Below are 72,089 nucleotides of genomic sequence, written 5' to 3' on the forward strand. Positions count from 1 at the left end.
AAGGGACGCAGCTAAAGCAATTTTTACACAGAATTTGTAGCTGTAGGTGCCTCTATTAGAAAAAATGAAACATTTTACAATCAACTGACTTCAAATTGCTAAGCTAAGAAGTTGAAGAAATCAAGAGTAAAATAAACGTAAACCAAGAAAAAGCAAAGACGTAGTCTAAATCAGAGTAGAAATTGGTGAAGTAGAAAACACAAAGAAAATTACCAAATCTAATAGCTGTATCTCGTAAAGGTCAATAAAATAGATATATTCCTAGCAAGGTTAATTAAGGGGAAAAAAAAGAGAATATGCATAACTTCTAGGTACAAGAAAGAAATTGAGGATTCTACCAACATTACAAGAGTGAAGATGGAATATTATAAATGACTTTATGTCAACAAACTTAATAACTTGTTCAAAAGGCCCAATTCCTTGAAAGGCAAAACTTACCAAAACTGGCTCAAAGCAAAACAAAACAAAAGAATAAGATCTGAATAGCCTGCTCTCTATTAAAGAAATTTAATTAATACTCTAAAACTTCCCACAGATAAAATTTCAAATCCACATGATTTCACTGGTGGGAGAAAACATTCAGGAAGGAGTAATACCAATCTTATAAAGACGTATCTCAATTCATGACCTTGACACTAAGATAAGATTAAGAAAGTAAAAAAAAAAAAAAAAAAAAAAAAAAAAAGACCAGAACAATTATCCTCGTGACCATGAATGTAATACCTCAAAAAGAATATTAGTAAATTTTATTCAGGATTATATAAAAACAATATTACATCCAAGCCAAACAGTTTATTCTAGAATTACAAGGTTGGTTAAATATTGACTATCAACTATATACTCAAACTAACAGATGCAGAAAAGGTATTACACAAACTTTGACACCTGTTTGTATTCAAAATTCTCAGCAAAACTAAGAATCAGAGGAAATATTCTAAAAGCGAGAAAGGGCATCCAAGAAATATCTACTGTAAACAACATACACAGAACATTAAAAGACCAAATGTTTTCCTTTTAAGTTCAGGAGAAAAGCCAATATTTTACTCTCAATCCTCATCAGTGCCATAAAACAAGAAAAGGAAACAGAAAGCATAAAGAATTGAAAAAATAAAAAAAAAAAAACTGTCCTATGTTTTAAAAGGCTTGATTCTTTAAATATATAGTCCTAAGAAATCTATGAAAAAACTTCCAGAATTAATGGGGCAGGCATGAATATAGGAAACAGAACTGATGACAAGAATCAGTTAAATGTATACACACTGGCCACAAAAAATGGACAGTATGATTTTTAAATGCTATTCATAATAACTTCAAAAACATGAAAAAGTTTATAATAAATTTAAACATACACAAAGCTAGGATAGTGAAGACCCTGATTGTGAAAAACAAAACCCTGGTGAAATAAAAACAAGAAAAAAAAAGGATCTAATTAAATAAAGAAATATAACTTGTTCGGGCCACCCGGGTGGCTCAGTCCGTTAAGCGTCCGACTTGACCTCCGGTCATGATCTCACAGGTCGTGGCTTTGAACCCCACGTTGGGCTCTGTGCTGACAGCTCGGAGCCTGGAGCCTGCTTCGAATTCTGTGTCCTCCTCTCTCTCTGCCCTTCCCTCACTCACACTTTGATTCTCTCTCTCTCTCTCTCTCAAAAATAAATAAACATTAAAACAAATTTTAAAAAGACATATAACTTGTCCGTGATTTGAAATACTCAAGATTGTTAAGAGGGCAATTTGTTCCAATTTGATCCTCAGATTTAACACGATGCCAGTTAAAATCTTAGCGGCCTGTTTGACTCATTGATGATAAAATTTATATAGAATTCTGAAGACCTGGTCTAGCCAAAATTATTTTGAGAAAGCGGAATGATGTATACCACCTGATTAGAGAGCTTAATATAAAACTTCAGAAATCAGGATCTTGTTCTGAGTTCCATGACTGCCACCCATGTGGCCATCGAGTACCTGCAATGCCTTAGTCCCAACTGCGATGTGTCACAGCAGTTGGTGTAAATGCCCATAAGAATTTGAAGATCGTGTGAAAAATGGAAGGTAAAATATCTCAGTGATAATGTTTACATTTAAAAAAAATGTAAGCGGGTAAGGGGCAGAGAGAGAGGGAGACACAGAATCCGAAGCAGGCTCCAGGCTCCGAGCTGTCAGCACAGAGCCAGACGCAGGGCTCGAACCCATCAATCGCAAGATCATGACCTGTGCTGAAGCAGGTGCTCAACCGACCGAGCCACCCAGGCGCCCCGAGGATAGCATTTTCAACCAATGGTACTGAGCAACTGGGTATACGTGGTTCAAAAAAAAGGACTCTGACCTCAACCTCACGCCACATTCGAAATTTAATTTGAAATGGATAACAAAGCTAACAGTTTACACATGCTTCTATAATGCTTTTGTGAAGTGCGGTAAAGACTACGGAAAAAGTACTAATGGCCAAAGAAAACATAGTAAATCAAACTTCCGTAAACTTAAAACCTCTGTTTTTCAAAAGACGCTGTTGAGAAACAAAGGAAAAGGCAAGTTAGAGACTGGAAAATATATTGTCAGTGCAAATACCTGGCAAATGGCTTGTATTTAGCAGGTACAAGGAACGAAGAATCAGAGAAAAACAGGGAAACAAAAAGATTGGAATTGACCCTTACAAAATATACAAATGGCCAGGAAGCAAGGAAAAAAGCTGGTCAACACTACCAGTTTTCAGGGAAGAGTAAATTCAACCACAACGAACGGCTGAAATAAGTATGGTTAATTATACCACATATTGTGGGAGCATGGAGCTACTGGAATGTTCTTACACTGTGGTGCAAGGCTGTAAACAGCGCAACCCCTTGTAAACCAGTTTGTCGGTTACTTGTGACTACAGATGCTCTCTTATTTACCCAAGTGAAAAGAAAAGTAGTTCACAGAAAGAATGGTACCTGAAAGTGTATACCAGCTGCCTTCACAACAGGCTGGACACAATATAAATGTTCACTAAAGGGTGAATGGACAAACATTAATTTATCCATGCTGTATTCGTAGAGTAATAATATTCAACGTAGAATAGCAACATATCACAGATATAGGTAGCAAGATGGGTGGACCTCAAGAACATGATACTGATTGAAAGAGTCAAGACACAAAAGACACATTCTGTCGCGTTCCGCTTACGGGATGTTTTCTAATCTGCAAAACCAATCTACGGTTCGAGAGATCAGGTCAGCGGTTGCCTCACAGGGAGGGATTGAATACAAAGACGTTGACACAGGGGAGTCTGGGGACAGCATAACCTTTCATAGCTTGTTGAAATTGTAATTACAAGATTGCATCGATTTCCCAAGCTTATTTTACCAACCCCTCAAAATGGGTGCATTTTATTGAATGTGAATTATTTTTCGGGAAAGTGCCTCGTATATGTGTATAAAGCAGATTATGGACAGATACGTTTTCTTAATTGCACACCTCTGTCACAATGGAAAAGGAGGATTAAAATCCTCCAGAAAGCACTTTCAGACTTTGCCTCATCTCTGCTCATAATCGATCGTGAGTGGTATGATTACAGATATAACGTACGTTAAGTGTCCAATCACTAAAGTGTGCACCTGCAGCCAATATTACACTGTATGTTAACTAACTGGAATTTAAATTACACTGTTTGTTACCTAACTGGAATTTAAGTTAAAACTTGAAAAGGAAACAAAAGAAAGGAGCAAAAAGATAAAAAAGAAAGAGAGAGACCATTCAAGAAACAGAGTCTTAACTATGAAGAACAAACTGATAGTTACCAGAAGGGAGGTGGGTGGGGGATGGGTGAGACAGGGGGTGGGGATTAGGAGGGCACTTGTGATGAGCACAGGGCGATGTGTGGAAGTGTTGAATCGCTGTATTGTACACCTAAAATTAATATTGCAAAGTATGTTAAGTGGAATAGAAATAAAAACTTAAAAAGAAAACAAATATAACCAAAATATAGAATCTTCTTTAGAATCTAGAATCTAGATTCTATAGAATCTTCTAGAATCTTCTTTTTACAATTTGGAGGGAAAAAAACATTACCTTTAAGCATTATCTATCTCCTGAGTCCTGAACTGTTTGTAAATATTTTATTTCCTAAAAGTCTAGAGATCCGAAGGAAACCTCATAGATGTAAATGAAGGGCACTCATATTTGTAGCTATTGCTTGTTCGGGCTCAGCCTGTTAAAAATATGTGACAGAAAGCTTATTTTTGCTTCTTCCACAGCAAGGCAGATGTCCTGACACTTTCCCTCCCACCACAAGCGCAGATCCCTTTACAAAAATAACACCTTCCTCTAGGGAAATATTTGCACATTTAAAATAATCCAGGAGCATTTTTTAGTTTCTTGGGGCGTTTGATCATCCACTGGTTGGTTTGTTTTGCCTCTCTTGGTTTCTGATCCAAGACCATCTGACACGTGCTTTGGTTTGCTCAACTGGAGCTGTGCATACGGAGAAAAGCACGAGGCATGGCCACACAGCTTGGCTTGCCCTTCAGATGTGCCTTCTTGTCAAAAAACAAAATCAGACAGGACATGCTAGAGACTCGGCCCTGGCCGGACAGTAAGTAACAAGAACCAGGAGGCGGAGCGATGCTTCCAGAGCACCCACTTCAGATTCTCCCTGGAAGGGTGTTTAAGGCAGGGGCCCTGCAGCCAAGGCCCTATCTTGTGAGCCTGTGGAACGAAACACGTCAAACCCATGTCGTCCTTTCTTCTGGTCTGTTTCCTTTCATCACCTCCCTGACGGGCAGATTCATTCTGCCCAGTTCTTAGAACAATGTTTTATTAGCATCCAGCCTCAATTCTCTCCTTGGCTCTGGAGCCCTTGTAGCATTGTGTTTTCTTTTTCATCCATAAAACCCTTTTTAAATCTGGCTTTCTTTGACTCTGATGTCAGGGGGGAAGAGATGGCCGACTTGAGAAGAGAGACATTTTATTAGCAAACGTGTACTTACAGCAACCGCGGGCACATTCTGCAAAGCGCTGGGGGAATTTGGAATCGAGGTGAGAATTTCTGCATCTCTAACTCTACACGGAGGGTGATCCATCATGGGTCTTCTTTGAGTGTTTAGACAATGTTTAGACTTTGAGTGCTTAGAATCAATCTCTCTTGGGCAGGGAGCAGAAATATTCTTTAGCCCTAAATTACAATTTTAAATATGGTATCAGTGAACTGCCAAGGCAGCGATCAGCTGGAGCTTGGTACAGATCAGCATCGCCGGGGTGGACTTTTCTGCTGAGAAATCATGCAGGAGGCGAGTCCTACAATTTTATAACCCCTGCTAGTGGTCAGGACTGTCCATATTCCCACTCACGGAATACTACGGGGGCGAGTACTACTGGTTAAATCCTCATTTATCAAGAATGAGGGACGCGGAGGCGAACTAACTTGCCTGAGCTGCCTCGCCAGTAGTTGGGGAAGCAGGGAATTTGACCTAGCTCCAGCATCTGTGTGTGTGACTATCCTGCATCCAAGGCAGGTAGACTCCATCTCAACTGCTATTAGTTTTCGTTGAAAAAAAAATACGAGTCACTACGTTAAGCCAAACTTAAAGCAGCCACAGCCATCTGCAGTAAAACCCAGTCACAAGTGTACAAAATTCTAAAGAGTGGGTATATTTCACACAAAGCATGCATAAGTGTTTGGTGAGCTCATTCAAGAAAAACCGTTAAAATAGCATGGTGTATGGTAAGCACTTGATAAATATGAGGTAAATTTACTGGTAAGAAGAGAAAAAAACAAATCAACACTGGTCATAAAAATTACTTCCTAGGGTAGTGGGGGGAGGGGTATCAAGAAACTGACCCACTTGATGACAGATGAGCAAACAGACAATTTAGGCACCACATCTGGAGGGCACGGTTGTGTCAGGTTTAAATCTAGAATTGGTCAATATCAGGCTGTATGATCAGGACGCTACACAATAACAGCGGGGCATCCGTTCTGGTGGCTGGAATTTTAAGATGCAAAATGGGAAAACTTATATCTATGCTCTTTTTTTTTTTTTATAATCAGAGATAGTCTTTAGAACGAAACAAGAATAAAGCATTGTAGACAGAGAAGCCCAGGCGGGACTACAAGTCTCAATTGTATCGGGACCCAGGATTTAGCTCATTTCTGAGATGTGGCTGGGTTGTCCTTCTATTTTTTGGAAAACCCCAGCTTCTTTTCTATGTCCTTCTCTGAGCACTCAAGTCAATTTTAAAATCACCCAAGTCAATTTACATATATATATAATATATATATAAGTTTACATATATATTATATGCATATAATATATATAATATGCATATAATATATATAAATTTTATATATAATATATATTATATTCATATATATATCAGGTCAGTTTTAAAATCACCCAAGTCAATTTACAAATATAATATATATATGTAAATTTATATATATATAAATTTTTTATATAATATATAGATTTATATATAATATATATTATATGCATATATATATACACGCATATATACACAAACCTTCTCTCTACCTCCTAAAAAATACTATATATTTATTTGTTTATTTTCTGAATCCCCCATAAAAGGTTAGGACCTTGGCCCACTGCTCTATCCCCAGCACAGTGTCAGCACAGTGTCAGGCACATAGTCAATGGTTTCTGAATGAATCAAGAGTATGAATGGATAGATTTTCCTGTGCTTAAGCGAATTTTAGATGAGGTTCTCTTTCTTGCAAATCAGAGTTGTAGTCAACCTGCAAGAGTGCAGTTTGGCTGAAATGCATAGACAGGGAAGAGTACCTAGGCTGGGATGGTGTGTAAGAGGTTGTGGAGTGGGGAGAGAAGATGCTGGAATAAGGAGTTGCACAAATCCTCGCTGTCTGACCAAGAAGCGCCAGATCTTGGATCTGCCCAGCACTGCCCTATGGAAACAACTGCACCAAATAGCGACCTTCATTCCAGGAAATGTGGGATCTAGAAAAAGAGCATGGTTCAAATTCCAGTAGATGTATTGGTTTATCTACCTATTTAAGTAGTAAATGGAAGGTGCCTGTTGGGGAGAAGAGTCTGACATTGCTAACCATTCGGATTCTGCCATTTTTGGAAATAGTCTTTTTTTTTAATTTTTTTATATTTATTTATTTTTGAGAGAGGAAGAGACAGAGCATGAGTAGGGGAGGGGCAGAGAGAGAGGGAGATACAGAATCTGAAGCAGGCTCGAGGCTCCGAACTGTCAGCACAGAGCCCAACGCAGGGCTCGAACCCATGAATGGTAAGATCATGACCTCAGCTGAAGTCGGACGCTTAACCGAATGAACCACCAGGCCCCCCAGAAACAGTCTTAAAATAAGGGCATGGCATCCATGAATTCTGATTCCCAGATCTGGGATACATAGAGAAGTACAGCCATGTTATTGACTATACTATTTCATGCTCATTGACGCTAATGTCATAACCCTGAGTAACTGAGTGTTGGCTGGCAAAGTCTGGAACTTCCCGGATGAAATCTGAAACTGACCCCTGTACACGGAGGGCAAGGAGAGTCTAAAGAGAGAAACAGACTACTCCAGACTGGTAGGTGTCAGTTTTAAGAAGGGAACTGATACATGAGGCTTATCTCCGTGGCCGCAAGGCAAGTAGATTCCAGCATTTGCCCACCTGACTCTTAAAAGCTTTTATGGAGGCCTTAACTGAGTTCAGTCACATATTCAGTCCAGATGGCCTAAACAACACCTTGTTCTCTACATCCTTGAAACAGCTCTGGCTATGGGAATGGTAGGTGGGATGGACATTCCAAGGACAGCGGAAGAGGTGGGGTGCCTCCAGTTGCCTGGGTCCAACTCGTGGGTCAACCTGTGATCACTTCCTCTCCATGACCCCCTCCGACTCTGAGAAAAAATGAAACCGTGTTCGACATCCTCTGTTTAATTAGGAAGTCCATAGTATATTTAGACCACTTTTTCCAGACAAACTGGTAAAGAATTTATAAAAGCGTAAATTTATCAATGTGGATGCTGTTGTGTGTCCTCTAATACATTTCCATTCTTCTAATAAGACCTCCAAGTTTTAGCTGGCCACATGATTGTCCACCAAGAAGGACTACATTTCCCCTGTGCTCTTGTAGCTGAGTGTGGCTGTATTACCAAGTTATGGACTATATGATGTAAACACGAATAATGACTTCTGGAAAATACCTTCGAGAGAGAGAGAGAAAAAAGCCATGTCCTTTATCCCCTTCTTTCATTTCTATTTGCTGGAATACGGAGATAGTGACTGGATCTGTGATAGCCATCTTAGGCCACAAAAGTGATCTGGGGAATGAAAACTCAAGAAGCCCGGGTCTCTAACACTTTGAATCCTCACTTCAAATCTCTGGACTGTCTCCCCCTGGAATTGTACATGGAAGAAAGTAAATTCCCAATTGCTTAACCCAGTAGGCTTTTCTTTTACTTTTGACCAAACCAAGTAGGGGAATTTATTCCTGAATAATGGCAAATAAGTAGGCATTGATACAATGGCTAGGTGTATACGATTACCAAATTACAAAGGGGTCCCAGCGGTAGCAGCTGTATGACCAAATGGTATTTATCCTCTCAATTATTCACTGAGGCCTTTCTACAGAAGTGATACATCACGGAAACTTTCTAAACCAAAAAATGATGTGTCCTAGCTTTGTGATTAGCTTGCTACATTCCTTCTATGAAAGAAATCTTAGAGTTGCCTGAATCTGACTTGACTGGTCACTTGTTCTTGTCAGGATCTTTTGAAAAGCAGACATTTGTGATGCTAAAAGTGAAGGGATTATTTTGTATGGACTAGGGAGATGTTTGAAACTCAACAATGGCAGGGTCATATCAGCAGTACTGAAAAAATGAGTTCCTAGTTGAGCTGGACCACCTGTGTTTCCCAAGCTTGCACCCCAACACTCCAGATGTTCATCTGGAAAACACGGGCCAAGGACTTGGAGACTTATATGTAGATATTTGCTAACTGACCCATTAAGCACTAATTCAGGGGAATTATTACCACTGTGAATTAAGCAAATTCTTGTTGCTAATAATCTAACATACAGCTTTCCACAAGAGAGTCTGCTGGGATAATACATGCATTCGTGTACACGAATCAGACTTGACTGGGGCCCCATCAATAAAACAACTGCTTATTCTCTCTATTTAAAAATCTATGGCATGTTTATATTATGGTTTTATTTTGACTTATCATTTATCACTTACCTCAGCACTTAGTATCACTTAGTACCTCAGCAACTAAAAATAATTTTAAAAAGATGGCTGCTTTTCTCTTTGAGATATCTATAGGATTTAAAATGGTGTATTTTAAATAAAATAATTACAAACATAACCGTCCCATTTGGTGAAAATTGGTTCAGCTATTTTTGGGTGTTGTTAACCAGTAAGAACACATTAAATTTATATAGGTTAATTGTATCTACTCACATTGTATGGCAACGAATACAGGTTATAAAAGCCTTTAACTAAGTTCAAAGCTAAGATTTGCCACATTTTCTGGCTATGCCACATTAGAGCAATTACAAAACCTAGGTGAACCATAATTGTGTTTCCCATAAATTATATAATAGCTAATATTTATTGAGTATTTACTATTTGCCAGACACTGTTCTAAGCTCCTTAAATTTGTTAAATTGTTTAATCCTTAAAAAATAAAATCCTTATGAGATAGGAGCTATTGTTATCTCCAAAATACAAAAGAGGAATTTGGATACAGACACTTGGAGTAACTTATCCAGGATTAATTATTTAACAAGTGCCAGCGCCTGGATTTGAACCCCAGTCATCTAGCTCCAGAACCCACACCATTTGCTACCCACCTCTAGAAAGTTACCTGACCTTTAAGAATTGCTGAGGTTTCAAACAATGTATGTAAAGTATCTTGAATGCAATGGCTATTCCAGTCCAACATGGAAGAAGCTAAGACATTTTCACTCCAGCCTAATGCAAGTAATAAGCTGAGTAAATTGGAAACTCAACAATGCTTATTAGATCTGTAAGATAAGTCACAGGGCAAACCACTGTTCCAAAGAGAGAAGAGGACACGAGTAGATACAGAAAAGCACAACTCACACAAGCATAAATTCAGAGAAGAAAATCCCGCGGGAACAAGTATCGGGGTGGGAAAAACTAAACTGTAATTGCTGACATTCTAGAGGCTCAGTGTGAACAACCTAGAAAAATAAAATCTATGACCCAGCAATAGCACTGCTAGTAATTTGCCCAAGGGATACAGGAGTGCTGATGCATCGGGGCCCTTGAACCCCAATGTTTTATAGCAGCACTCTCAACAATAGCCACATCATGGAAAGAGCCTCAATGTCCATCAACTGATGAATGGATAAAGAAGATGTGGTTTATACACACAATGGAATACTACGTGGCAATGAGAAAGAATGAAATATGGCCTCTTGCAGCAACGTGGATGGAAGTGGAGAGTGTTATGCTAAGTGAAATAAGTAATACAGAGAAAGACAGATACCATGTGTTTTCACTCTTATGTGGATCCTGAGACACTTAACAGAAGTCTATGGAGGAGGGGAAGAAAAAAAAAAAAGAGAGGGAAGGAGCCAAACCATAAGAGACTCTTAAAAACTGAGAATAAACTGAGGGTTGATGAGGGGTGGGATGGAGGGGAAAGTGGGTGATGGGGATTGAGAAGGGCACTGTTGTATGGAAACAAATTTGACAATAAATTTCATACTAAAAAAAAGAATTGCATATAAAACAAAAATAGTCTTTAAGAATAAAGGAAACATAGTGATAAGAAACACAAAATCTGAGGGAATGTATTACCAACGGGCATGATGCTATAAGAAATACTAAATAAAATTGTTGAGGTTGAAGGAAAATGACACCAGATGACCATAAGGAACTTCCAGAAAGAGAGAAGTATACTACAAAGGGTAAATATGAGAGTGACTATGAAATAAATTACTGTTTAACTCAATAATAATCCAAATATCTTCAAAGGTTTATAGCAAATTTATAAGTAAAAATGTATTCCAGCAATAGAAGAAAAGGCAGGAGGGACATAGCTATAACTGAAGTGTTGGAATCGAGAAGTTATAAACATTCTCACGTACTGTAGACTGTATACTGCAAAGGTACATATTTTAAAAACATACTAGTCATTTGCTGAGTAAAGAAAGCAACTGGAACTCTGATACGTTGCTTTGGGGACTAAAAATTATTACTGCCACTTCTGATACTACCATTCTTAAAACCTGACACTACAATTATCCACAATAGTCAAGATATGGAAACAAACTAAGTGTCCATCAATGGATGGATGAAGAAGAGACATATAAAATAGAATATATATATAAGGGGCACCTGGGTGGCTCAGTCGTTAAGTATCCAACTCTTGGTTTTGGCTCAGGTCATGATCTCACAATTTCATGAGTTTGAGCCCCTCATTGGGCTCTGTCCTGGCATTGTGGAGCCTGCTTGGGATTCTCTCTCTCTCTCCCTCTCACTCTGCCCCTCCCCTGCTCATACTATTTCTGTCTGTCTCAAAATCAATACATATATTTTAAATTAAAAAAAAATTTTTACATTTATTTATTTTTGAGAGACAGAGCACAAGTGGGGGGTGGCGGGGGCAGAGAGAGAAGGAGACGCTGAATCCAAAGCAGGCTCCAGGCTCCGAGCTGTCGGCACAGAGCCGGGCGTGGGGCTCGAACCCACAAACCGCGAGATCATGACCCGAGCCGAAGTCGGACGTTCAACCGACTGAGCCACCCAGGCGCCCCTATACTTTAAATTTTTTTAAAGAATATATATACAATGGACTATTACTCAGCCATATAAAAGAATGAGGTATCTTGCCATCTGTGACATGGATGGACCTAGAAGGTATTATGCTAAGTGAAATAAGCCGGAGAAGAAAAAGACGACTACCATGTGATTTCATTTATTTGTGGCACCTGAAAACCAAAACGAATGAACAAACAAAACCAGAAACAGACCCACAAACACAAAGAACAAACTGATGACTGCCAGAGGGGAGACATTGCGGGGGGAGGGATGATGGGTGAAGGGGACTGAGAGGTACGGTCTTTCGGTTATGGAATGAATAAGTCACAGTGATGAAAGGTACAGCCTAAGGAACAGGGTTCTTGGTATTGTAATAGTGTTGCATGGTGACATACGGTGGCTATGCTTGTGAGGAACATGGCACGATGTATAGAGATGTTAAATGTCCACATTGTACACCAGAAACTAATGTAACACGTATGTCAGTTCTACTTCAATAAGGAAAATCAGGGGCACCTGGGTGGCTCAGGTCATGATCTCATGGGTCGAGAGTTCGAGCCCCACGTCGGGCTCTGTGCTGACAGCTCAGAGCCCGGAGCCTGCTTCGGATTCTGTGTCTCCCTCTCTCTCTGCCCCTCCCCAGCTCACACTCTGTCTGTCTCTCTCGAAAATAAATAAACATTAAAAAAATTAAAAAGATAACATTAAAAAGAAAAAGGAAAAAAGAAAGACTGACAAAATCCAGTCATTTCTTTTATGATCTAGCAATTTAACTTCCCAATTTGTATCCAAGAGTAATGAGTGTGTAAGTCCATCAAAAACACGTACAAGATTTTTTATGGCATTTTTATCTCTTTAAATTTTTAAAAAATGTTTATTTATTTTTGACAGAGAGAAAGGGAGCGAGACAGAGGACAAGAGGGGGAGGGGAAGAGAAAGAGAGGGAGACAGAATCTGAAACAGGCTCCAGGCTCTGAGCTGTGAGCACTGAGCCCGATGTGGGGCTCAAACTCAGGAACAGTGAGCTCATGACGTGAGCCAAAATCAGTTGGTCAACCGACTGAGCCACCCAAGCACTCCATTTTTAAAAAATGTTTTCATGTTTATTTATTTTTGAGAGAAAGAGAGAGACAGAGTGCCAGCAGGGAGGGGGAGAGAGAGAGATGGAGACACAGAATCTGAAACAGGGGGGGCATCTTTATCTCTAGTAAGTTTATTCCTAATAACCAAAAGCCGAAACAAACCCAATGTCCTTCAACATGAGAAGGGGTGAATAAAGTATATTTATATTACAGAATGCCACACAGCAACAATATAGCAGACATTAATGTGGATGGATGTAAAAATACAAAGATGATTGAAACAATCCAAATAGAAAATTGTACATCATGTCCGATGCCATTTTAATGAAGTTCAAGGACAGGCAGGATAAACAGAGGGTACTAAAGGTTAAACCAAGTAACCTCTGGAAAAGTGCTACTGAGTGGGAAGGAGAGTTTGGAAACCCGCTTGAGTACAAGAAATTTTGTCTTTCTTCATCAGAGTGGCGGTTACACCTGCTAATTACCTCTAACGAGCCCTCAAGCTGTATATGTTAGTGCATGTCACTGTAGGCATATTATACTGTAATATTTCTTTTGAAACAGAAAAGCGTATTTTCAAAGGCTGCGGAATCCAGCCTGACTAGGTACAGTGGGTATTCAGCTGGGTAGCGTCACTCTATACTGAAGAGATCACAAACTCGCCACCGATGTTGCTAGAGTGGGATACAGAATCAGAATTCAAGGACAAACAAAATAAGTAGCATCTAATTCTAAAATAACGATTCCTTGCATTTTATAGGTGTAGGTCGCAATTAGAATCCTTTTCAGGGCCTGTGAAAGGCAGCATTGTGGGGCGCTTGGGTGGCTCAGGCTGTTAAGCGTTAGACTTGATTTCAGCTCAGGTCACAATCTCACGGTGGTGAGAGCGAACCCTGCCGTGGGCTGCACACTGGACAGAGAGCCTCCTTAAGATTATCTGTCTCTCTTGCTCTCTCTCCCTCTCTCTCTCCCTCTGCCCTTCCCCCACACGTTCTCTCTCTCCCTCTCTCTCTCTCTCTCCCTCTCTCTCTTTCTCAAAAAAGGGCAGGATTGCAATTGGTGTCCAAGGCTATGTTTGCCTTAATGCCTACGTGACTTTAAAATAGCAACTTTCTTATAAAACTTAGAGTGTTCCACACACAACACAGTACTAGTGTGGGGTCAAAACATGTGGACAGAAAGGCCTCTTATGAACTCTCTAGTCCTACTAAAAAAACGAAGATTATTACTATTATTATTTGACCAGAACTGATGTTGCAATGTGTGACGAGGACAAACATCCAAGTTTAAAATAAAGGAAAGGGTTTAGGGAGCAAGGGACCTTTGAGAATTCTGACGTGAGAGTTCCTATTTATTTTTAGCTACCGTAACATCCCAGGCGAAGCACTTATCAATTATTATAGAGCTCTTTTGATACCACAGAATCATATGTATTTGGGGTTAGGTAATACCCATATATATATATTTTACTGGGATACATTATATCCTAACGTGGCATTAGGAAAAGGATAGTTAATAGGTTGGTTTTACCCACATTAAAAAGAAATGTTCCCATTGGAAAAGTGGAAAAAATCAGCAAATGAGATAGTGTTTTTATTTTTGTTTTGTTTTGTTTCCATCTTTGTTGAGATATAGTTGATATATGACATTACATTTCGTGGGTGTAAGGTGTGCAATGTGTTGACTTAATACACTTAATGTATTGCAAAATGAACACCACCTTTGCAGAAGTTAACAGCTCTATCTTTTCCTATAATTACCATTTCTTTCTTTTTTTTTAAGTTTACTTATTTATTTTGAGAGAGAGAGAGAGGGAGAGAGCAGGGGATGGGCAGAGAGAGGGAGAGAGAGAGAGAGAGAGCGAGAATCCCAAGTAGTCTCTGCTCTCCAAGCGTGGAGCCCAATGCAGGGCTCAATCCCACGAATCACGAGATCACATGAGATCACGACCTGAGTCACAACCAAGAATCAGACGCGTAACTGACTAAGACACCCAGGTTCCCCCTACTATTTCTTTTTTGCAGACAGAATATTTAAGATTTACTTCTTTTGCTACTTTTAGGTATATAATTCAGTATTATTAACTGTAATCATCAAACTATGCATTAGATCTCCAGAAATTATTCTTCTTATAACTGGACGCTTATGGTCTTTGATCAACACATCCTATTTCTTTCACCCTCCAACCTTGGCGATCAGCTTTCTAGTCCCCGTCTTTAGGAGTTCAGTTTATGTTAGATTCCACACACCAGTGATATCATCCAGTATTTGTCTGTCTGTCTCTGATTTATTTCACCTCGCATGACGCCCATACATGTTTCTATACACGTTCAGATTTTCTTCTTCCTTATGGCTGAATAATATTACATTGTGCATATAAACCACATCTTCTTTATTCATCCATTTACAGATACTTAGGTATCTTTAAAAAATTTTTTTTAATGTTTATTTATTTTTGAGAGAGAGAGAGAGAGTGTGTGAGCAGGGGAGGAGCAGAGGAAGAGGAAGACACAGCATCCCAAGCAGGCTCCAGGCTCTGAGCTGTCAGCAAAGAGCCCAACGCAGGGCTTGGACTCACAGACCCCGAGATCATGACCTGAGCTGAAGTCAGACGCCCAACCGACTAAGCCACCCAGGCACCCCTGGTTGCTTATATATCTTGGCTGTTAGTAAGGCTGCAACATTGGGAGTGCAGATATCTCTTCAAGATCTTGTTTCCATTTCCTTTGTATATATACCCAAAATTAGGATCTCTGGATCATATGGTACTTCTGTTTTTAACATTGTGAAGCATCTCAGTATTGTTTTCCATAGCGGCCACTCTGGTTTACATTCCCACTAACAGCACACAATGGTTTCCTTTTCTCAACATGCTTGTTATCTCTTATCCCTTTGAGAAGCTCAATAAATGCCAAGCAAGATAAAGGCAAGAACCAAAACCAAAAAACAAAACATACCAAGACATCATAATGAATGTGCTGTAAACCAAAAATGAAGTGCATATCATTAATGCAGGCTGTTTCACACAACGATTCATTTCATGCAAGTAAGGAAAGGTAAGAATGACTGCTGATCTCATGAGAAACCATGCGATGTGCAAGAACTGAATAACATCCTTAACATGAAAATAAAAATAACAGGCGTGTGCTTGGGTGGCTCTGTCAGTTGGGCGTCCAACTTTGGCTCGGGTCTTGATCTCACTGCTCCTGAGTTCAAGACCCACTTCAGGCTCTTTGCTGACAGCTCAGAGTCTGGAACCTGTCTCCCTCTCTCTGGTCCTCCCCTGCCTGTGCTTTCTCTTTCAAATATAAAAATAAATAAAATAAAATAAAATAAAATAAAATAAAATAAAATAAAATAAACATGAAAATAAAAATAACAAAAGAATTGTCAACCAGTAAATTTAAATATAACAAAATTATTAAAAAACAGAAAAATAAAGATATTTCCCAATAAACAATATCTTAATAAAGTTGTCACTGGTGTTTCTTTAAAGATCTATAAGACATCTTTAAAGAATTTCTTCTAGATTAAGGAAAATAATTCCAAGTAAACCACAAAGGCATGCAAAAGAATGAACACAACCAGAAATGGTATATATGTGAGAAAATAAGCAAGGCTTATTTTTTCTGGTTTTTTAAGCCTTTTAAAAGATAATCAACCATTTACAGAAGAAATAAGTATGCTCTGCGTGATCATTACCATTTGTGGGAGTCAAATATAGGCAAAGGAAAAGTCAACCTCCAGATTTTCAGATTCAGTAGACATGAAGTGGGGATTGAGAATTTGTATTTTTAGCAAGTTCTTTTTGAAAAATTTTTAATGTTTATTTATTTTTGAGAGAGACAGAGAGCGAGAGGGGGAGGGCAGAGAGAGAGAGAGAGGGAGACACAGAATCCAAAGCAGGCTCCAGGCTCTGGGCTGTCAGAGCCCAGAGCCCGACATGGGGCTCGAATCCATGAACCCACAAACTGTACGATCATGACCTGAGCTGCGGTCAGACCCTTAACCAACTGAGCCACCAAGGCACCCCTATTTTTAACAAGTTCTCAGGTGATGCTAATGCTGTTTGCCAGAGACCGGTTTTTGATAACCATTGATTTATAGATTTATCATTATCCCTCTACAAATCTCAGAAAGCTTTTTAAAAAATAAATTGACAAACTAATTCTAAAGAGTTTATGAAAATTTAAAGAACATGGAATTGCCAAAATATTCTTGAAAAAATGTAACAGAATTGGAGGACTTACACATTACCTGATTTCAAGATGTGTAATGTAGCTACAAGAATCATGACGTGATGATATTTCTGTGAGGACAAGCATATAGAAACAGAAAATAAGTTCCAGAAATGGCAAATGTGCATAGATAGGGTCAATACATTTTCAACAGACTTTGTCAACATAATTCAATAAGGGGGGAAAAAAAGCCTTTTAGACAAACATTGCTAAAATAACCAGAGATATTTACATATGTGTGTGCGTGTCTGTCTGTATACACACACACACACGTACACACATACACGTACACACATACACACACACACACACATGTCTATATCCATATATGGAATTGAGCCTTAATCCTTAAAATCACACCAGAAATTAAATAAGCTCGAAAGCTCACAAGTCTAGGGTTACCTGGATGGTTCGGTTGGTTAAGCATCCAAGTCTCGATTTCAGCTCAGGTCATGAGCTCAGGGTCTTGACATTAAGCCCTGTGTTGGGTTCCAAGCTGGTCATGGAGCTGCTTCTGAAGATGAGCTTCTCTCCCTCCCTCCTCCTCTCCCCCTCCCCTGCTTCTTACACTTTCACTCTCTCTCTCTCTCTCAAAAAAAAAAAAAGTAAAAAGAAAAGAGAAGAAAAGAAAAGTCACAGGTCTAAATATAAAAGATGAAACTACAAAAGTTCTGGAAAATAAAGGAGAAAATATGGATGATATTAGTGTAGACAAAAAACAAATCATGAAAGAAAAAAACATACAGTAGATTGCAACAAAATGAAAAAATTTCGCTCCTCAGAAGACACAGTTAAGACAACGAAAAGGCAAGTTAATGAAGGGAGAAAATAATCTCAATTCCAATATTTGATAAAGGACCATTATCTAGAAAAAATAACTAACACATCAATAATAAGATGGCAACAAAGCTTGAACAGACCCTTCTTGAAGAAGACAAGCAAGTGGCAATGTACGTGGAAGAAAAAAAGTTCAGAATTACTCGTCATCAGGGAATTGTAAACTAAAATCCCAGTCGTATACCGTTACATGCCACGTAGAATAGTTAACATTCAAAAGACGAGCAATACCAAGTTTTGGTGAGTACGTAGAATGACTAGAACTCACCTCCTGCACGGCTGGTGGGAACGTAAATGACACCATGACTTTGTATTGCTTTTTGGAAGTTTCTTGAAAGTTAAATGAACACATACCATATACGACACGACAATCCTACACATAGGCACCTACCTCGCAGAAATGAAGACACACTCGCACAAAAATGCTTGTCTACGGATGTTCATAAAGACTCTATGAATAGATGCAGTTGGAAACGAGCCAGCTGGAAATAAGTTCAACGCCGATCAACTGGAGAAGAGATGAACAAGGTGCGTTGTAGTCACGCAGGGGAATACTACTCAAGAACTTAACAACATCATGGAGGTCAAAAACATCAGGCTGAGCGAACAGGCCCAAACAGAAACGAGTTACAAATCCTCTACCGTTCTGTTTATCTAAAGCTCTAGGAAAAACATTGAACTTTTAGCGACGGAAGATAGATTAGTCATTGTCTAAGGCCATGGATGAGGGAGAAATTGACTATTAGGAGATGACAGATCTTTTGGTACTCATGGAAAAGTTCTACAGCCTGATTTGCACACTGGTTACACGGGGACACACGTTTGTCAAACGGACTTCATTTTCTGTTGACAGTGGCTGTATTATATTATAGGTAAGGTGTATCTCCCCACAGAGGATTTTAAAAGACATTGGACAAAGGGGAGCTCGGGATTACCTCTATGACATAAGACAAATACTGTAACATTCTTTTTTGACAAACTTTATCTTATTTACAATGTTTTTAGATGATTAAACGTAGTACTATACCTTGAGGAATCTGTTCAATTTCTAATGACCTATATTTTAGCCTCTTAAAATCTATAATGTGCATCATTAGCTGTGCATATTTGAAGATAGATTTTTTTGTGTTAGTAATTTGCACATGAAATAATATGTATATATGTGTAACATTACACACAATCAAGTTTTTACAGTTGTAAGTATGTTAATATTGTCTCATTATGCAGGTATAGAATACCACCTAATCCATATTTTGATAATATTTGAACTCCAGCAAAGTATCCAATAACAATGGCTTCCTGTGACAAAATTTTTATGATTTTGTCTAATCTTTTTGCAGCAAGAATGCAATGATCATTAATAATTCTAATCCAAAGGCAAAAAAAAAAAACAGTCTAAAGAAAGGACCAAATTGTTCTCTGTCACTATGATGTTCTTGGGTTTTGGGGGTTTTTTTGTTTCGATTTTATTTTGCCTTGGTTAAATGAAAATGGTTGATGGATTTTAATTTCATTTTATCCCTTTAATTCTACAGTAAATAATTAATCTTTTATGATGAAATGTAGTCATGTTTAATAATTCTGTCATTGTCTTTCATTGTAGCCCTGACTCTTAAGACCTTTTGATCCTTAGATTAGGCTTTAGCAAATTTTCTTTCGACGTGCAGACAGACATCTTTCATCAGATGTAGGATTAACCAGGATTAGCAATCTTGCAGAGACAGGGACACCCAGGACTCTATTTTCTGCAATGATCCTTTTTCTGTGGGTTGCAAGGAGATGTAATGAACTACGGTGAGCTCTTCAACGTATGATTTCTTTAAAATGGAAGAGAATAGAGAACACGGGGGTGGGGAAGAAAACTGTGAAAACATTTTTTAAGACCTAAAATGTAAAACTAGACTCCTGAACTTTGAAGGAAGTAAAAATATTGCATGAAGTGGGAAGAGAGATGGGGAGAAATAGTATCTTTTATGAAGACATCACTGCCACATTTTGCTTTCATCGGGCCTCTTGTCGCTCATACAATTCTCCAGAATGAATTGTGAGACACAGTACACTTGAGGCCGAACGAGTTCTCTAGGATTTCCCAGGAACTCTCAGGAAAGAGGTGTGCAAGGTAATCGTTCCTTTAAATCATTAGCAAATTAATCTTGTAAATGGAGTAGGATCTTTCACAGCTCTTGTGTCTGGAGGGGCAAAAGCCTATATATTTTATACTACTTTTGGGGGGAGAGTAAAGAAGTCATTCCCAAACTTCCAACATCTTGATGTTATCCAGTTTCCCAAATATTAGCATCGCTACGGTTTAAGCAGCGTGGTGCTGGTGTATGTACATGGTAGGCACACAGGCACGCACACACGGACATGCACACACAGACACAATATGGCTCAACAGCAGAGACTCGGTAATCCAGACAGAAACCCCATAATTAAAGCTTGCAGGGCATCTCCACTCATGGCACTTTTGGGTTCCATGAGCAAATCAAGTTATGACAGGAGTCAAGGTGGGAAAGCAATCAGTCTCTGAAGAGACACCATCTCCTGCTTGGGCTGAAGGTTGTCTCCACATAGGCAATTTGGACAAAGATGTGCTTAGGTTACAAGGAAGACCATCGTTACAAACTCTTCCCCTAATTTACTCCAATCCAATCCAATCCAATCCAATGGCACGGACATCTACATTATCAACAGGATGGGGAGGGGGGATATCTGTGATGAATGAAGGAAACACGTCAGGAATGATAGGAAACTCAGCTTGCAAATATGGTCCTCTCTCTCCTCCATCAGTTCTTGGCTCTCTATCAGCTCATTCCTGTTGGCATGTAATTTAAAGAAATTCTCTTACACCTGTTTTTGGTTCCAGGTTAAGACTCCATTTGGCTCTTCCCCTTTACAGCAAAATGCATTCATACATACTTGTGTAGGTACGTAAATGGAAGGGTAGTGTTTTACATTCTCAAACCAAACTGTCTACATTCTAACCTCCCATGTCTTCTCTCTTTGTCCCTCCTTTATTTGTCTTTTTTTTAAAAAAGTGTATTTACTTTGAGAGAGAGAGAGAGAGAGAGAGAGAGCAAGCAGGTGAGGGGCAGAGAGAGAGGGAGAGATGCAATCCCTAAGCAGGCTCCTTGCTGTCAGCCTGGAGCCCAACGTGGGGTTCAAACTCACGGGCCAGGAGATCCTGACCTGAGCCAAAATCAAGAGTCAGATGCTCAACCAACTGAGCCACCCAGGCGCCCCAATTTTCCTTTTTTTTAACTTTATTTATGTATTTTGAGCACACCCACATGTGAGTGAGGGAAGGACAGAGAGGGAGAGAGAATCCTAAGCAGTCTCCGTGGTATCAGCATAGAGCCGGACGTGGGGCTCTCACGAACTGTGAGATTGTGACCCGAGCTGAGATTGGGAGTCAGACACTGAACCGACTGAGCCACCCAGGTGCCCCTCCTGTATTTGCTTTCAAGCAACAAAAATTTTATTTTAACTGGCTTCAAAGCTAAATATTTATTGCACAAAACTTTACAGATTGCAGTGTTTATAGACCACTCCGGCTTTTGAGAGCAATTAAGTCAGCCCATGCAAAACTACCACACGAAATGAGCCAAGTACAGGCACGTTTGCTTCCCGTTCCCCTGTTGGTATAGAATGGGAGAGAGCCGGTTCTTAGGATAAGCCCCAGGGACATAAGAAAGTAGATTTTGTTTGCATCCTGCTTCAAACACACTGATTTTTTAAAATGACACTTGCATACGGAGTTACATTAGGTAATATTTTTGTTTGACGATAAAACGGTAGGGCGGCTGTGCTAAACAAAATTTAAATACCTTCGCAGGGAATTTATGAGTGAATAAAATGACGCTTTATTTTTTTAAGTTTATTTATTTATTTTGAGAGAGAGAGAGAGAGAGAGAGAGAGCGCACTAGTGGGGGAGGGGCAGAGACAGAGGAAGAGAGAGAGAATCTGAAGCCGGCTCTGCACTGTCAGCACAGAGCCCGACGCGGGGCTCAAACTCAGGAACCATGAGATCATGATCTGAACCGACACCAAGTTAGACGCTTAACCGACTGAACCTCCCAGGTACCCCCAAATGATGCTTTATAATCCTTTAGGGAAAACTGTTTAGCAACACGGATAAAATGAAATTAGGAAAATATTGGCAGTTGATGAATGTTGGTAATAGAAATACGCGAATTCACTCTACTAAATTCTACTTTGTTGTATGTTTGAAAAATCCTAATAAAAATTATTCTTATTAATGTAAGAATAAGTAACATACTATTTTTCCTCCATATATTCAATATCAGTAAAATTTCAAATATGCACTGACTAATGAATAACTGAATTCCTACTCAGCAGTCAGTAGTTCATCCTTCAAGGAACAGAAAATGCCTATTTATGCGAGGATTTCAAGTTGGCCATACATTGTTCAATATGGTGCATATATACTAAAAATAGAGACTAGGAAACTAAATGCCTAATGTGATATGATTGTTTTTGAAGCAACTTTTGGTATCTGACTTAGCCACAGAAGAATTTTAACATGTGAAATAAAATATACTTTAAATGAAATTGAAATTATACATAGCATAACATTTTATGTATGTTTGTATGCAGTCTTAGTTAAATCTGCATATTTTTAAAAAGACTGGATATGAAACAGAATTCTCATTCAGCAATAGAAACTACATAATGCCTATTATTTTTCAAAAGACCCAAGAAAACTCTTCATTAAATTTCTCTAAGACTAAATTATATTTCAGATAGCCATAAATAAGGTATTTATTGATTAAATGATAAAGCAAAGCAAACTTACTACCAGATTATTTCATGATACTCACAGGCATTCGGTAAGATTTGTATATCCTCCCCACCCCAAAAATGGAGGGAATCAATTAAATTCCCAGTAGGAATCATAGGTGTGAACTTTATTTGTGAAATATGCCTATCAAATTATATCAAATTATATTTCACTCAAAGGATTAATATTAAAAGATGAGATTTGTTTTAGATTTATAATTTCTCATCCTCGAAAGAACTCATCCTTATGTCCTAGACATAAGGACAATGTCTAATAAACATATAATGCAAGCTACAAATGTAAGTTTCAATTTTTTTGGTGTCCACATTACAAAGGGAGTGAAAGGAAACTGGCGAAATTAATTTTAAAAACGTATTTTATACAGTTCAACGTATCCAAAAGACAATTTCAGGACAAAATCGATCTAAAACATTTTAATGAACCTAACTTACTTTTTGTTACTCATATTGAGGTTATGAAATCTATTCTTTTTAATACATAAATCTATTTATTTAATAGGTAAATAAATAAGTCTACTTATTTTTTCCATTTATTTTTTCTATTTATTCAATAGATAAAGAAATAAATCTATTTTTTCTATAAATCTATTTTTTTAATTTTTATTTGAATTTTAGTGAGTTAACATGCAGCGCAATATTAGTTTCTCAACACTTCCATACATCACCCAGTGTTCATCACAACAGGTGTCCTCCTTAATCCCCATCATCTAGTTCACCCAGTCCCCCCACCCCCATCCAGGCTGGTAGCCATCAGATTGTTCTCTATAGTTACGGGCCTGTTTCTTAGTTTGCCTCTCTCTCTCTCTGTCTCTGTCTCTGTCTCTTTGTCTCTCTCTTTTCCTCTTTGCTCAATCTAGTGTGCACTTCGTACTTATAGGACATTCCAATTTGAGTGCTAAATTTTCACTGGAAATGTTTGAGCCACCTTTTAAGCCCATAAAATTTATAGTTGAAAAAGTAGATTCATAGACTCACGTTGTTCCAAAGGTACCTAAAGTTTTCTACAACTTCACAGAGTGCCACTTTTTAAATTTCAGTGAAAACTAATCAATTACAATTATAGTTCCTCAGTCTCACTAGCTGCAGTTCAAGCGTTTTGTAGTTACACGTCCCCAGTAGCTGCCAAATTTATCCGCGCAGGCCTGCAGTCTTTCGGCACAAGCAGTTCAGGCAATGAAAGTGAAGAAGACTGAGTGATACCCATTTGGACTGTATATTTTAAAAGGGGGAAAAAATGAGGAAAATAAAAGTATTTCGGACTTTATCCCCCCCTCCCCAGAAAACAGCAAGGCACAAGTTAATTATTTTCGCTTTTATATATTAGCCACAGATAAAGTAAAAACTTCAAAGTCGGTCTAGTATTCACCATTATACTTTTAAAAAGTTTATTATCCCTTTGAGTATAAAATATTTGCTTTTGGATAAACAAACTTTGTAGTTATTTCTTTTAAAGATACAAAAATGTCCTAATAATAAATAGCCTGGATCTTTGCAATTTTATTTCCAAGCCCTGGGCTGTGGGCTTATTGCAGGCTATAAAAACTGATATGGGGTAACTTTGAGCCACAGATGTCCTGCTAACTACAATTCCAGTGACATTTAGATACACACGTTGCCAACGGAAATTTATTAGTTTTCCTCCACAAGCATCATAACATGGATTTGCACTGCACCTAGGTTATTTATATCCCTGAATTAGAGGGATATAATATGGTTTTTAACCCAAATAATTTATTTCAGTATGATCACACAAAGTGAACACTTGCATAGCACATACAATAGCACCCACGCTGATCTAGGAACGTTACTTGTTCAAGGCTGTTTCTTCCTCCTAATCCCCCTTGAATGTTGTATTATTATCTTTCTCGTTTACAGATGTGGGAACCATGACCCAGAGAAGTGAGGGCTGTCGCCCAATGGTACTCCCATTGGTACTCCGGAATCCAGGAGTCTGGTCCCAGTGTCCACATCCATCCACTATATTCCCTATCGCTTCACCATAAAGGTCTTTGGCCCAACCTCTTGACAGTCATGTCCTGAAGTCAGCTTGTTTCTTTGGAATGACATGTCATTTCAGTTGCTGGTCCCGTTATTCCAGGAAACATAAGCACAGCTAATCCATACGGAACCTGTCTTAACTCAATTTAGAGTCTTTTTATTTTTTTAAATATAATTTATTGTCCGATTGGTTTCCATACAACACCCAGTGGTCATCCCAACAAGTGTCCTCCTCCCTGCCCATCACCCGCTTTCCCCATCAACCCTCAGTTTGTTCTCAGTATTTAAGTCTCTTATGGTTTGCCTCCCTCCCTGCCTGTGACTTGTTTTTTTCCCTCCCCCTCCCCCATGGTCTTCTGTTAAGATTTTCAGGATCCACAATGAGTGAAAATATATGGTATCTATCTTTCTCTGCCTGACTTATTTCACTTAGCATAATACCCTCCAGTACCATCCACGTTGCTGCAAATGGCCGGATTTCATTCTTTCTCATTGCCAAGTAGTATTCCATTGTATACACAAACCACATAGAGTCTTGACGCCAAGATTCCTCTTAGCCCCGCCCACATCACAGAGACTACAATGGCCACGAGTTCCAGCAGGGGGGTTTCAACCACCTGAGCGGCACATCTTTGTAATCAGGGAAACAGCAGTGTACAAGACACTTTGAAAATCTTTTCACTAGCTCTGGATTTAGGAGTCTCACTTCCATATTAAGATATACACGAAACTCTCCTGCCTCCTGACCTCAAGGTACTGGAAGTACCTTGAATTTGACTCATACTGAAAGTAATCTCTTGCTCAGTGGCCTTTTTCTATCACCAATAAGCTTCTGTTTGCCCTTCCTGGAACAGATCTCGATTTTGACTACTTTTTAGATATTGGCTATTAATGCATATGTAGATGGCACTACAGCCTATTTGTTAACCTCAAACCAATGGTTTATATTTCTCTAAAATGAGAGAGATGGTGATGAGCTTTTTCCTTAAATTCCGGATAGCAATAAATTATTGACCTTTTTTGTTTTTTGTTTTTAACTTCATGATCCTGTTAATCACTGACAGTTGAATAAATGCCTCTAAAAACCTACCCCTTAATAGATTTGCATTTTTTTAAGACACATCTTTTTCTGCCCTCTATTTTTAATGGGTTTTTCCTTTCCTTTCTTTTTGTTTTTAATGTTTATTTATTTTTGAGACAGAGACAGAGCATGAACGGGGGAAGGGCAGAGAGAGAGAGAGACACAGAATCGGAAGCAGGCTCCAGGCTCTGAGCCATCAGCCCAGAGCCCCACGAGGGGCTCAAACTCACGGACCGTGAGATGGTGACCTGAGCTGAAGTCAGACGCTTAACCGACTGAGCCACCCAGGTGCCCCTTCCTTTCTTTTCTAACTTTAAATTTCTTTAAAAAAAAAATTTAATGTTTATTTTATTTTATTTTATTTTATTTTATTTTATTTTATTTTTGAGAGAGAGACAGAGCGTGAGTGGGGAAGGGACAGAGAGAGAAGGAGACACAGAATCTGAAACAGGCTCCAGGCTCCGAGCTGTCAGCACAGAGCCAGACGCAGTACCGAACTCAGGAACTGTGACATCGTGACCTGAGCCGAAGTCGGAAACTTAACCCACTGAGCCACCCAGGCGCCCCAACTTTACATTTCTTTAAAATCTCGGCATAAGTCAGGACGCCTGAGTGGCTTAGTCGATTAAGTTTCTGACTTAGGCTCAGGTCATGATCTCACGGTTCTTGAGTTCGAGCCCCACTTAGGTGCTCTCTACTGTCAGCACAGAGCCTGCTTCTGGCCCTCTGTCTCCCTTTCTCTGCCCCTCCCTTGCTTGTGAGCCTGCACTCTCTCTCTCTCTTATAAATAAATAAATAAATAAATAAATAAATAAATAAATATTTTAAAAAAATAAAATAAAATATCAACATAAGTCAATATTTCAAAAAATGATATTTAGGGTAAGTGACATTTTAACAGTCATTGTTTTGTCTTTGATCCAAATAATCTGTGTTTTCTTTGTTTTCCCTTTTGCCTATAATCCTTCCACATGGTTCAGTCCTCCAATCATGAAAGTGCATGGGTGCGCGGGTGTCTCTGATGGGTGTAAGTGATGGACAGGAAAGGCCCAGGGGGTCGGTGGGGGAGAGGAGACGGCTGCTTTACCATAATACAATAACACACTATGGGTCTATGCTTTCTTGAAACTATTCCAATTAAGGTTTCGTACTCACCCACCATACTCTGGAATCACCAAATCTCCCCCCAAATCTTCCTGTGGCCCATCCAGTAATTAATAGAAATCCTCACTACTCACCTTCTCAGCAATATTTGACCAAGTTGATCACATTTCCCTTTAAAAATGTGATGACTCAGTTTATAGGACACCTTACTTTCCTGGTGACTTTTTTGCAGTCACCTTTGCTACTCAAGATTCAGACCTATTATTTTGTCCCATCATATTTATTTTGCAGGTGATCTCATGCAATCTTATGCTTTCGATATCAACCATTCACTGATGCATCTCAGATTCTTATGTCTAGCCTTAGCCTTGAGCCTGAGACCCACTCTTAAATATACAACTTTCTACTGAACATCTTCGCTTAGATGTTTTGAATTTAATACATCCAATACTGATTCTTGATTTTCCTCCTTAATCTGCTCCTCCAATTTTTTTGTGTTTTAGTAAATAACAGTTTATGCAGTTGTTTGAACACGTAGCAATCACTTTTTGTTCACTCTTTCATCAATATTTCATCCCCAAAGCACATCTACCTAACTGATAAGAAGATGCTGACAATGTCAAACTGATAATTGTCTTAGCTCAGGCTGTCACAACAAAGTGTCAAAGACTTGGGGTCCGAAACAATAGAAGCTAACTTTCTCATAGTTCTGGAGGCTGGATTCGAGGAGCTGGTAACATAGGTTCATCCTGCAGTCTTTTTTCTTGGGCTGTAGGTAGCTGCCATCTTGCTATATGCCCACGTGACACACATCTTTCTTTCTGCATAGATGAGAAAAAGAGCAAGCTCTCTGGTATTTCTTTGTATAAACACTTAACCTAATGACAACCCCACTCTCATGACCTCTCCTAAACTTAACTACCTCCCAAAGGCCCTACTTCCAAATATCATCACATTGGAGATCGTCATCATATGAATTTGTGGGGACACAAACATTAATACAATATAGTCACATATGAGTCTCACGACCACCATTGAGTTTCAGTGCCTCCTTTGCGACACCCTAGATCAAACATCATCATCTCTCTCCCGAGTGCAGTGACACCCTAATTGGATTCTCATATGTCCCTGTGGCTACTTTACAGACTACTTTCCATAAAGCGTTCAGAGAAATCTTTTAAATTAATTGTACGTTTTAATAGGCGATTCTGGTACAGGGTAGCCTCCAGAACATTTGGTTTTGTCAATAGCCATGTTTTTTCTCTCATCACGAGGACCACAAATTAGAGAGTCTGAGAGCTTAGAGGCACACGTCTGTTTGTCATTCGGAGGTGCAATGAGGCCTTCTTTGAACTGTTCTTAAAAGTCTAGGTCATCCTATTCCAACTCCCTGTGAGGTGCTAAAGCTGTATAATAAAACGTTGATCTGCTCTGCTGGGGGAAAAAAACAATGGATAATATTGCTGGCCATATCTTACCACAAAACAGAGTCATTAAACTTGCAGCTTAGTAAAATTCATGGAAAATTTAAGTCTTAAAAAACAGCAATACTAAAAGCTAAACAAACAAGAAATATTGAGGTATAAATGTCACAAAATATGATCAAGATCTGTACCCTTGAAAACTAAAAATACCAATGAAAGAATTTGCAGAATATGTAAACAAATATAGAAATGTACTGTATATATCCAACAGTCCCTCCTTATTTGTCCCCAAAAACCACAGACCTAGGCAACATTTCACATAAATGGAACCATGCTGTATGTGGTCTCTTGTGACCGATTTCTTTCATTTAGCATAATGTTTTCAAGGTTCCTCCATATAGCATGTACCATGTACCAATATTTCTTTCCTCTTTCTTGGCAAATAATATTCCATTATATGAAAATACCTTGTTTATTTACCACTTGATATATATTGGGGTTGTTTCCACATTTTGGCTATTATAAGTCCTAGTATAAGCATTCACGTTTGTGTAGATATATGTTTATATTTCCATATCTTGATTATAGCCTGGATGGGTATATAGTAGCATATTGTTGTGGTTTTGGTATGCATTTCCCGAATGACTAATAATGGTGAGCTTCTTCTTAAGTGCTTATTGCCCATTTGCACATGTTTGGAGAAATATTTACTTAGGTCTTTGGGTTATTGTGCAATTGCTTCATTTTTCGGTAATTGGTAGAGTTCTTTATGCATTGTAGATATAAGTCTTTCAGCATACATGACTTGCAAATATTTTTCATTCTCGGTGTTTTCTTTTCACTCTCTCGATAGTATTCTTTGAAACACAAAAGTTCTAAATTTTGATAAAAGACAATTTTTCTATTTCTTTTTTGTCGCTTGTATTTCTGGTATTATATCAAAGAAAACTTTGCCTAACTCAATGTCACAAAGATTGATCCTATCTTTTCTTGTAGGAGTTTCATAGTTTTAGCTTTGCATTCAGATATATGACCTATTTTGAGTTAATTTTTGTGTATGGTGTGAACTTGGGATTCAACTTCATTCTTTTGCAGGTGGATGTTCAGTTGGCCCAAGCCAATTGTTGGAAAGATTGTTCTTTCCCTCCTTGAATCTTCTTGGAACCATTGTCACAAGTCAACCAAGCATAAATGTAAGTTAAGGTTTATTTGTTGACTCTCAATTCTATTCCATCGATCCATATTTCTAGCTTTACACCAGTAACATACTCTCTTGAAAACTGTTGCTTTGTCATAAGTTTTGAAATCAGAAAGTGTGAAACCTTCATTTTTGTTCTTTCTTAGTTTGTTTTGGCTATTCTGGGTTCTTTCCCTTTTTACAAAATTTTATTTGAGAGAGAGAGAGAGTTAGTGAAAGTGGGGAAGAGGGGCAGAGGAAGAGAGAGAGAGAAGGTTCCATGCTCAGTTCAGAGCTAGACCCAGGGCTTGATCCCACAAGCCGTTATCCATTATTCCATTATCTGGGATAATGGCCTGAGCCAAAATCAAGAGTCTGAAGCTCAACCAACTAGGCCACCCAAGCGCCCCAGCTTCCTTCCTTTTCTATATGAAATCTAGGTTCAGCTTGTCAGATTCTGCAAAAATCCTGGCTGGTATTTCGTTAAGAATTATGATGAATCTGTATATCAATTTAGAGAACATTGCCATCTGAGCAATAGTAAGTCTTTTGATCTATGAACATGGGCTATCTTTCCATTTATTTAGGTTTTCTTTAATTTTTCAGCAATACTTTGCAGCTTTCAGAGGATAAATTTTTCACTCCTTTGGATAATTTTATCTTAAAATAAATTTCAGAAACAAAATACCTAAGAAAAAGAAATAAAGTATTTTATACCATTAATGCTATTATAAATAGAATTGTTTTCTTATTTTAATTTTCAGATCTTTTATTGTTGGTTTAGAGAAATACAATTGATCTTTGTATTCCAATATTGTACCCTGTAATGTTACTAATTTGTTTATTAGTTCTATGATTTTTGTGAATTCCTTGGGATTTTCTATATACAAGATCATGTCAACTATGGAGTAGAGATAGTTTTGCTTCTTCCTTTCTGATTGGGATGACTTATTTTCTTTGTCTTTTTGTCCAGCTAGAATCTTTTGTAGGAGCTGGAATAGAAGTGGTGAGAACAGACATCATTGTATTGTTTCTTATCTTAGGGGGAAGCATTGAGTCTTTCACAAAAAGATGTTTGCTGTGGGCTTTTCATAGATGCCCACAGGTTAAATTTGAATTTATCAGGTTAAATTCATGTTTATTGAGATGATAGTGTTTTTGTTATTATCCTATTGACAAGATAGATTAATTTATTTTCAGATATAAAAACACCTTGCATTCTTGGGATTAATGTCACTTTGTCATGGTGTGTAATACTTTTTATATGTTAGTAGATTAAATTTGTTTGTATTTTGCTGAGGATTTTTTGCATCTATATTAATAAGTGATATTGTCTACAGTTCTTTTGTTTAATGTCTTTGCCTGATTTAGATATCAGGAGAATATTGACCTCATAGAATGAGGTAGGAAGGGTTTCAATTCTTTATTATTATTATTTTTTATTTTTTTAATGTTTATTTATTTTTGAGAGAGAGAAAGACAGAGCATGAGCAGGGGAGGGACAAAGAGTGAGAGAGGGAGCCATAGATTCTGAAGCAGGCTCTGGGCTCTGAGCTGTCAGCACAGAGCCCGACACGGGGCTCAAACCCACGACCTGTGAGATCATGACCTGAAGTCGGACGCTCAACCGACTGGGCCACCAAGACGCCCCTCAATTCTTTATTTTTTGAGCCTCTGTAAAGAATTGGTATTAATTCTTCTTTAAAAGTTTCATAGAATTCACCAGTGAAACCATTTGATACTGGGCTTTTCTTTGTGTGAAGTCTTTTGACTGTTAATTCAATTCTTGTTACACTTGCTTAGTTGTTATACTTTCCTTGTTATTCAGGGTTTTTATTTCTTCTTGAGTCAGTTTTTATAATGTGTTTCTTGTAGGAATCTTTCCATTTCATCTAATTTATCCAATTTGTTTGCCTACCATTGTTCATAGTATTTTTTATCATCATGTTTCTCTAATGTCTGTATTGATGTCTCCTATTTCATTCCTGATTTTAGTAGTTTGAATTTTCTTTTCTTTCTTTTTTTTTTTTTTTTTTTTTTTTTGGTCAATCTAGCTGAAGGTTTGTCAATTTCGTCAATCTTCGTGAAGAACCAACTTCTGGTTTCATTGATTTATCTATTAATTTTCTATCTTGAATTTCATTTATTGATGCTTTAACCATTATCATTGCCTTCCTTCTTCTTTCCTAGGATGTTTTTTGGTATTTTTCTAGTATCTTAAGATAGAAATTTAGGTTATTGATTTGAGATGTTTCACGTATATACACGTATGCCTTTACACCTATAAATTCCCTTCTGAACTCTGCTTTAGCTGCATCCCAATGTTTGGCATGTTGTGTCTTTATTTTCATGTATCTCAAAGTATTTTCCAACTTCCCTTATTTTTTTTTCTTTGATTCATTTATTATTTAGGAATATGCTATTTAATTTTTATATGTTTGTGAATTTTCCAAATTTCTTTCTGCTATAAATTTCTAATGTTATTCTATTGTGGTCAGAGAACATATTTTGTATGATTTCAATCCTTGTAAACTTAATGAGTTGTTTTATGGTCTACTATATAGTCAATCCTGTAATTCTATGTGCACTTGAGAACAGTGTGTATTGTGCTGTTGGGTGCAGTGTTCTATAGATTTCTGTTAAGTTTGGTTTATAGATAGTGTTGTGCACATGTTCTATTTCCCTGTTGATGTGCTTAGTTTTTCTATCCATTATTCAAGTCTCCAACTATTATATGACATTATCAGTTTTTCTCTTTACTCAGACTTTTTCATATATTTTGAGGATTTGGTAATAGGTGAATATAACATTATAATTGTTATCTTTTCCTTATAGATTTTTAGCTTTCATCACTATAAAATGTACCTTTTCGTCCCTTCTATCCGTTTATTTTCAACCTATTTGTCTTCTAATGTAAAGTGTATACAGCACAAGTTAGATCTTATATTTTCTAAACTGAGTCTGACAATCTTTGCCTTTTCATTCAATTTTTTCATTCATTCGCATTAATTTTTTTAAATGTTTATTCATGAGAGAGAGAGAGAGAGAGAGAGAGCAGGAGAGGAGCAGAGAGAGATGGAGACACAGAATCCAAAGCAGGCTCCAGGCCCCAAGCTGTCAGCACAGAGCCAGATGCGGGGCTCGAACTCACAAACCAGGAAGGGATCATGACCTGAGCTGAAGTCAGATGCTTAGCCTATTGAGCCACCCAGGTGCCCCTCAATTTATTCACATTTAATGTTATTATTGATATAGTTGCATTTACTTTTCACATCTTACTTTTCGTTTGCTATGTGTGTCATGTTTTTTTATTCCTATTTTTTCCTTTCCCACTTTCTTTTACATTAATGGATATTTTCTAGGGTAACGTACTAATTCCTTTAATTATTTTTCAATCTGCATTTTTTTTGGTTATTTCATGAGTAGTTGTTCCATGGCTTACAATATACTTCCTAATTAATTAATATTAAATTCAGGCTTCCACTAATTTAATTCCAGTATGTTATAGAAACATTACTTCTCTGTACTTCTATTAACTCATCCTATTTTCTGTGCTATCATTTATTCATAACATCTGTGTATGTTAAAGGCCCAAATATGCATTGGTATAATTATTAACTTGAATAATTGTATTCCCTTCAGGGAAAGAGAGCAAGCATATGTGTATAGAGTTTGTTGTATTAACCTTGTTATTTTCCATTTGTTCCTGTAATTTCACTACACCGTGTTGTGTCATTCCCTTTAACACAGCTTTCCTCCCACCCATCTGTTTTGTACTGTTATTGTCAAGATGTTACATATCTGTATTTTAGACGTCCAATTCCATACATATTACTTGACGTTACTGCTTTTGAAATAAGTTAATAGAATAAGTTTTAGAATTACCTTAGTGATTACCATTGGCTGAACTCTTTGCTTTTCATGTAGATTTGAATTATCCTATGGGGCCTCTTGCTTTCAGCTTAAAGAGCTTGCTTGATAAAGTGATATGCTTCCAATAAATTCTTCGAATTTTTGTTTCTGGAGAGAGAGCACTGTCAGGTTTCTAGGTACCACTGCCAGACAGGCTTAGATAAATAACCCCAGATCCACTGAGGGTACCAAAGGAAGCATAACCATTAAGGACGATGCAGCCCCGCATACGAAAGGCAGAAAAACAACCCAGAAGAAAGATAGGTAAAACAGAGAGGGGAAGGTAATCTACAAACTAAAATCTGAGAAATGGTAAACGTTGGGCAAACAGGTGAATGTCGATGTAAAAGTAATACGTGTGTGCTGATGGGACGGGGTGTTTGCTGAGGTCATTTATATCCAGCAGAATGAATCTGGAAGAATCAGTGGGACATAGGCTACCAGACAGTATTTGTAAAGGTGAACAGGAGTCTGCATCCTAAAACCACCCCAGTAGGAACAGCAAAGTCAGCAATATGATGTCATTTGTAAATCCCTTCAAATCATTTTCCTGGTCAATGCGACACTATTTTTGTCACTTTGTTGTTTTACGTAAAGGAATGACAGATATTTGAGCTTAATCATCTAGCTACTGAGAGGTCTATAACACATGAGGTGTTGCTTTAGGCTTTTTATCTTCACCTATCAGGTATTTACGCCAATCTAAGCAGTCTTCTGAGCGAATGAATCTAACCCATCAGACACGGGTGTGTCAGAGGGCAGGGAGGGAAAGAGGCGCGCGAGAGATGGCAGTTACGGACAACTTCAAAGTTGTTGGCATAAACGAAGGAGTGGCTGAATGTGACAATTACTGGAATTGGGACACTGGAGAGGACAAAGAAAATCATATCGGGAGAAGAAAAATCTGTCCAGAGTCCATTCAGACTGTTTTGAGAATTTACTGAAATAAATAGTAACGCAAAGGGGCCTAATCCAAATATTGATGGTGATGATTGATTGCTACCTTGCAGCCATGGGCTTCCCCCTGTACAAATATTTTGAAACCACTTCTATTATGTTCAACTTCATATTAAACACTGCCAAAATGTTTCTAGCTGTCTAGCCTATGTTTTGGCCCTAAATATAAATGTGAATGCTAATTCTTTTATACTCCTTGGCATCTCAGTCTTCAGTATTTTCTCATTTCACTGGGATAAACATAGCCGAGTGTTTTCTTCCAAAATACATCTATAGCACATCCAAGGGTTTTCCTACCGACATATTCCCAGAACACTGAGCAAAAACTAAAAGACGGAGTATAAACAAAAGCATCTCTATTTATAAAAATTGAACTTGAGATTGAACAGAGGAAGAATGAGTCAACACCACTCGCCATCAACAGATGTTAGAGGTCACCGGGGTTGTTGTTGTTGTTGTTTGGTAAGCTCTGTCAGTTGTTGTTTTTAACTTTAGTGATCATGAGATTCACCTGGTGGGCTTCCTACATGAAGATTTCCTAGGACACCCAGAAAATCTGATTCAATAACTGAATAAATCCCAGGGAACTGCCTTGTTAGCAATAATCAGAAACTAATGGTGAGATGGTGTTGCCCGTGGATCACACGGGGAGAAACCGTCCATCATTTTGGTCGTTCATATTTGGCATGCTTTCTTTCCCTCTTTCTGCCTACTTTTGAAGATGACAACTGTCGGTAAGATTAAGCACACCGCGATGCCTAATGCCACAGCTGTGCAAGGGTACTCGCCTTCGCTGCATGTCTGTAGATGCCAGACTCCTCCTGCTGTTGTCACTGGTCCCACGGAACACTCTAGAGCTGCCTTGAGGCTAACACAGCTGCCTCACAGAGAAAGGAACTGAGAAATGTTTCTAATTAGACAAATCTGATGACCAGTTATTTTGAAAACATTTCAGAAGCTGTTAACCAGAGGACATGTACAGATTTAAATTTGACTTGATGATCTGTGTTCAGGGGAGTGTATGTCAAAGCCACATATTACATAATTGCTTGAGATTTCCTGCCGTGTCATTCAGCTATGTCTTCCTTGTAGAAGGCTTTTCTGGAGAAAAAATATTGTCACGACCTCAATTTCCCTTTGTCTTATGCCTTATTGGTGGAGCGCTCTAAAGGTTATAGGTATCGGAATTACAGAATTGGGATTGTGTGAGAAGAAACACATTAGCCTTGGGAGATTGCAAGCATTGGACGTGTCCTAAGATTTGAAGATGTATCTGAGCTGTTATGTTGGAACTCTCCAACCCACCGGAAGTAGGAGTAGATAGTAACTTCTGGAAAATTTTAAAAACCATCAACTTATGATCAAATGGGCTTTACAAACCATCTTTCGGAGTTTAGCTTCCTTTTTATTGAATGTAAGTGCTTCCTGAAAATTGATATGTGTTGCAGCTTTCTTGGGTGACACGGGACACAGCTAATTAGAGTTCTGAGGGGAGATAGTCATGACTCTGACTTTAAAAAGATGATACTCACCATCTTTTCTTCGGTGGAAATGGGAGGAGGAATTCCTAGAGCTAGGAGGGAACATTCACAATCATTTCGAGAATACTGGGAAAGTAGCTAATAATTCTTTTTCTTTTTTTTTTCAGTTTTATTAAGCTACAATTGACAAATGAGATTGTAAGATATTTAAAGTGTACGATGTCTTCTTTGTCCATTCATCTACCAATGGACACGTATTTACATACATCAGTCAGCCATAAAAAAGAATGAGATCTTGCCATTTGTGGACAAGGATGGACCCAGAGGGTATTGTGCTAAATGAAAGAAGTCGGACAGAGAAATTCCATATGATTTCACTTATATGTGGAATCTAAAAAAAAAAACCAAAAAACAAATGAACAAACAAACACAGAATCAGAATCATAAATAGAACAAATACCAGAGGGGAGGGGGTTGGGAAGATGGGCAAAATAAGTGAAGGAGTTTAAGAATTCCAGTTATAAAATAACTTCCAGTTATAAAATAAATGAGTCATGGGAATAAAAAGTACAGAATGGGAAATGCAGTAAATGATGTCGTAATAATATTGTATGGTGACAGATGGCAATTAATTACTTACCCTGGGGAGCATAGCTTAGTGTATAGAATTGTTGAATCCCTCTGATTCTAATCACTGTGCTCTAATCACTCTGAAACTAATATAACATTGCATGTGAATTAGATACTTCAATAAAATAAAAGAATAGATAATAAAAATTTAAAAATAAAGTATATACCGCGACAACTTGATGTTATGTATACGTTGTGTGCACATACATACACATTCCTTTCAGAGAAAGGTTTTTAAGCGTCAAGGGTTTGTCTTGTTTATTATTATTTTGGTACTCTGGTGTGTAGTTGATATTCAATAAATAATGAGTGAATTAAATTTCCTAATTATTAGATTATTTTGATTGCCCTTCTCTATGAAAATATTTCTATGTGTTCATCATTTATCTTATATTTGAGGTTACTCTGAGTGCTGCAACATATCATTTTTTTAATCAATGTTTTTTTTTAAATATACATTCTAGTCCTTCTCGAGCTCCCTTTCTAGCTGGGACTAGGATAGGATCTAGATGGAGAGAAAAGCAATACATAAGATAAGCAGCGAATTTCATGTTATGGTAGAAAGTGGTCAATAGTATGGATGAGGAAAAGAATACAGGGGAATCCAGTGAGGGGAGCCAAAAGCACCAGGCTGAGGAAAAATGAGGAAGCAAAGACTTGAAGGAAGTGAAGGAATTAGCCATGAGCCATGTGAGGGAAGGACATTCAAGGAAGAGGGATTTGCTGATGTAAAAGCTCCAATGTAGCAGGGTACCTGGTGTTTCAGGAGGAGTGATGAGGCCAGTGCAGCTGAGCAGGGTAGAGTGGGGGAATAGTAGGATTCTGGGGCGTATCATTCAGGGTCCTGCAGAATTGGCGTGTGTTTTTTTCCCCCTCAAATCCCTGAGAACTCTACGTTTCTGTGCTTCACCCCGGCTGCTCTGCCAAGAATAGACTGTAAAAGCAGATTGACCAGTTGTGAAGTTACTGCCATATTCCAGGTGAGATGTGATGGGGACTGTCCCGTAGGTAGGCGTAGAGGCACCAGCATGAAATGGTCAGGATCTTTGCTTTTGGCCATGACGGTTAAGTTTTGATCAGCCTAACCATAGTGGAACATTATCAAAAGATGATAAAATTGAAACCACAGCCACAATCTTCCGAAGGCCCCAGAGAACGGCCAAGGTACCTATAACTTGAGTGACCAAGAAGCTTAGAGCAGGAAAATGGCATTGAGGTGAGTCTACTGGGGCTCACCGCTTCTCTCATCCAGCTACCTGTCAATATCTAAGGATGAGAGTCTGAGAGGATAAGGTGAGAGCAGTGAGGACATTTCAGAACTGCAGAAATTCCACAGATATGGGGAGACGAAGGTTGAAATCTAGAGGTACCAAGGCAGCCCGGATTTGAGAACGGTAAAGCCAGACAAAAAGGTAATCGCAGAAAGCCAAGTCTGTTATTTTTCATGGAAGCACTTGCTGATTCTTAAGTTAGATGGGGGTGAGGGGAGATGGCAGGTGAGAAGCCAAGGAGTCAAGCAGAACTAAGGTGACAATTCCATGCAAATCAAAGCATGTAATTCAGCATTTGGCTGAGAATGCAAACACCAAAGTTCAGGACAAGATAAAGAGGAGGGGTCATGTAACACTGTGGGGCTTTCAGATTGTTAGGGAAAAATCTGTTATATGATGGCCAACAGGACTGACAAGGGAATTTCAGTCCCTGCCTGAAGACTTCCCTTCTGGGTTCTTGTTCCCACCCTGCTTGCCTCAGGTGCCAAATTACTACTAATGATGAATGCAGAAGTAACAGACTATAAATTGTCCCTTCTGTTGATGCTCTGGGCTCAGACCTCTAGAGAATGATCTCCTCTGATCCCACCCATGTAAAATAAACCTCCTGCCTTCCAAGATCTCCGAGTGCCACTTGGTTCTTCTCCCGGGTGATCCAGACCAGTTTCCATAACAAGATGAGTTCCATGAAAGACTGTTTTCTAGGAGAAAGGCAAAATAAGAAATAGATTATCCTTCCCTGAGATAGAAACCCAGTTTGAAACATCTATCTTGGAATGGGTCAAGTTCATCTGAACTTAGAATAGGAATTCTAAGTATCTTCCAGATCAAAGGAAATAAGCCCTAGATGAAGGATAATATCTGTGAAGTCTTTACATATGTAGACACAGTATCCTCCATTCAGTAATGTATCATCAAGCTCTTAGGAGATAAAACCAGGTAATCAAAAACAAAGAGAAAAAATAGACACTAGCAGCAGCTCCACAGGTGATGGAGTTGTTGGATTAATTTGTTCAAGTAAATAGATGACAAGCTGGAAGTTTTTATCAGATGATGCGGATATATTCAATCAATCAAATGGAAATTATAGAGCTATAAAATAAAATCACTGAAAACAGCAACTCAATAAACAGTCTCAGCATCAGGTCAGACCCAGGACAGAGGGCAAGGAAGCTGGAGGATAGATCTTGGAGAAAAGACTCCCTTATGAAGGATAGAAAGAAACTTTAAAAATGAAAAGAAAAACAGTATAGAAAGTACATAGAAGATATTGTGAAGGATCTAAAATGTATCTATTCTCAGTTCCAGAGAGAGAGGCCATGGAATAGAAACAATATTTGAGAACAGAAGAGCTGAGAATTTTTTAAACTGATAAAAGACACAAGTCAAAGATTAAAGAAAAACTATGGAGTTAAGTTAAAAAGCAAGTTAAGTTAAAAAGGAAAAAAAAAGCACACATATCTGCACATCAGCAGCATAATAAACCTGCTAAAAGACAAAGAGGAAATTTGCAATCATCCAAAGAAAAATAGACCTATTACATTAAAAGGAGTGACTGAGAGCTGAGTTCTCAATAGAAATAATCTAAGCATAAAGAAAAGGAAATGGCAACTTTAACATGCTGAAAGAAAATAATCGTCAATCCAGAATCCTTTATTTAGGAAAAAAACCTGAAAATGAAGTCCTTTACACACACAGAAGTTGGTATGATGTATTGCCCTCAGACCTACGATGAAAGACAGAATCAGGGAGGTCTTCAAGCAATAGGATGATGGTGGAAACACGGGAACAGAGAAAGGAATGAAGAACAATGAAAAAAAGTGAATATATTAGTAAATCTAAATGATGATTTGTCTCCACAAAGATAATAATAATGTCATAGACTTGAAAATATAGGTACAATGAAAGTACATGATATTAGTAATACTAAAGTAGAAAGAGGCTGATGGAATTCATCCTTTGCATTGATGAAGAAGTGATAAACATTATTTAGAGCAGCCTTATTCCATTTAGGATTTATGTTTAAATCTGTAGAGTAATATACTAATAAAACTATAGACAAGAAAAATGAAATAAAGAACAGAATCATAAATATTTGATTGACTTAAGTAATTCAACAGAGTAATAAAAAAGCAAAGAGTAGAGGATAACGAGTAAATATTTTATAGATGTAAGATTAAGTAAATGCTTCAATTAAAAGGCAAGGGTTTACAATTTTTTAAACTCTCCAATATCTGCCGTTTATCAGAGATAAGCTTTAAATATAGGTTAAAAGTTAAAGGATGTAAATGATACAACATAAAGACTAACCAAAACAAGCTTTAATGACTGTGCTAATGCCAGACAAGGCTGAATCTAAGGTGAGAAGCAGTATCAGAGACATTTCATGAGGATGAAATGGTCCGTCTACTGGTAGATACAATTCTGAATTTGTTTGAAGCTAATAAGATAACCTTAAAATACATAAAGTAAAAACTGAAGAAACTGAAAAGAGAAATGGAGAAGTCCACAATCATAGTCTTTATCACCCTACTCTTGTTAATGAAACAGACAAAAAAAAGATCATACATAGAATATTTGAATAGCACATGCAACACATTTGACCTAATTCATACATCTGGAACACTGCACTTAACTTGTCAATGCACTTGAGATATACACTGCAATGGGCCCTATTCTGGGCCTTAACGCAAGTGTCACCAAATTTCAAACTATTGAAATCATACAGAACATGTCCCATCCTCCTCCTCGCCAAGGACTATGCACACAGGACTGCGACTGCTGGGAAGGAGCCCCCTTTCCTGGTTGGTACGAAGGCATTGGACAGGTGGCTCTGGGAAACTTGAAGGGAAAACGAAGGAACACAGGTAATTCTGAAAGTATTCTTAAAGCATAAAAGCACCAAGCAAACTGGGTTGACTACCAAAAAAAAAAAAAAATCAGATACTCATGTTCCTATGAGTCCTTGTTAGTGAAGCTGAGGACGAGTTGTCTGCAAATGCCAGACATGTCAGGCAGACAAGAAAATAATTAGGGAAGCTGTCCTGCAACCACAGGGACTGAAAATGAGCAAACATTGTATGTGTCTGTAGAACCACCGGAAGTATGGTAGTTGAGGAAAAGTAAATGTTATATCGAGGGTGCAGAGAATGTGCTGATTGCTTCATCTGTAATACTTGAGAGACAAAGATTCTAGGTCATATCATGCCCAAAATTCCCGTAAGAGAAGTACAAGGCTGGGCATTAAGAGAAATAATATTGTTGTCTGAAGTTGGGTGATAGAAAAAAAATGAAAAGAGAGAAAAAAGAAATGAGATCACTTGGGGCACCTCGGTGGCTCAGTGGGTTGAGCATCCGACTTCGGCTCAGGTCTTGATCTCATGGTTCGTGAGTTCGAGCCCCGCGTCAGGCTCTGTGCTGACAGTTCGGAGCCTGGAGCCTGCTTCCGATTTTGTGTCTCCCTCTCTCTCTGCCCCTCCCCAGCTCACGCTCACTTGCTCTCTCTCTGTCTCAAAAATAAATAAACTTAAACAAATTAAAAAAAAAAGAAATGAGATAACTGTATGATTGATTGGAGTTTAGAAAATAAAAAAAAATAAAGCATGAACTAAATCCATTATTCTAATATATGGTTCTAATAATAATGGCCACTTCCACAACAAAAATGTAGCCTTTCCTAATTATTGGGGCTTCATAAAGAAAATCAAACAGAGGAAGAAGATTGCATAGCATATAACAGTTATAAATATAAATCAGAAACCAAAACACATTGTTCACGGCTATAATATGGGCAGCAATGTGTTGGGCAGCAATCACATGTGAGAGAGGAAAACACTCCAGAGAAACCCAGCATGAGGGGCAATCTCACACTTTTGTGTCAACTCCAGATCAGAGCCTAACCTGCTGGGACTATGTCAGTGGCTAGCTGACTCAGGGAAGGGAAATTGCCAATTCCAGCTCCCTGTATCCTTCCATACGGGAGAACGAAATATCCAACTCAAGGCTCCTCTAGCCATCCTTCACCACATGAGGCAGGGGGACCTGAGCTAGGGACGCAGGCTGACCAAGAGACTAGAGGATGCTCCCCCTTCCTGCACACCTTACCACTACATGACCAAAGGCCTACTTACTACATTTGCTTTCACCCAGTGCCTCATGTTCAACTTTCAACAAAAAGTGAATGCTAGGCTATGGGGCGCCTGGGTGGCTCAGTCGGTTGAGCATCCGACTTCAGCTCAGGTCATGATCTCACCGTTCGTGAGTTTGAGCCCCGCGTCGGGCTCTGTGCGGACAGCTCGGAGCCTGGAGCCTGCTTCCGATTCTGTGTCTCCTTGTCTCTCTACCCCTCTCCCCTGCTTGCATTCTGTCTCTCTTTCAAAAATAAATAAACATTCAAAAAAATGTTTTGAAAAGTTAATGCTAGGCTAAAACCAAAAAATATAATTTGAAGAGGCTGAGCAAACATCAGCACCGGAGTCAGCTATGGCAGATATTTTTAAAAGTATGATGAATACATTGAGGGCTTTGATGGGGGAAATAGACAACATGAAAAAGCAGATAAATAAGGTCAACAATGAAATGAAAATTCTAAGAGAAGTCAAAAACAAATAATGGAGATCAAAAAGTCACTAACAGAAATGATGGGTGCTTTGGATAAGCTCATTAGTAGACTGAAGAAAGCTGAAGGGAAAAAAAAAACATTTGAGTTTGAGGATATGAAGGGAGATAATTCCAAAACTGAAAAGTAAGGAAGGAAAAAAACCCAGAATATCTAAATAACAGTGGGACATCTACAGAAGTTATAACAGATGCTTAATGGGAATACCAGAAGAAGATAGAAAAAAACAAAACAAAACAAAAAAACAGAAGAAATATTTGAAGTAATAATGACAGAATTACCTCAATTAATGTCAGACACCACAGCACAGATCTGGGAAGCTCAGAGAACACCAAACAGGATAAATGCTAAAAATTCTACAGTAAGCATATCATATTCAAACTTTAGAAAACCAAAGATAGAAAACAATTTTTGAAAGAAGTCAGAGGAAAATCTTACCTATATCTTACCTATAGAGAGGAACAAGGATGAGAATTACATATGACTTCTCAGAAACGTTGCAAGGTAGGAAAAAAAAAACAAAAACAAAAAAACAAAACACCAACCTAGAATTACGTAAAATTACCCTTCAAAAAGTGAAAGAGAAACAAACACTTCCTCAGACAAACCAACCATGAGAGAATGTGTTACCAGTGTATCTGACTCGTAAGAAATACAAGAATTTTTTGGGAATGCAAGCTGGTGCAGCCACTCTGGAAAACAGTCTTGAGGTTCCTCAAAAAACTAAAAATAGAACTACCCTACGACCCAGCAATTGCACTACTAGGTATTTATCCAAGGGATACAGATGTGCTGTTTTGAAGGGACACATGCACCCCATGTTTATAGCAGCTCTATCAACAGCCAAAGTATGGAAAGAGCCCAAATGTCCATTGATGGATGAATGGATAAAGAAGATGTGGTCTATATATACAATGGAGTATTACTCGGCAATCAAAAAGAATGAAATCTTGCCAGTTGCAACTACGTGGATGGAACTGGAGGGTATTATGCTAAGTGAAATTAGTCAGTCAGAGAAAGACAAAAATCATATGACTTCACTCATATGAGGACTTTAAGAGACAAAACAGATGAACATAAGGGAAGGGAAACAAAAATCATATAAAAACAGGGAGGGGGACAAAACAGAAGAGACTCTTAAATATGGAGAACAAACAGAAGGTTATTGGAGGGGTTGTGGGAGGGGGGATGGGCTAAATGGGTCAGGGGCATTGAGGAATCTATTGAAATCATTGTTGCACTATGTGCTAACTAATTTGGATGTAAAATACTCTAAAATAAACTATACACTTTGAAACCTTCTCCTCCACCCCCCCCAAAAAAATAAATAAATAAAAAGAAATACAAGAATTTCTTCAGAGAGAAGGAAAATGATAGAGGCCAGAAACTTGGATCTGTGTGGAGAAAGGAAGATCTTGAAAAATGAGGACGCAAAAGTAAAATAAAAACTTACATTTGTCTTACTCTTAGCTGATCAAACAGATAACAGTTTGTTCAAAACAATAATAGCAAAACATACTCAATTATGTGGCTTATGAATAAGTGAAATGACAGCGATGATACATGAAATGCGGAGCAGGGATGAGGCGTGTTGTGTCGGTCCAAGACGCTTGCAGCACAAAGTGCTACAGTGTTACTTTTGACATTTTGAGGAAACTCCATACTGTTTCCGGGGTAGCTGCACCAGTTAGCACTGTCACCCACTGCGTCTGAGGGTTTCTTTTTCTCCACATCCTCTCCAATACTTGTTATTTTTTGTCTTTTTGATTGTAGCCATCCTGACAGGTGCACAATGATGTCCATCATGGTTTGGATTTGCATTTCCCTGATGGTGAGTGAGGCTGAGCATCTTTTCATGTGTCTGTTGGCCATATGTAGGTCCTTTTTGGAGAAAAGTCAACCAAATTCACACTGAAAAAAAACAGACGGATTGCCAGAGTGAACAAAAAAACAAGACCTAACTGTATGTTGTCTGTAAGAAACACACTTTAAATATAAAGACACGTATAAAGGAAACAGATGGAGAAAGATAAACCATGCTTCCACTCATCTAAAGAAAGTTGGCGTAGATATGTTAATTTCAGAAAGAGCAGGCCTCAGAGCAAGAAAAATTAGAAGGGATAAAGAGAAACATTACATAATGGCAAAATTGTCAATACTCTAAGAAGACATAACAACTCTTAGTGTGCGCACCTAAGAAAAAGGCACCACCATACATGAGGCAAAAATAGTACTGCAAAGAGCAATGTATTAGTCCATCATTAGAGCTGGAGAGTTCAAGACCTGTCCTAGGAATGGACAGTCCAGCAGGCAGAGAATCAGTAACAATATGGTGGAACATCAATCAACTGGATATAATGGCATCTATGGACTACTTCATCCAGCAAGGGAGAATTCTCATTCTTCTCATGCTTACATGGAATACAAGCCAAGATCAATCACATTCTGTGCCCTCAAACACATCTGAACCGATTTAAAAGAACAGAAATGGTGCAATGTCTGCTCTCAGAATACTATGGAATTCAACTAGGAATCGTTAACGGGAAGATAGCTGGAAAACCCCCAAATACTTGGACATGAAACTCCATACTTCTCAACAACATGTGGGTCAGAGAAGAAGTCTCAAGAGAATACTTAAAACTTTAATATTGAAATTAAAGAAACCTCAAGGGAAATTAAATGTTTAGTTCAAAACAGTTGAACGGAATGACAATGAAGACACAACTTATCAAATTTTGTGAGATGCGGTGAAACGTTGCTCAGAGGCCAATTGATAGCACTGAATGCAGATATGATTATAAAAAGGAATTGGTATTGGCTAGGAATAAAGAATAGCAGGGGCTACCCGTATCAGCCACGCAGTAGGAGTGACCATGGCTCCCAGGGGCCTGTTCTGCAGAGGACCCTGCACCACCGAGAACTTCAACAGCCCTTGCAGAGGTCAGAGTATCCACAGATTTTGTTACTGAGAACCTCATCGTGGACTCCAGTGGATGATTCCACAAGGAGCCCCAGTGGCTTTCACCTGCAGACCTGCTGTGCATTCAGTGCTGAGGCCCCCACTGGTTTTTGTGCTCACAGACTCTAAGACTGTGGGTCTCTCCACACCTCACCACAGAAGCTCCAAGCCCCAGGGTCCAGTGTGACCTCCACACCTTCATGCTGCTGGATCAGCCCCCTGCAGCTGCTTGAGTCAATGCAGATGACCCCGCCACTATGCCCGTGCCCATGACTAGCCCGCAAAGTGCAAGGGCACACTGCCAGCAGCTACATGTCTGCCAACAGTTGGCCCCGTCCCCAGCCCTTCCCGCTCTCTGGGTGCCTGTAGCCCATCTCTGCCACCACACAGGCACTTGCAATTGACCCCCACAGTAAAGCATGTGCATACCACTGACTCCAGCCCCCATTTTCATGTGACTCAGTCCCTCAATGCCGGACCTAGAGGCACTGCTTTAGGTTCAACAATCCTTGAAGCCACTGAGGATCCTCCCCAGCATTCGTTACCAAGGACCATACCATTGTCAATGTCATGGACCCCAGTTTCCTACGCCAGAAACACCGTGAGTCCTGGCCCTACAATTGCCACATGTCCCCCTCCTTGGTGCTCCACACCACCAGATTCAGTGTGCTCCCACCTGCCTGTGAAGGTATAGCCTTATTAAAGTCAGTCCGTATAGTCTGGAAGAGGTGACTTCTTCTTCAAATGCACAGACACTTATGCAAGGCTATAGGGATCATGAAAAGTCAGAGAGACATGACTCCATCAAACTAATACAATAAACTTCCAGTAACTAATCCCAAAAAAGGGAGATCCAAGAACTATCTGACAAAGAACTAAAAGTAATTGTTCTGCAGAAGCTCAGCAGGCTACAAGAGAACACAATTTAATAAAATCAAGGAAACAATACAAGGACAAAACGAGAAGTTCAAAGAAGTGAGAAAATATGACAAAGAACTAAACAGAAATTTTGGAGCTGAATAATACAAGGAACAAACTACAAAATAAATTAGAGCTCTTTAATAGCAGATTCAATCCAGCAGAAGAAAACCACCAAACTCAAAGAGGTCATTTGAAGGTATCCAGGGACTCAAGAGAAACCATCAAAGGAAACAATATTCAAGTTATGGGAGCCACAGAAGGAAAAGACAGAGAATGGGAAAGAAAGCTGATTTAAACAAATAATGGCTGAAAAAATCCCAAATATGGGGAAAGATACGGACATTGAAGGTCGTGAAGTTAAAAGATGCCCAATCAGTTTCCGTTAAAGGAAACCTTAACCTAGACACATTATAATAAAACTTCCAAAAATCAAAGTCAAAGAGAGAATCTTGAAAGCACCAAGAGAAACAAAGCTCATCACACGTGAAGGAACACACATAAGGCTATAAGCAGATTTCTCAGCAGAAGCTTTGAGGGTCTAGAAAGAGTAGGATAACATATGCAAAGGACTTAAAGAAAAAAGCCAACAACCAAGAATATTTTACCCTGAAAATGTATTCTTTGGAATTGAAGAATTCATAGACATCCCCATACAAAGAAAAGCTGGAGCCTACCACCACTATAATTGCCTTACAAGAAACGCTAAAGGGAATTCTTCAAACTGAAAAGGGAGGATGCCAACTAGTAAAATAAAATCATATGGAAGTATAAAACTCACTGATAAAAGCAAGTATATAGTCAAATTCAGAATATTCTGCTATTGCGATAGTAGTATATAAGTCAGGAATAACTCTAGTAGAAAGATAATAAGGCAAAAGTAAAAGTAAGTATAGCTACAATAATTTAATGGACACACAATGGAAAAAGCTGCAAATCGTGATGTCAAAAACATAAAATGGGAGGGAATGAAAGCATTGAGCTTTTATCCTCAAACTCAATTTGTTCTCACCTTACAAGTATTTATGTAAGCCTCATGATGTCATACCCTGAAAACTAAAGGAATTAATATTGTTAAAATGTTCACACTACCCTAAGTGTTATACTGATTCAAAGCAAGCTCTATCAAAACTCCAGTGGTATTTTTCACAGAAATAGAGAAACCAACTGTGAAATTTGTTTGGAAACACCCAATAGCTAACACAAACACCTAAAGCAATCTTGACCAAGGAAAATAAAGCTGGAGATACCACTTCCCGACTTTAAACTATATTTAAAGCTATAGTAATCAAAACAGGACGACACTGGCCTAAAAACAAACATAGACCAAGGGAACATAGACAAGACCCCAGAAGTTAAGTAATGAGTGCACAGGCAGCTGAGTTTTTAAAATGGTATTAAGATTACACAAAGGGAAAGGATAGTCTCTTTGGTAAGTTGTGTTGGGGAAACTGACTATCCACATGTAAAATAATGACATTGAATTATTTTACCGTCTAAAAAAAAAAACTCAAAAGGAATTAATTAGGAATGGAAGCCATACAACTTCTAGAAGAAAACAAAGGAGGAAAAGCTTCTCAACATTGGTCTTGAAAATAATTTGGGGGGTTTGACATCAAAAGTATAGGTAGTAGTTGGGGCGCCTTGGGTGGCTCAGTCGGTTAAGCGTCCAACTTCACCCGGGTCATGATCTCGCAGTCCGTGAGTTCGAGCCCCGCGTCAGGCTCTGGGCTGATGGCTCAGAGCCTGGAGCCTGCTTCCGATTCTGTGTCTCCCTCTTTCCCTGCCCTTCCCCCGTTCATGCTCTGTCTCTCTTTGTCTAAAAATAAATAAACGTTAAAAAAAAAATTCAAAAGTATAGGTAGTAAAAGGAAAAACAAATGTCAGACTACATTAAACTAAAAAAAAATTGCACAGTAGAGGAAACAGCCAACAAAATAGAAAAGAAACCTATAGAACAGAAGAAAAAAATTGCAAAGCAAATATCTGATAAGGGATTAGTATCCAAAATACATAAAGAATTCACACAACTCAATAGCACAAATCCCGAATAACCTGATTAAAAAATGGGTAAAGGACCTGGGTAGACATTTTTCCCAAATGGCTATTAGTTGCAAAGATGCTTAGCATCACTAATCAGCAAGGAAATGCAGATCAAAACCATAGTGAGATATCGCCTCCACCTCTTAGGATAGCTATTATCAAAAAGTCCAAAGGTAAGTATTGATAAGGCAGTGGAGGAAAAAGAACACTTGTGCACGTTAATTGGAGACAATACATTTTAAAAATGTGATATATATAAAATGAAACATATTAATATATTGCATGTTATGCCATAACATACGTTATAACACAATAATGCTATATTATATTAGCATGTGTTATATATAAATATGTAATAAATAATAGCATATACAGCATATATGTTATATATAATGGAATATTACTCAGCCACAAGGAAAGGACACCATTTGTGACAACACAGTTGGACCTTGAGGGCATTCTGCTAAGTGAAAGAAGTCAGACAGAGAAAAACAAATACTGCACGATCTCACTTATATATGGAACCTTAAAAAAAACCAAACTCCTAGAAACAGGGAACAGATTAGTGGTTGCCAGATGCAGGGGATGAAGGGTGCAGGAAATGGGAGAAGGTGGTCAAAAGATATAAATTTCAGTTATAAAATAAATAAGTTCTGGGCATGAAATATACAGCATGGTGACTATGGTATACTTGAAAGTTGCTAATAGAGTAACTCGAAAGTTTTCATCACAAGAAAAAAAATTGTTACTATGTGCGGGACAGATGTTAACTAAACTTATTGTGGCAATCTTTTCACCGTATATATAGATAGATATAGATATATAAAGATGTAGATAGATGTAGTTATAGATATATAGATACAGATATAGGTAATCATTATGTTACATTACACACCTTAAACTAATACATTATATGTCAACTATATCTCAATGAAACTGGAAAAATATTGAAGACAAATTTTAAAGAAATGATTATGCATTGTAATATTGTTTATAAGAGCAAAATATAGAAACTCACCTGTAAGGATACCAACAAGAGTCTGGTTAAATAAATTAAGGTAAGCAAAGAGAGATCTCTTTTTCAATCAAAGTATATTGACATACAATGAGAAATCTCTTTTAATTATTGTATAGGCTAATCTTCAAAGGTATTGTTGGTTTGTTTTTGTTTTTGTTTTTGTTTTTTAATCAGATGCAGGGGCATCTGGGTGGCTCAGTCAGTTAAACATCCGACTCTTGGTATCAGCTCAGGGCATGATCTCACAGTTGGCGAGATTGAGCCCTGCGTCCGGATCTGCAAAGACAGTGCAGAGCCTGCTTGAGATTCTCTCTCTCCCTCTCTCTCTCTGCTCTGTACCCTGCTCATGCTCTAAATAAATAAATCAATCAACATTTTTTTCTAAGTCAGGTGCAGAACAGCACATAAAGTATGCTACCACTTATGTAAAAGAAGAGGACAGAGGGCAATGACAAAATACGTAAGCATATTTCTTCCATTTGTGTAAAATTTCAGAAAAGATTACGGTCACCAGACAAAATATAGAGCACTAGGTTAAATTTTAATGTGCGATAAACAATGATTTTATTTTAGTATATGTGCATCCCATGCAATATTTGGAGAATGCTTACACTAAAAACATGTTCATTGTGTACCTGAAATTTAAAACGAATCAGGAGCACTTTGGGTTTTTTTCTGCTAAATCTGGAGATGCAGTGCAATTTATAACAATGTTTAGCTATGGGTGTGAAGAGTCTGGGGTACTCATGGCCAAACGGGAGGCAGGGGCTGAAGGAAGACTTTCTCCTTTATACACTTTATACTTTTTGATTTTGAAACCGTGTACCTATTACCTATTAAAGGAACATAAGTAAAAATAAATGTGAATCCAGCGGAATATCCATTTAAGTGCACTACCAAAAACCACGTGTCATTATATTCTGTTTATAGTGAGACCAGGTCCCATCCATCACCTTATAATTTGAAAATACAAATATTCAGAATTCAGTGAAAGTCGAAACATTAGGTGATTTTTACGAAGTGCCCAGGCTCCCCCTAGGCTTCTCGTCATCCCCATTTAAGCGGTGGAAAGAAAAAATATCAAACATCTGAGGTTTGGGATAGAGGATAAAAGTGTCAGAAAGTATTATTCTTGAGAAGGCAAGCTTAGCCAGGTTTTTGAAATCTTCCCAAATCTTCCCCGCCTTTTGACAGCTTCTCAGATAACTCAAATGGCCAGTCAGACAGGTTGCTGTGTAGCGAGCACCAGGTGTGAAAAAAATCAAAGAGTATGACACACACTTGTTAGCGTGGCAGGCTGCATCGACACCTGGTGGGCTCATATACATGCACACACACACACACACACACACACACACACACACACACACAATTACACGCGCACAGGAACCGAGATGTAAAAGTAATGCGAGATTCTCTCGATCATTAGCAACTTGGGTTCTCATTCTAATCCAGTAAGTGTAATACTCAATTGGTGGGGAAAGTGAAAAAAAAATAAGTAATTCTGACTAGCTTTGGTCTCTCTTAAAAAAAAAACAACATTATGAAGTTAGTGCAATGAATTAACTTTTCGACGTGAATATCTTTGCTGTGTTCCTTTAAATTTCATTTCACTGTTTTTTAGACGAGGTATATGACAAAATTACTATCAGAGGCCTCTTAAGTGTTAAAAATGTAGCAAGTTTTTTCTCTTAAGCAGGTTTTTGAAAAATTATAAGTAAATGACTTGTTTGAGGAATGCAGGTAATATGAATTAGAAGAGATATTTTGAGCTGAACATTTCTGAGGCCATTATTGTTTGGGAGAAAGGTTGGGTTTTCCTTTGCTCAGGATTTTGAAAGTAGAGTTTATGAAAATGTCACAGCCATAGTTCTAATCAGCTGAGATTCCCACCCTCCAACCTTATGCCAGCTGGCTCACGTAGCCTCAGACTTTTTTGGCAAATGGTCAAATACAACACACACATTTTCAGCATCTGGATTAATCAGTGATAGAAGGCTGCTATTTTACTGCAGTGTAATTAGAAAACACACACACACTTTTATTCCTAATCAATAGAATTATTTCTGGAACGAAAACATAACTTTGGAATTTCAGTGGAAAGATGTTGTTAAAAGTAAAAGCTCATAAATTTACAATTCTTTTCAGTACATAGTTTTCTGTTCCTTTTCATTTTTGGTTATAATTTCATCTCGAAAGCGGGGGGGGGGGAGGCAACAGTTCCCTTTCTGTCTTAATTGTCTGTTCTTTAAAATAAAAATCAAAACAGCAACACAATTAAGACGCTAGAATTCTTAGCTGAGCATTCAGGGTTGATTTTCTTTTTTTCTTTTTTTTTTTTTTCTGTCTGAGATTATAATCAAAACAGTGTTGGTCCTTCTTAAAATTTCACAGTCTCCATCATGATGATGTTTGCAATGTTTCAAATGAGAACCGTATGTTCTTCCCTAACCTATTTAACAGTGGTAGCCAGATGTTTGAACAAATTATGAAGGACAGGTCTACCAGCTTATCCTAACAGAGAAGCATAATGCTGACCACTTACCAGTTCTAACGATCTGTCCTCACCTCAGCTAGCAGAAAGAAAAAGAAAAGTATGCCTTTAGTAGCAAATATGATTGGGACTCATTGTGTTGGTCCACGTTAGAAGGTGACAAACCTTCCAAGAAGTAAACAAAAAAAACTTTAAAAAATATTTATCGAGTTCAGATGGATTATGAAAAACTAGCATCCTGCAAAAATACTAAAGTCAGAGTGAAATCACAATAGTTTTATTATCAGCTACAGCTGTGATTTCTCAGTAGACATTCTTTTGATTCTGCAGGTTCAATAATAGATTCCTTGGTGTTAAAGACATTTGCTGTCGAAGCCATGCAAAGCAGGTAAAACAGATTAGACATTATCTCTTGAAGCAAATGTCTAAGGTAACCAACTCAACATGGAATACATCACTACCACTCCTTTCTACACATAAGGATTGCATTTGCTTGCAATTGTAGCTAATTGTAACCAGTTACTTAAAACTATTACTACTTGGGGAAAACGTACATATTTAAGGTATATTTTTAAAATAAGCAAAGAGACAAATACTTTTATACATGTGCTTATAAACAGCTCTGGACAAGCAAGCTAGATCTCCGGCAATTACATAAAAGGATGATACATCACTACAGCGTCGGTTACGTATGATATGATGGCATGTTTTTTTAAACATTTCAAAATCGATTCACATAACTAACTACAGTAGTAGGTGATTGATTACAATAAGAAAGTCTCACTGAAATAAGATTGAAAGAAAAGATCTATCTCAACCTGATAAAAGCCCTCTACAGCAAAGCTAGAGCTAAATTATATTTAATGGTCAAACACCAAACACTCCTTTCTCCTTTAATAGTTGGAATGAATCAAGGGTGTCCTCTTTTGTCACTTCTACTAACATTTTACTAGAGGTCATTTTCAGTGTAATGAGGCAAGAAAGAGAATCAAAAGGGACACAGGTAGAAAAGGAAGAAGTAATAAAAAAAGTAAAAAAAAAAGAAAAGGAAGAAGTAACGTTGCTTTATTTATTCATTTATTCATTCATTCATTCAGTTATTTATTTAAATTTTATTTTGCCATTTTTCACATTATCATCTTGGTATTTTTTGTTTCGTTTCGTTTTCAGGTTAGTTAACACATAGTGTAGTGTTGACTTCAGGCATAGAACCCAGTGATACATCTCTTGCATCTCTTATATGACACCCAGTGCTCATCCTGAAAAGTGCCCTCCTTAATCTCCATCACCCATTTAATCCACCCCTACGGAACCCCCTCTCCATCAACCCTCAGTTTGTTCTCTGTATCTAAGAGTCTCTTATGGTCTGCCTCCCTCTCTGTTTTAACCTTATTTTTCATTCCCTATGTCCATCTGTTAAGTTTCTCGAATTGCACATATGCATGAAGCCATATGTTATCTGTCTTTCACTGACTTATTTGGCTTAGCATAATACCCTCCAGTTCCATCCATGTTGTTGCAAATGGCAAGATTTCATTCTTTTTCATTGCCGAGTAGTATTCCATTGTGTAGATAGATAGATGATATAGATACATATAGATCTATGTACATATATATAGATCTATCTATATATATCCCACATCTTCTTAATCAATTCATCAGTTTATGAACATATTTTGGCTCTTTCCATAATTTGGCTATTGTTGATAGCACTGCTATAATCCTTGGGGGTTCATTTGCCACTTCAAATCAGCGTTTTTATATCCTTTGGATAAATACCACAATTGCTGGGGCTGCACCGGTTTGCATTCCCACCAACAGTGCCAGAGTGTTCCCATTTCTCCACATCCTTGCCAATATCTGTTGTTTCCTGAGCTGTTCATTTTACCCATTCTGACAGGTGTGAGGTGGTATTTCATCGTGGTTTTGATTTGTATATTGTCTTTATTTTTAGAAACTATGATGGTATAAGCAGAATACCCTAGAAATTCACAAAGAAACTACTGAAACTAAATAAGTGGGTTTAAGAAGGAGGAAAGTGGAGGATAAAAGGTATGTCTCTAAAATCAGTCATGTGCCAATATACCAGTAGCACTAAAAATAAAATGGTAACATAAATGCCATTAAAATACCCATAAAATCATGAAATATTTAAGGATGAATTTAACAAAATATATATGAGCCCTGTCACTGAAAACACAAAATGCTGCTCAGAGAAAATAAAGGAACTAGTGATATATAACCCAACAGGGATGAATATTAAAAACATTATGGAGGGGCGCCTGGGTGGCTCAGTCAGTTAAGTGTCCAACTTCTGCTCAGGTCATGATCTCACAGTTCATGGGTTGGAGCCCTACAGCTGTGCTGACAGCTCAGAGCCTGAAGCCTACTTGATATTCTGTGTCTCCTTCTCTCTCTCTCCCTCCCCTGCTAGTGCTCTGCCTCTCTCTCTCTGAAAAATAAATAAACATTAAAAAAAGTTTTTTTTTAAATATTATGCAAATACCTGATACATTGTGTGAAAGAAAACAGACACTAATGACTACAGATTGTGTGAAGTCATTTGTAGGAATTTCCTGCAAAAATTCTCGGTATTGATACAGTACATATTGTTTTCCAACATTTCACATGATTGACACTACACCAAAATGGTCCCCAAGATTCTTACCCACCTGTGGTATACATGCATTGGATAATCTCCTCATCAAGTGTGTGTGAGGAAGAAGCTTTTGAATATATAATGAGATATCATACGCATGAAAAACACAATCACTGGAGTATTTCTTAAATTTCCATTCTTCCAGGGCACCTGGGTGGCTCATTTGGTTAAGCCTCTGACTCTTGATCTTTGCTCAGGTCATGATCTCATGGTTCGTGAGATCGAGGCCTGCATTAGGCCCTGCGATGACAGTGCATAGCCTGCTTGAGATTCTCTCTCCCTCTTTCTCTGTTCCTCCCCTGCTCATGCTCTCTCTCTTTCTCAAAATAAACAAATAAACTTAAAAAATTATTAAAATCTCCATCCTTCCTACTATTGGCCTCATCTCTCAGTTTGTAAATAAAAAATAAATCACTTACTTCCATTATGCCAAGCTATATTACTTGCAACTATGGTCTGCAAATGGATACAGAGAATAAAGATAACAATAGATGGAAATGTTAGTAGAGCACAGAGTGGAGAAGGGAGTGAGAACGTCTTGATTTTTCCAAGAAGGAAGTTCTATGCTGACTTTCACGTGGAGGGTCTGTAAGAGTAAAGACACATATCTCTGAAGTAAGTCCATGTAGTGGAAGATAGGAATTACCTAAGCCTGCTTACTTCAACCGTTACACCTCAATACCTCATGATTGATTGCTTTAGCTGGAGATTTTACTTTGGGCTGATAAATTCCTGATAACTCTGCTTGTGTCCATTGTTTTAGTAAGTCCTTCTCCCCTTGCCCCTTGATGACCCCATGTATTTTAATAAGATCACAGACTAGGACAAATTAGAAGAATAGTTATAAAAGCTACTTATTCTCATCTGCTAGTTTCCCTTATTTGTCATTTCTTGGCATATTCCTAATGATTAAATTTTCTCCTCATTATCAGTCACACTTCCAGTTTGTTTTTTTGTTTGTTTGTTTGTTTGTTTGATCCTTGGTAGTTTGTGATTGGATGGCAGATATTGTGAATGTTATATTGTTGCCTGCTGGATTTTGTTTTATTCCTTTAAAGAGTGTTGGCTCTTTTTCCTATCAGTTAATTATATTACTTGAAATCAGATTCCTTTCAGATTTCCTTTTAAGCTTTGGTAAGTCAGGACTAGTGAATGTACAGCTTTAATGTACAGCTAATTTAACCACACTATTAAGGCAGGTCTAGTCACAGTAGCCTTAGCATTCCAGTGGAAATACAAACTATTCTCAGCTTTGTGTGAATCCTGCGAATTTTTCTACCTTCTCTTTTCTAGTTGTTTTTTCCTCTAGCTTTGGATCATTTTGGATCATTTTGACTCGTGCATGCACAGATAAGTACTCAGCCTAAACCCCAAGGCTACTCCCCTGCAGATCTTTCAGTGCAGTTTCCTCCTTTGTAGTGTCCTGCCCTACAAATTACAGGTGCCTTAGCTTCCCTGAGTTTTCATTTCAGTCTCTTCAACTTAGAGAGAATGGTAGGTTCTGTTTGAGTTCTTCTTGAAACTACCTGTAAGCATTTAGCTAATGCAACCATGGGTTTTCTTTATTTCACTATTTACCCAATTTTATGTTTGTTTAATTAATTTTTAGTGTGTGTATGGGGAGCAGGAGGGGAGGGTCATTAAATCCAACTCTCTTACTTCATCTTTACTGGAACTTACTTGATTTCTTTTTAAAGTAATAAAACTACAATTCTAGAACCACAGAATTCTATAACTCAGCCTTTTTAATAATTCAGAACTATTTTCAACCCATCCACAAATTCATAATTTTTCATCTGCGTTTTTGAAAAGGAACATTATACTGTGTTAATGATAATACTTCCCTCTCCTCCCCAACATGTTAATGTTTGACACCGTATTCATTTTGAACCAAGAATTTGGTTAAAGTTAAAAGTATGTATTCTTAATTTTCCATAGACTTTCACAACTGTATGTGCATTACACATACAAATGTAATACAAAACTATTAATACAAACAAAAACCCAGAGAAGTAGAGGATGGAATGGAAAAGGACATTGGAAAAAGCTAATTGGGGTCAAGTAACTGAACCACATAAGATGAAGTATAGCACATGTGCTTTATGATCAAGTGGTTTTCCACATCCTATGTTTTCATTTCTAATTTGATGGTGACAAGACCACCCTCTAGTGGGATAGAGAAGCATGTTGATTGGCCAAGTTGTAAAGGAAAGCCATGAAATATTCTGCAGTATTTACCTCTCATCTTTCTTTATTTAAGAGATTTTACTTCAAATTTATTAGCATAATTTGGAAATTTTAAAGTTTTACATACTTTGAAAAGTAATGTTTTATTCTGGTGTAATGCTCATGAAGTGGAGAGGGCAGGGATTAATAACCTTATTTTACAGATGTTGAGGCCATGGATTGAAATAGGTTTAACTGACTTGGTTAGCTATATTAATAATTAAGTGATGTGATTAGTATTCACAAGTCTGGTGTTAGGAATAACATTCATTGTATCATGAAAACAACTGTACGCATCTCTACAGAGAAGGCTACTGACTGCTCCTAGATTTTTAATAATAATCATGGTGTGGAATATCCATATTTCCCTTTCGGGAATAACTTTTCCAGTCCTTTTTAGTATGCAATCTTGATATTAAGATTACTTAAGATTACTAAAATCATTACAGAGAAATAAAAACATCTTCCTAATTTATTATATGTATTTTAAAGTTTAAAATAACAAAACCAAACAGTGTAGATATCTTTAATCCTGAAATTAAAATTTCCAAGAATATTTGGGAAAAAAAGTTTCCCTTGGGTGAAAAAAAATCTATCTTCTTTACTGTATCATTTTCCAGTAAGTACCAGTAAACCTCTGACTTTGGGGGTCTCTGAGAAATTCCTAAATACCTCTTTGGTTTTGTGGTGTGAATTTATTTAAAGGCTCCATTAACTTTATTTTGCTAAGAAACTCTTTATCCCCATTTATTCATTGTGGATTTTTGTCTTAGTGGCTAAGATAGATGTGAAGTTCAACCCAATAACCTAACTTCTAATTTTATCTCATCACCTCAAAATCATATTTTTACACCTATTACCTAAAGGAGTAATTAGAGGGAGCAGTAGTGTGGTTTAGTGGTTAAAGACTTAGCCTGAGAACTAAAGAAACTTTACTCCCACTCCTTGAGCTGACAGTATGTCATTGGTTAACCCTTTAAGTTCTATAAATGTAGGGTTTTCAAAAAGAAAACCAACACTTCTCCAGAGGTGATGAGGCAAGTATTTTCCAGAATAGAGCCACGTTGTAATTGTCTTGAATGACCGCAATTTAATTCGAGGTTTTACAATCAATGGTAGATTTTGAGGGAAGCTATTAAAAGATCATGACCTGGAGTGAACAAAAGGCAACTCTTCCGTTGGCCCGGGTTTACTGTGGCATGCCACAGAAGGCACAAGAGGGTCTGGAGGACTTACTTTATTATAGAAAACAAGCCAGTTACCAAAGAAGGTTGCAAGTATCAACTCTATTTTACTTTTGATCAAATCCATAGTGCTCTATAGAAAGTAGTACACTATAATAGCTGCCATTTAATCTAAAATGCTAAAGTTTTCAGGGAGAAAAGGAAGAATAATATATCTTTCCAGCTCGGCCTACTACACACTCCCAAATCCTCTGAAAAGAAATACAAGAAAATGAAGATAATTCATTCACACTAAAATTACAATAAAACCCAAGTTTGTATCTCAAACTCCAGAAAGTAACTAATTAATTAGGTGTATAGATCACTTTAAATTAAGCTGAGGGAGCACATTAGGAACCTTTTAAATATCACAGCAAGTTAAAGTAAGTATAGAAATTTTAGACAGATTGTACTTGTATCCCCTGAAGAATTTTTAGATTACACAATTTCCACTCAGGGACATTTTCAAAAAATTAACTCGTTGACATAGAATATAAGACAATAGAATGATATAAATGAGACTATGGTACGTCTAAAAGGCAAAATTACAGGAAAATAATAAAATTTGAATACACACAATAAAACATAGGCAGAATTGACCCTGGAGGAAATAAAATTAATAACACTGAGGTATGAAATAATCACACTATAAAGAAGTCTTACAACTCAACAACAAAGAGATACAACTCCAATTTAAAAATGGGCTAAGGCTTTGAATAGACATTTTGCCAAATAAGTTATACAAATGATCACAAGCACATAAAAAGATGGTCACTGTCATTAGTCATCAAAGAAATGCAATCAAAACCACATTCTGACAGTTTAATCATGAAGTTACCATAAGATCCAGCAATTCTACTCCTTGACTGACATCCAAGATAGATGAAAACATATGTCCGCACAAAACTTTTACAGAAATATTCATAGCAGCATTACTTACAATAGCCAGAAGATGAAAACAATCCAAACGTCCAACAATGGATGAGGGAATAAACAAAGTGTGGTATGTGTGTACAAGGAATGTTGTTCAGCCTTCAAATTGAAGGAAATTCTCACACACACAATAACATGGTTGAACCTGGGTGACATTATGCTAAGTGAAATAAGCAAGACACAAAAGGACTAACACTTGGTGATTCCAAATAAGGTCACATTCTGAAGTCAGGTGAACATCAATTTTTGAGGGACACTGTGGAAAATCTGATCATTTTTGCGCTAAGAAATAATAATGAAAAGAATATTTACATCTAATATATAATTTATTCCTCACAATAACCTGGGAAGTCAGTACTGTTAAAATCCATCTTTTCAGATAAGGAAACCACCATGGATAATACACACAGCTGGGTGATTGAGTCACATTTGACCCATGGTCAAATTTAAAAGCATTTGGCTATGCACTCGACACTGATGAGCAGGCTTGGTTTGGCATATTTTTGTATGTTTACTCTCTTTCACTTAAAGGATTTTTCTACTTTCCCATTTATTTATCTTCAAATTTATAGTAATCGATTCTCATTATGCATTATTTTTAATGGCAAATAGTCATATAGTGAATGCTTAACAAATTAGGTTAATAATAACAAATGTCTAACAGTAAGATTTATCCTTAGGTTTTTAAAAGTTATGTTTTTAATCTCAAAAATAATAGATGTTAATTTCCCGAAAAAATAAATAAGTAAATAATCGTCAAGGATGGAAAACACAATTCCTCAGCTCACCTACCCAGTGATAATCATTATTAAGACTTCAGGGCATAACTTCCTATCAGGGCATAATTCCTGTAGAATTTCTTTTACTATGCAGTCATGTTTTACACACTTTTTACATATTTCAGTTGTAAAATTAGAGGTTTGATTTTTATTCACTTCATTTGTTTGCGTATTCAGTAACAGTTTCCCAGGTACCTGTAATGTGTTGGGTGTTACGCCAGGCATGGGGTACAAAGGTGAACAACTTGTGAAGAGTCCCTGCCCTCATGCAATGTACAGTCCGGTGGGAGATACATATTTTTATAAAATAATCATACACATAATGGGGAAAACACAGGCAAAAAGGGAGAGCAAGACATTTCAAATGGAGAATACATCATGTGCACAGGGCTTAGAGATACTGTAGGTGCTCAGTGGATTCCACGATGGTAAAGGATCAGCTAGCCAAAGAGAGTTTGTCTGGTTCTAAATCTACCAATCGTATGAAAGATGGCCCAGGAGCCTCTACAAAGCAACATTTGATTCACCCTACTGTGGAGAAACATGGCTTTTTATCACTCCAGTGGTAATTCTGAAACCTAAAGGTAACATATAATTTCAAACCTTTCTTTCACTGAACACTTTTTACTAACAATGGAGAAGTAGATTTGATTTCTCTTTGGGCCTTGACTCCAACACAGGTGGTTGTCCAAATGCATAGAGAGAAATTATAAAAGGGAAATATAGCATATTATAAATTAAAAGCAATGTCAGTAGGGGAAAATGTCATGAATAAACATTTAAAGAATCAATAAAAGAATATTTGTAATAATGAAGAGATTTTCATACTGAAAAGGCAACTAGGTTCTAAGCTGAATTTATAAAGCAAAAACGCCAACCTCCTCTACAAACACAGGAAATTTTTTTAAATTTCCCAGAAGAAAGGAATAGATTATTTGGTGGATGTTAAGCTTCCTGGCAACAGTAATTACTAGAAGACAATGGGGTCATACCTTCCATATTCTGCACGAAAATAACCTTGAACATTGAATTTTAAGCCAAAACAAACATTCAGCCAAGCTCTGTTTAAAGGGTCAGAATAGGGGTGACTGGGTGGCTCAGTCAGTTAATCGTCCAACTTCAGCGCTGGTCAAGATCTCACAGTTCGTGAGGTCAAGCCCCACATCTGGCTCTCTGCTGTCAGCCTGTTTCCGATCCTCTGTCCTCCTCTCTCTTTCAGCCCCTCCCTCGCTCATTCTCTCTCTCTCTCTCTCTCTCTCTCTCTCTCTCTCTCCCAAACAAATAAATAAATAAATCTAAAAACAATAAAAAATAAAGGGTGAGAGTAAAGTGATAACATTATACATGCATAGAACAAAAACTCTATCAATTACTTACCTCTTCTAAAATATGTACCAAGGGATGTTTTTCAGAAAAAAAGGTGAATCCTGAGTAAGACATATACAAAAAGTAGAGAAAAACAAACATTTATTATTAACCCAAAATGTGTTGGATATATGTGTCTGTCAGAATTAAATCTGGAAATATGACAAAATATGCAATTTTATACTCATATATCTAAACAGATTTTTATTGGCATGAAATTGACAAAACACACAAAATTAGTCATTTTAAAGTGGACAATTCAGTGGCACTTAGACTTTATCCGATGCCTTTGCATATGTTGTGGTTTCATATTCATTTATCTCTAAGTGTGTTTTTTTCTATTCTAATTTCTCTTGTGGTTTCCTCTTCAACCCATTGGTTGTTTAAGACTATGTTGTTTTAAATATCTAAATATTTTAACATTTTGCCCAGGATCATTGTGGGCTGTTCAGTTAACCTTACGTTTTTAAGGACTGCTCAGTGCTTTTCCTCCCTGACTGAGTCATGGGACCCCCCAGGCAGGTTAGAACAGACAAGCATGATTATTTGTGACCATGATCTGTAGTGCTCCCTCCAGAGTCAGGGATCTGGGTCCCACACTGGGAACATGGGCTGCCGTCTTCAAAAATGCCGTGAGCCAGAAAGGGGTGGGACAAAGGCAATTAAAAACACCACAAAGTTTTCCTACTATTTTCAAGGTGCCTGCTCCTCGATTCAGGATTCAGTTAGATGTTATAAACCTTTGACCATTTTTCAGAGTTCTAGCGAAATTGGTTCTGACTGTGTCTGCTTGATTTCTTGATGTTTCTGTGGAGGCATGGGTGCTCAGAGATGCCTCCTGGGCCATTTTTGCTGACGCCATTCTCCTACACCCACATAAATCTTTTCTTTTTTTTTTTTAACATTTATTTATTATTGAGAGACAGAGAGAGAGAGAGAGAGAGAGCAGGGGAGAGGCAGAGACAGAGGGAGATACAGAATCCGAAACAGGGTCCAGGCTCTGAGCTGTCAGCACAGAGCCCAATGTGGGGCTCAACTCACAAACCGCGAGATCGTGACCTGAGCCAAGTCGGATGCTTAACCGACTGAGCCACCCAGGCGCCCCTACACCCACATATTTCTGCCCTGTGGGGGCATGGCACACTTTCCTGGGGAAATGTGAATTATATTTATCTCAAGAAAAGGTAGGTAACTGGAATGCAGCAAGAAATAAAGAAAACGCTGAAGTACTAATCAAGATCTGACCCACAGAATGGAACAAGGCTCTGGAGGTTTTCTAGTTGATTTCAGTGAGACCCCTAAGAAATAAATAACCCTGAGCACATAAGACATAGAGATTTATTCCTTTCACATGACTGCTTTTTGCTAAAGTCTTTAAAGAATTGTGAAACACGGCTAAGAAAGTTTATCATGAATGTAAAGATGGCTCAATATGAGATAGTCTATCAATGCTACTCTATACTAATAGAGTTGATGAGAAGAAAATCAGTCATTCATATAGATGCCTAAATGACAGGTGAGAAAGTTCACCACCCAACTCTGGCTCAAAACTTAACTAATACATATTTCCTTCTAAACCAAACCGAAATTCTTATTCAGTGTATTATTAAAACATGAACAAATGCAGATCTGATCTAGACAGAAAGTGTAATATCCAGATGTCAGAAAAACAGAAGGCACTTGTAACTGAAGATAAAGCCAGCAAGTTAGAGATGCTGTGGTCCCAAGGGATATTTTGAATCTGGATATAAATTCTCTATCTGTGCTCATATAATTGGTCTGATTTCCCTAAGAAAATTTCAGCATAGAGGAAGAGAAAGACAAGTCACCGAGACTAATACAAGGTTTTGGCCTCTAAATTATAGGTGGCCACCATTGGAGGCCGCAGTGGCAAATCCCCGGCTCTCAGAGGTCACGCAACATTCATTGTAGCAGCAGAGTTGAAAGCGTAGGCAGTGGAGGGAACTGGACTGAGCCGAGGAGGGTGGCCCATATAAAATATTTAAAGCCAATTTTTAAGAAGTAAATGCTGCTGGCAAACAAACAAAGAAACACATCCTCTTGATTCATAGTTGAATAATTCCCTGGCTGGCTTTGGCTTCTGGGGGACCTATCTGCAATAGCGTGGGGGAACTCACATCATTCCTCGGGGGGGGGGGGGGTTTGGTCAGTCCTGCCCAACAATTTTACCCACAGCCAAAGGAGAACTCCTTTCAGTCTGTCCCGTGTCAGCAAGCTGTTCGTGTCAATCATCAAATTAAAATACATGTCCTCAGCATTTCCTCACAAGCACAGATGTGTAGGCAAACCACATCGCAATAGAACATGAAGAATATCCATCTTGCCTCTTTAAAACAGTGTTTGAGCCCTTTGGCGTATTTTCTAATATGTACTCTGATTTCCCTGATGTCACCAGTGGGTTTTCAAAAATTGCTTAGTATTTATTTAATCCCTATATAAGCCAGGTCTGTGCTAGATAGAGGGGAAAATGGGGGGGAGGGGGGAGAGACGGAAAAACAGCCATTGACCAATGTAATTGGAACTTCTGATAAGAAACCTAAAGGCAATTACCAGAGTTCATTAAAACAGGAAAAGAACAGTATACGTGGGCTGTGAGTGTATTTGAAGTCAGAGACTACATTAGATAAGGGTGTGGTCATGAGAGGCCCCACTGAGACACAGAGCCTATGTTCAAGGTTGATTTCTGTCTTCTTTCCCTGGAGGTCAATATGGTGTTTAAGCTCACCTGACTGAACACGTAATGTTGCTATTAAAGGCACCTAATTATAAACCTAGGTGCAAACCTAACACAATTTCATTTATAAGTACAAGAATATTTTTGAACCAGATTATTAAAATAAACATGCCGAACTTGCTATTAATTTTTTTTAAAGACTGCCCAAAGAAGCTTGCTCTCCCCCATATTAAGATGTATTATGAAACCACAGTAATTAAAGCAGTGCGGTACTGGCAGAAATAAGTCAATGGAGCAGAAATTCATAAAACTATACAAATTATTGAAAGCTTGTATAAATGTAAAAGGTATAAATGGTTGTCCCTGTGTGGTATAGTCACAGCCATAATCATATCCCACCTTTTTCTCTTTTTGCTGATATGGAATTGATAGACCACAGCAAGGGGCTTCCTTGAATAAGGCTTTCAGTTGGGTTCAGCCCTTGAGAAGCACAGCAGGAGACTGAGGGTAGGAGGCAGACTTCGAGTTTGGAGTATTCATTCTTCCAGCTCCCTTGCTGCTATGTTTTGGGGGCTTGATTGTATCCCTCTGCCCGAGAGCCACAGCTCCTACCAGGTGGCAGTCCTTCCCTTGGCTTCTCTAAGTTATGCTAAAGGATGTCCTGTGGCCAGCGTCAGGGTACTTCACTTTTCTTTATTCATTTTCCTCAAACCTGCCAATACCTTTGTAGTAGTTTTATTAAACTTCCTTCAATTGTCTTCTGTGATTGTTCTATCTTTGTCCTATCAGGGCTCTAACCCACTCAGCAGAATGGGGGTGGAGGAAGGGATGAGTTGGCCACAAGTCGAAAGAACACAGGGATAACCTCATTGCTGGGCAGGTGTGGAAATACCTTGTTAATTCATAAAAACTTTGTTAATTGGTTAGTCATGAGACACTCTGCCATCCCTGGGAAGAGGTGCTGTTAGAAGTCGCGACACTGGGACCAGCAGCGGTGAGTTGTTTTGGCAATAATGGTAATCGTGATGGTAGGTGAAAGAGTTGATTCTGTTGGCTATAGAGATTGTACTCTGTGAAGAAGACAGATTGAAGGCCTTGAATTACTGGCTTATAACTTGTGTGTGGGTGGGGGGAGTAGGAATCAGACTCTGTGATATCTTTGAAGGACTCTCTTCCAGTGGAGAGGCAGAGTTGCGGAGCTGGGTTGCTGAATCCCACCAGGTTTCTTATGTGAGTGTCTGGAAACTGGTAGAGCCCGACAGGGATTCTGAGATGTGGGAAGAAGAACTTTGGGGAGATACAAATGAGTTGAGAACTTCGAAAGCCCTGATCCTCTGAAATTCTCTTGTTGATTTAAGGAGGCAGTTCCACCAACTGATCTGGCAGGGAAGTTAGTCCCAGAAAAACATCCTTAAGTAACTACTTCAGAGGTGATTGCCTCTCAAGAGATGCTGCTTGTCTTCAGAATTCATTCCGACCATTCCTCCCTGACTGCAATTTCATAAAGAGAATTGGGTCCCAGAAGAACCTAGACCTAGGAAGTGTGAAGCATAGTCTTGAGAAGACTTGTTAGGACTTAGAAAATTGTACCGGTGGGAATCTGGAGAGCAAACATGGGAATAGAGGCTCAGGTGTTAAACCAAAGAGGGTACAATTTTGAGTTTTGATCTCAAAATCTATTGATTTTATTTATTGATTTATTGAGCCAAAAGTTTAACTTTATTGATATAAATGGGTCCACTGGAAATTTGGAATTTCATGTGTGGATTTAAGCACCTTGGAGTGGCTAAGTTTGCTTGTAGTCACCTAGACTCAACTCATTGGGTTATGACCAATGAAGTTCAATGCTGGAACCTGGCTGACATACTACAGAGGAAGATGTCTACAGGCTCAGGGAGTTAAGAATGTTGAATTGAATGGATTTTGTTCATACTTCTCAAATTCACCTATCACCTATTTTTAAAAGACCTGGAGAACATTTCTTTCTCTCCATCATTAAGAAATGCATTAGAAAGAGGTTCACTGAGATTCTTGAAAAGCTCTGTGGCAATGCCCTCTCTGGGATGAAGACGTGGTGTGATGTGAGTTCAGGCTGGCATCATGATTTCTATGGAAATAATGAATCCTAGGGTGGGAGGTGCTAGAAAGGATGTGGTGCGGTTATTTATAGTAAGGCCCAGACTTGGAGTCATAGCACACATTTCGGCATGGAGGGGTCTTTGGTGATTAAGAACATGGGTAAACTACAGAGTTTTGGCTTGACATATACATTTTCTGAGATGTGATAGGCAGCAACATGATTTGATCCAATATGGAGGATGTTCACATCAACTTACCCAGTCCCCAGAAAAGCAGTTCAAAACAGAGCACCTCAAATGAGGAGGAAGCTGAGTCCCTTAAAGGAAGAGCCCTTCAGCAGAAACACCAGTATATATAGGTGACCCTTGGAGCAATGTGGGGGGTTAGGGAAGCCAATTCTCTGCACAGTTGAAAATATGTGTATGACTTTTGACTCTTCCAAAACTTAACTGCCAATAGCCCACCGTTGACCCAGCCTCGCCGATAACATAATTAGCTAATTAACCCATATTTTGTGTAGGTATTATAAACTGTATCCTTCTAATAAAGTGAACTAGAGAAAATAAAATGCTAAGAAAATCGTAAGGAAGAGAAAATACATTTACAGTACAGTACTGTAAAAGATCCACATATAAGTGGACCATGTAGTTCACACCATGTCGTTGAAAGGTCGACTATACTCTGAATTATCTCAGTACTTTTCCCAGGGGCATCTGCATCCTTTCGCCAGTTTGTACCTGGGAAAGGGAATACCTGGTCTTGCCGCAAGTCATCAGAATGGAACTTTAAGAGACAGCAAACTCCTGGAGACTCACAAAGTCACTGTGGCCTCAGGTCAGAGAGGAGTCTTGGCCTAAGTCCACTTCTCTCTAAGGCCAATAGACCCACTGCCCTAATTCTAGGTCTCTGTTGTAAATGTCCCAATGTGATCTCAGAGGGCTTTGGCCTTCTTGATGTTCCACTGAGCATTCCCTTAATGCCATTCCACTACTGGGACATAGGTACAGGAAGTTCCTGCAGCATAACTCTGGGTGCTTGGGCTTCTAGACTGTTCTCTACAATGACACGCTTTCACCAGACAGCCTTATGAGAAACCCCTCCCCTTGTTCAGTCTTTACCCAAATGTTTCTTCTTCAAAGAGACTTCCCTGGTTACCCTATTTGAAACCCTATTTGATGTTACGTGCTTTACAAAAACCTGTTTCATGTTATACACATTTAAGTAGGGGCTCTTGTGAATGGAGAGTGGAGAGAAGGAATATTAAAATGAAATAGGAGGGCTTGGGCACCCAGGTGGCTCAGTCGGTTCAGTGTCCAACTTCAGCTCAGGTCATGATCTCAAGGCTCGTGGGTTCGAGCCCCACCTCGGGCTCTGTGCTGACAGCTTGGAAGCTGGAGCCTGCTTCAGATTCTGTGTCTCCCTTTCTCTCTGTCCCTCCCTGGCTCACGCTCTGTTTCTCCCTCTCAAAAATAAAATAAACATTAAAAAATTAAGAAAAAAAGAAATCAGAGGAGGGCTTTGGATGGGCTGATGACACTAGTATACCATAAACTATAGGACATTTATCTAATTATTTGCATCTAAATCCCAAAAAAGAAAAAATAAATAAAAAGACATCATGCAGTATATCATAAAGCTATGTATAGTCATCTATTTTATTTATGCATAGACAAATATATAGTAGATATATAACATAGTTTTTTTTAATGTGTACTTATTTATTTTGAAAGAGAGAAGGAGATAGAGAGGCAGAGAGAATCCCAAGCAAGCTTTACACTGTCAGCATGGAGCCCAATGCAGGACTTGATCCCATGGACCACAAGATCACGACCTGAGACGAAACCAAGAGTCAGACACTTAAGTGACCGAGCCACCCAGGCACCCTATTCCCTAATTTTTTTGTAATGAGGTAGAGGGGAGTGGTGGATGAAAATGGAAAGGTAGAGAAGGAGAAGCTTATGAAGGGTCCTGTATTCCATTCCAAGAGGTTTAGACTTTGTCCTATAAGAAAAGGCAAGCCACTGAAACGGTCTCAAAGCAAGCAAGCGGACAGATTTTTCCTTTTGTGTGAATCACTCTGGCTATCGTATAAAGGGGGAAAAAATGGAAGTCCAGTGCAAGACGGCAAAGAATAATGCCTCAGCTGTGGGGAGGTAGTGGGAAAGGATGCAAAGAGGGAGCCGAAACCAGGATCCTCACTTGGTCGTTGTGTGGCTTATCATGGCATAATTCAGCATACGAAGTAGAATTGGGATGACTAGATCCAGTTCTGCACACAGCCTAAATCCCTGGGCTTCGCACAATGTGGAATCATTCTGCTGAAGAAGACGCCAATCGTCGCACACCAAAATGTGGTACAGGATGATAATGAACGTCCAAGAAATGTTGCTCAGCACTATATCCAGGTGATATGAAGTATTCCTTATTTGTAAGGTCTGGAGGGAGAAAACAAAATCTGCTTTAAATGATTCTTCTTAACTGCTACCTAAAGTCCATAAAATTTAACGGCTGCCACCTCAAAGTGGTGGTTAACACATGCACTGCATTTTCGTAAAACTGTATCAATCGAAGTTCTATGAAAATAAATCAGTAATTACTCACGTAAACTTTTTTTGAATCAACAACCATCATTATATAGGGCTTGACTTATAAAAACCCTGCATAAAGTAGATCAAAAGTAGAGCAAAATTATACATATTTAAGAATACTGAACGAACACCCTAATGAGTAACAGAAAAATAAAAGTAGCCTTCCTATAGTTTCAAATAACAGGTTTGGTAACATTAAGTAAATACATGTCAAATAAAATATCTAATCCATGCCATAATAATCAATCAAATGGAAAGGTCAGACAAATTTACCTAAGTGAGCCATGAAGCTACTGGTTTTCATAAGACATTAAAAATGCGAATTTCATTTTTCTTGGTTTTTACCCATAGCGTTCCCAAAAATAGAAAATCTAACACCTAGAAAGTATGTACACGTGTATATTTTTAAATTCGTCCCAGTAGTAATACATGCAAGTGTTTGGTTTACAATCCACGCATGTATAAAGGCTAAAGATGTGGGTACGGCATTTTAATTAACCCACGGGTCACCAAGGTTAAGCAGAAGCCCAGGGGAAAGTGACAGAGACAAATCGAATCCTTTACAGCTCATTATATTCTGCTAGTGGAAATCAAATGTTCATGGCTAATATCCTCTGTAGGAACCTGTTTCTATACTTCTTTCTCTAGATGTACTGCGAATCAGTATTTCATCAAACTTGGGGAGGGGAATGTGATACCTATCTTTGAAACATTAACGCCTATGATTCCTGATTTCTTGAGGAGAAGGGAGGGGGGGAAATCACATTGAAGAAAATGGTCTTTTTTTCCTGAAGATCTCCAAGCACGATTCATGTTTTCAGCATTTGGTAACAAATTAGAGATGGAGTGGGTCCTAAAGAATTTACTAATTCTCACCTGTGCTCGAAGGCAGAGGGAGAACCAGGGAAAAGTACGAATCATGAATATTCACAAGGCAGTCCTCTGAGGGCTGCTCCGGAGGCCGCCTCCCAGGGAGCCACCAGCAGGGAAAGGAGTCCTGGTCCCGGTCCCTCAGCAGGTGTCACTGTGATTCTTAGAGGTGGTAGCTTCTGCGCCTGTGGCTGGGTTTCAGGGTGTGCAGCCAACGTCCCAGCCCGGCGTTCCCTGCGACAGGTGTCTCCAGGGCCCGCAGCCTGCGGAGCAGAGACACAGAAGCAGTGGGTTACTCCTTCTGGAGTGTTGGAGGAGCGGCCACGTCCTCAAGGGGAGCACAGCACAGCCTCAGACACGGCCACCCTCAGCCAGACAGATTTGCGGGGCTGGCAGTAGTCCTGGCGGTCCGTTCTCACTCTTCTCCCGTCTGCGGCTGCAAAGAACACCCAGGTGCCCTTCTTCCACTGTTGAGGTGTGCACTCAAAAATCTGTGCTCCTCTCTGGCTGTGTGATAGGAGCAGCCGCTGCAACGTGCCACCAGCCTTACTATTTTCTCATCTCCTGAATGAGCGCAACGTCAACCTTGCACGTGGGGGGTTCAAGATGCCAGCTGGGGGCAAAAGTCATCCCGCACCCATCACCCCCTGGGGACCCACGACTGTGGCTTGGGGGAAAGGCTGTTGGGGGTGGTCGCTCTTCTTTTTGCTAATAGAGCCTGGGCTACCTGGTGCCCTGCATTGACCATGTGGAGCCAGCTTCCTAAATGCATCCTCGGTAACTCCTGTGACCCAGAGAAGCAGTCTCTGTAAATCCTTCTTTAAAGGAGCAGGGGCCAAATTGCCAGTCTCAGGGAAGGGGCCAAGATGGTCGATCCGAACGCCTCCCTCTGTTATCCTGGGTCTGTTTGCACAGCAACATGTTTGTCCCCGACATGAAACTGCCTTCGTGGATCGGGGAACAAAACAAAAAAGCAAAACAACACACAAGTTTTAAAATAACTTTGAAAAGCCCGACTGAGCATGGGATTGAGGTTGGGAGAGACATCAGTAATTGTAATAAATATTGCGAGCGATCCAGACTTGACGTGTGGATGAAGCTAAAACAAAAAACAAAACAAAACAAAAAACAACAAAAAAATCACTTTCCGTTGTGGGAGAGTCAACGTCATTCTGTTTAAGACTGCCTTCCAATGATCCTTCCGCAGGAAACCCTGCAGCGTGCGCATGCCTGAAATCTACACCACAGGGTGGCAGGCGGTGGGAGGCTCCCCCCGGGGGGCTGGCGCAGTGCACTTGCTTTCAGGGCAGGACCGCGGGCGCCCCGCATCCCCGCAGGAAGCGGGGGATCCGCAGGAACAGGAATCGAAAGGCAACTGCCTGGCACGAGGCTGGCACAATCTGTTCAAGGGACTCGCCTGCCGGCATGGGGTCAGCGTGAGCGAGAAGGACCTGGTAACAGATCTCTCCTCCGGCCACAGAGTTTCCCAGGGATGAGATTGGTGCCAGGTAGGAGAGGGGAGGGCTGGCTAGACTCTGGAAAGGGGAGAAGGAAAGGGGAGGGCTGTATCCTCCCATCTTTATTACCCACGCAGAAGACTGTGTGTGTCCCAGCTATCGAGGACCTTCAGTTTTGTAAAGCAGCATGTTGGGGGTGGGGGGCAGGTTTACCATCAGTAACTTCCCTCCTTGCCTTCTCTTTATGGTTGTATTAGATAAGGAATTATGATATGAGCCGGAGTCCAGGCAAGACAGAAGCAGAACATGCAAAAACAAGACATCCGTTCAAAAGCGAAGGAGAGCTTAGGTAGATAGCAAAGCAGATAGATTTCTGTGTGGAAATCCAACATTTCTATTTCTATTTAGGAAATCCAGCTAACATACAGGATTCTAGGTATAGTTTTACTTTGTTATTTTGGTTAAAGGCTAAGAACGAACCTTAAATGTATGACTCTAGAAATGATAACAAAGGATCTATTGGGTTAATCACAGAACCTTCCAGCTCCGATGCCTGGAGTGTTTCTGAAAGGAGACTGAGAGAGGGTTTTAACCTCCTGGTTTGTCCTGCAGAAATACAGCCTCTTGACCTCTGTTTGGTAAAAAGAGAGCCGACGGGAATTTTGCAACAAATATACAAACTTGACCGTATGGCAGGTCAAAGAGGAGACAACGACGCAACGACTCACAGACTGGTTTAAACAGATCCTTCTTATGGGACACAATCTGTATCCACCTCATGCAAAATATGTTACGATCACAGGAACAAGCAATAGCATATACTGAGACAGCTAATGGCTATCGCATGTGGACTGGACTCTTTGCCCCCACAATAACAATGAACGTACTTACGAGTTTGAGAGCCTACTATCTACGAGGCAGAAAGACTCAGCAATTACCTATGCTAAAAGAAAAGTTAGAGAGCTTTACTTGATTCGGACGTTTTATGGAGTGAGAAAGAGACGGTGAACAGAGGGGCTTCAAACAAGAATGTGGTATGAAGGTCAGGGTCCCGAAATTATGGGCTGACTTATAAAATGAAAACGAGGAAGTTGTTTCATTTCATAATGGTTGGTGAATACAACGGGAGTTTCCAGGCAGCAGGGGATTGGTTAAGAGTGATTATCTTACATCATTTGGTACGACAAGTGCATGGGTTAAAATCTTATATCAATTTAGGAAAATGACTTACGTTTCGGTTATGATTTTCAGAAGCATTTGCAAGAAATAAGCTACGTTTTGCTTACATTTATGAAATCGGCCAGCTTAAGTTTCTGTCACATGGCCTAACTAGTATTGTCTGTTTGGGGGATTTACAGACCTGGGTTCCAATTTACTTCATTTCTTCCAA

General features: G+C 38.6%; 1 long non-coding RNA gene across 1 annotated transcript; it reads left to right on the top strand.

Annotated features, from left to right (window-relative positions):
- The first annotated feature begins 25,237 nt into the window (after positions 1-25,237).
- On the top strand, positions 25,238-53,878 carry LOC113601151 (uncharacterized). The gene is made up of 3 exons (XR_008293349.1): positions 25,238-25,491; positions 29,443-29,540; positions 53,780-53,878. It is a non-coding gene; the product is annotated as an uncharacterized LOC113601151 (long non-coding RNA).
- Positions 53,879-72,089: the final 18,211 nt, after the last annotated feature.

Source organism: Acinonyx jubatus, chromosome A1 (genome assembly GCF_027475565.1).
Source record: "Acinonyx jubatus isolate Ajub_Pintada_27869175 chromosome A1, VMU_Ajub_asm_v1.0, whole genome shotgun sequence".
NCBI lineage: Eukaryota > Metazoa > Chordata > Mammalia > Carnivora > Felidae > Acinonyx > Acinonyx jubatus.